The sequence below is a fragment of the Sarcophilus harrisii genome, chromosome 6, assembly GCF_902635505.1.
Source record: "Sarcophilus harrisii chromosome 6, mSarHar1.11, whole genome shotgun sequence".
Classification (NCBI taxonomy): Eukaryota; Metazoa; Chordata; class Mammalia; order Dasyuromorphia; family Dasyuridae; genus Sarcophilus; species Sarcophilus harrisii.
In genome coordinates this window covers 51,636,184-51,708,272 of record NC_045431.1, presented here as the reverse complement: position 1 = coordinate 51,708,272, position 72,089 = coordinate 51,636,184, and the positions used below count along the sequence as shown (strand labels likewise).

At 34.7% G+C, this 72,089-nt stretch overlaps 1 protein-coding gene and 7 pseudogenes across 1 annotated transcript; all 8 read left to right on the top strand.

Annotated features, from left to right (window-relative positions):
- Window positions 1–41,500: 41,500 nt before the first annotated feature.
- Window positions 41,501–42,976, top strand: LOC111721357 (annotated as a pseudogene).
- Window positions 42,977–44,159: 1,183 nt separating this feature from the next.
- Window positions 44,160–45,052, top strand: LOC116420012 (annotated as a pseudogene).
- A 1,056-nt stretch (window positions 45,053–46,108) lies between these two features.
- LOC116420015 lies at window positions 46,109–47,992 on the top strand (annotated as a pseudogene).
- A 19-nt stretch (window positions 47,993–48,011) lies between these two features.
- Window positions 48,012–49,229, top strand: LOC100924430 (annotated as a pseudogene).
- A 1,219-nt stretch (window positions 49,230–50,448) lies between these two features.
- Window positions 50,449–51,224, top strand: LOC116420016 (annotated as a pseudogene).
- A 3,394-nt stretch (window positions 51,225–54,618) lies between these two features.
- LOC116420017 (UDP-glucuronosyltransferase 2B15-like) lies at window positions 54,619–59,961 on the top strand. Its single transcript, XM_031943176.1, has 3 exons — window positions 54,619–54,953; window positions 59,558–59,750; window positions 59,782–59,961. The coding sequence occupies exons 1-3, from the start codon at window positions 54,742–54,744 to the stop codon at window positions 59,959–59,961; spliced, it is 585 nt and encodes a 194-aa protein (XP_031799036.1). The 5' UTR covers window positions 54,619–54,741.
- A 3,677-nt stretch (window positions 59,962–63,638) lies between these two features.
- On the top strand, window positions 63,639–64,133 carry LOC116420045 (annotated as a pseudogene).
- A 1,024-nt stretch (window positions 64,134–65,157) lies between these two features.
- On the top strand, window positions 65,158–66,296 carry LOC116420013 (annotated as a pseudogene).
- Window positions 66,297–72,089: the final 5,793 nt, after the last annotated feature.

Sequence of the window (72,089 nt, the reverse complement as noted above, 5' to 3'; positions counted from 1 at the left end):
AGTACTGACCTAAATGCCTAATCTTGTAGCCTTCCCCTCCCTCATATGCCTCAACTCCTTAAATTTTTTTTTTCATAGGAACCTTGGAACCATCCTGACCTAATCATTTGATAAGTTCTTACTCAAATCTTGACTCCGGTCCAGTCTTTTTTCCCTGGGTGATCCTGCCCTTCTTTAGTCCAAAGGCATTGAGAATAGAGTTATGATAAAGGATATTATCTCTTGAGAAACTCCTTCTAACCCAGTTCTGCCTACTTTACAAATTCATTTATTTATTTACTCATGAGTTCACTTGTTTATTCATTCATTCATTCTATTGCAATGAGTCAAGTTCTCTTCTTTCACCTCTCTTTTAGTAGAAAACCAAGACCAAAGACTGGATTTTATGATTAAATGGAGTTAGGAGTGGTCAGAGGATTTTTCCTAGAAACACACACATCATTTTCTCCCTTTCTAATTCTGGAAAGCATCGAGCAGCTAGAAAAGTGTATTACTGTCTCAAATCAAAAGAAAAAAAAAAAAAACATAAGCAAACAAACAGCAACCACAAAAGGTGAAAATACTATGCTTTGATCAACATTGAGTCTCCATAGTTCTTTTTCTGGATAGGAAGGCTCTTTCATGGCAACAGCTTTTTTGAAAGACAAATTAGAAAATAACTCAGAAGCATCTTAAATTCCACAATGCAAAAGTTGCTAGGAGATTTTAAATTCAGCTTCCTAAGTTCTTTTGTCTGCTGAATCTGCACCCAAGGGGCTCACAATTACTGAAATATCTGGAAATTAGGGAATTTACTTTGCTCTGGAACAATTTGTCTATATCCTTTTTATATTAAAGGGTCTTCAGTCTCTGACCATCCCATCCCATGTACATAGCCCACAGTAAATGACTGATACATTGTCCTGTATCTGACCTAATTGTAAGCCAGAAAAAAAAAAAACTGGAATTTCTGTCAAATATAAATGATTTGGTATCATGAGAAAATAACTTGTCTATTGCTTCTCTCTTGCACAAAATGAACAGGAAACAGTAGCATTTTCTAGTCAATTGGATCTAATAGTCAAAGTGCCTTTTTTAGTCAGCTTGTCTGCTGAGTAATCACAGATAACATCTAAATTTCACATTATGCTGCACAACCATAGTTTTGTGGTGTTTTTAGAGATGGTTGTCCATTTCCAAAACTATATTTTATATCTTGAGTCTATCACCTCTCTGACAGGTTTTGGGTTTGTGGTTAATGTTAGTTGTTTCTGAATTTTGTGTATGACTTTGTAACTCCATTTGGGGCTTTTCTTGGCAAAAATACTGGATTGATTTGCCATTTCCTTCTAATTTTTATAGTTGAGGAACTAAGGGAAACAAGGTATGGTGACTTGCCCAGGGTCATGCAACTAGTCTGAGACCAGATTTGAATTTAAGATGAGCCATCCTGACTTCAGGCCTAATTCTCAATCCCCTGCACCACCTAGCTGCCTTAGGATATGAGTAGCATGCTTTATTTGTCCTCTGGAAACATGGTTGATCATTATGTTGATATTAGTTATTAAAACCTTCAACATTATTTGTTTTTAATAATGTTATTGTAGTCATATATGTATACATACACACATTCATATATATGTTTGTGTGTATGTGTATATATCCATACATATGTTTTACTCCTCGTATTGTTCACTTTATTCTGCATCATTTCATATTAGTATTTCTAGCTTTGTATGAAACTTTTCCTTTCATCTCTTTAAAAAAATAATATTCAATTATTTTGATATACCATAATTTGTTCAGCTACTCTTCCAAATGATGGGGGCCAATTAGATGCTAATTCTTTGTCATTACAAAGGAACTCCCATAAATAGTTTGATATATATCAGTCTTTTTCTTCTTTCTTTGATCTCTTTGGGGAATAATACTAATAGTGTTATTGCTGCTTTTCAATGGATATACACACTTTCCTATGACTTGGAAAAAGAATTTTAAATTGATTTAAAAGATAGTTTGGTTGCCCATACTTGAATTTGAGTCACAAACCTGATTGGCAATCCCAGAGTGAAGAGGCGCACTAGCCCACTAGAGTTTATATTCACAGTGGAATGGGGACCCTCTTCTTAATTCCAGGACAGAAGACTTCTTGTTGCTCACAGACAACACAGAGCACAAGCCAGAAGAATAGTTAACCTACCTCTTCTTTAGTGGTGCTACTTTGGAAGAACTGATAACTTATAGGTCCCTAGCTGTATCTCTGAAAACAACTGCACAACCCCCCTGAAACTTGGAATAGTGCAACCTCCACCCTGGAAAAAGTACTCTACTTTAATAAAGAATTAGAGGTCAAGAAATAGACTAGGAAAATGAGCAAACAACAGAAAAAATTCTGACCATACATAGTTATTATGATGACTTTCAAATATAAGACTCAAGAGAAGCAAAGAGTCTTCAAGAGAAGACTCGAGGGAAAGAGGTAGGAGGGAGGAAGAGAGAGAATTTGGAGCTCAAAGTTTTAAAACAAATGTTAAAAATTGTTTTGACATGTAACTGGGGAAAAATAAAATACTAAATAAATTAAAACTCAAGAGAAGGCAAAATATTATACAAATCCTGGTGACACCTTTTCTTTGGATTTATGGTTCACTGGTTAAAGCACACATTCTGACAAAACTTTGAAGAAGAATCTATAGTAGAAAATATAAATGTGTATTTCCCTTGAAAGAATAATAATGAATAACTATAATATTTTAGAATATCTTCTAAGTTTAAATGTAAACTAAAACAGCATGGTAAAAAAAAAAAAAAAAATGTTGTTAGGCCAATTACCAGCTCCTGCCTGTTTTCCCACAGTCTCTCAAATACTTGTCATTTTTCTTTCTAGTATTCTTTAGGACTCTTTTGGTTGTGAGGTAGAACCTCAGTTTTCCTTTAATTTGTATATCCCCATTTTTAAGTGATTTAGATAATTTCTTCATATGGCTGTTGAAAGCTTGGATATTCTCCTTTGAAATATATCTATTAATATCTTTCCACAATTTAGTAATTGAAGAATAGTTTTTATCCTTAAAATTTAGAATCAATGTTCCACAGCTTTGCTAAAATTGTTAATAATTTCAAATAGTTTTTAGTTGATTTTCTAGGATTTTATAAGTTCAACATCATATCATCTACAAAGAGTGATAATTTTCATTCCTTATTGCCAACTCTAATTACTTCAATTTCATTTTCTTCTCAAATTCATTTCTGTTGAATATTTCTAGTATGATATTAAATACTGGAGGTAATAATGGGCATCCTTGCTTGTTGCAAGGTTTGTTTTGGGGAGACATCATAGTGTATCCCCATTACATATAATGCTTGCTGATGGTTTTTGATAAATACTACTAAGCGTGTTATGGTAAGCTCCTTTTATTCCTAGGCTCTTTAGTGTTTTATTTGATCTTTTGCTGAGGCAATTGGGATTAAGTGACTTGCCTAGGTTCACACAGCTAGGAAGTGTTAAGCGTCTGAGGTCATATTTGAACTCAGGTCCTCTTGACTGCAGGGCTGGTGCTCCACTCACTGTACCACCTAACTGCCCCTCTTTAGTGTTTTAAATAGGAATGGGTGCTATATTTTGTAAATGTTTTTCTCTATTGAGATAATCATATGATTTCTGTTAGTTTTGTTACTGATAGGGTCAATTATGCTGATATTTTTCCTAATATTGAACTGGCCCTGCATTCCTGGTATAAATCTCACTTGATCATAGTATATAGTTCCTTATGATATATTCCTATAATTTCTTTGTTAGTATTTTATTTAATTTTTTTCATCAATATGCATTAGGGAAATGAATGTTTTTCTCTGTTTTGACTCTTCCTGGTTTAGGTATCAACACCACATTTATGCCATAAAAGGAATATGGTAGGACTCTTTCTTGGTCTATTTTCCCAAATAGTTTATGTAGTTTTGGGATTAATTGTTCTTTAATTGTTTGGTAGAATTTGCTTGTGAATCCATCTGGTACTAGAAATTTTTTCATAAGAAATTCATTGATGTTTTGATGAATTTCTTTTTTTAAGGTTGGGCCATTTAAGTATTTTATTTCTTCTTCTGTTAATCTGGGTAATTTATTTTTTTGGTAGATAATTCATCCATTTCATTTAGATTGTTAATTTATTAACATTTAATTGGGCAAAATAATTTAACCTCTTTATCAGTGGTGATTTCACCACTTTCAATTTTGATACTAATAATGTTTTTTCCTTTGCTTTTTAAAATCAAATTAACCAAGTTTATATATTTTAATGGTTATTTCATAAAAACAACTTCTATTTTTATTTATTCATTTGATGGCTTTTTAAATTTAATTTTAATTAATTTCTCCTTGCATTTTCACAATTTCTAATTTGGCACTTAATTGAGGATTTTAAATTTGTTCTTTTTTCTATTTTTTTTAGTTGCATGTTCAATTCATTGATCTACTTTCCCCCCTATTTTATTGCTATAAGCACTTAGAAATATAAAAATTTTCCTATGTGCTGCTTTGGCTATAACTCATAAATTCTGGTGTGTTGACTCATTGTTACCATTTTCTTTGATGAAATTATCAATTTTATTATGATTTTTTTCTTTGACATTTTCTTTAGGATTAGAATATTTAGCTTCCACTAATTTTTAATCTCTCTGTCCATTGTCCATTATTGAATATGATTTTTATCACATTAATGTCTGAAAAGGTTGTATTTATTATTTCTGCTTTTGTGTATTTAGTTATGATGATTTTTAATGTCCTAATACACAGTCAGTTTTGTGTAAATGCCATATGCTGCTGAGGGGGAAAAAAGGTATATTCCTTTCTATTCCCATTCATTTTTCTCCAGAAATAAAATTTGCCTGCCACCCACCTCACCCCCACCTTCTCCTCCCTTATAATAACTCTTCCATGTCTCTTTTATGTGGGATAATTTGCCCTAACCTCTCCCCTCTTTCTTCTTCCAGCCCATCTTAATTTCTCACCCCTCCATTTTGTTTTTTTTTTGGGGGGGGGATATCTCATCAAATTCACCTTATATTCACATTGTCTAACTACATATACTCCTAATTGCTCTAATAGTAATAAAGTTTTAACTTACAAATATTATCTTTTCATATAGAAATATAAACAGTTTAACCTTATTGAATTTCTTGTTTTCTCTTTCTTCTTCCTTCTTCTTCTTCCTTCTCCTCCTCCTCCTCCTCCTCCTCCTCTTCCTTCTCCTCCTCCTCCTCCCTCTTCTTCTTCTTCTTTTTCTTCTTTGTCTTCCTTCTTCTTAAGTCTTTTTTCTTGTGTCTCCATTGAGTCTTGTATTTGAATTCATATTTTTTATTTGGGTCTGGTCTTTTAATTAGGAATTCTTGAAAGTCCTCTATTTCACTAGATGTTCTTTTCCCTGGAAATTTATATTTGATTTTGCTGGGTAGATGACTTGGTTATACTCCTAACTCCTTTGCCTTCTTATATATCATATTATAAACCTTGGAAGTTGTCAAATCCTGTGTAATCCTGACTCCAGCTCCATAATATTTGAATTGTTTCTTTTTGACTTTTTGGTATACTTTCTCCTTGATTTGTGAGATCTGGAATTTGACTATGATGTTTCTAGAAGTTTCCATTTGGGGATCTCTTTCTGGCATGATTGGTCAATTCCTTCAATTTTTCCTTTGCTTTCTGGTTCTAATATGTTATAACATTTTTCTTTGATAATTTCTTGAAAGATGTTATACAGATTTTTTTCCTCCTTGGATCATATTTTTCATGTAGTCTACTAATTTTTATGTTACCTTTCTCAGATCTATTTTCTAAATCAGTTCTTTTTTTGCAATAAGAAATTTCATATTTTCCTCTATTTTAAAATTTTGTTTTATTGTATCTTGCTGTCTCATAGAGTATTTAGCTTGTATTTGATCAATTCTAATTTTTAAAAATTATTTTCTTATGTGAGCTTTTAAACTTCCTTTTCTATTTGGTGAATTTTATTTTTAGGGAGTTTTTTCTTTGATAATTTTTTTCTTATCTTTATGCTGTTGACTCTTAAATTTTTTTTTCTTTTTTTCTTCTACTTCTCTACTTTGCCTTTTGAAGTCTTAAAGTGTTACATAAATATGTGTTTTCATTTCTGGAATCCATCTGGCTCCCAAATTATTTTCAGAACTAAGATAAAAAATATGCTGTGGTGTAAGTGCCTGAATGGGATAAACTGAGTGAAGACCTCTAATAAGAATGTAGCTTGGGGCAGCTAGGTGGTGTAGTGGATAGAGAACCAGCCCTGAACTCAGGAGGATCTGAGTTCAAATCTTCTCTCAGACACTTAACACTTCCTAGCGGTGTAACCCTGGGCAAGTCACTTAACCTCAACTGCCTCAACAAAAAAAAAAGTGACCTCAACCTATGCCCTAATTGGGACTTGAGACTTTGCAATAAAAAACTGAGTTATAGCTAAAACTGTAAGTTCAATTATCTTAAATAAACTTCCTCCTTACCCCCTTGCCCCCCTCCAATTCTTTCATTAGCATTAAGTACCTACTATGGCAAAGAGTGTGTAATTGTCTAGTATTCTTTGTTTCTGGAGTATATTTTTAGTCTCTGGATACATTCTAATTTATTTAATAAATTAGAATATAAGCCTGGACTCCTCATCCAATGGGAAAAAAAGATTAGAAGGAGATGGGGGCTTCTCTATATTATAGTCTATATAATCCTGTGTTTACAGCTTGTGCTTTGCTCTCCTCTACTGACAACAACTTGTTTGTTGGAAGTTGCTCTTTCTTGGGAGATCATAATAAATACTTATTTTGCTTTTTACTTTGAGAGTCTCTGATTTTAATTTGGGTAAGGATTGCTTATAGATGGAGGTTTAATCTTGAGATCTGATTTTTATTCTTTAATCTTTAATATTTAAGTATCATATCCATTTTGTATTTATTCACTGAACATCAATCTAACACATGCCTCGGTAGTCACTTTCCTATTGGAACCAACAAGTAGCATGTAGACATAAAATTTCCTTCAAATGAGAGGTTTTAGTGCCTAGTGAGGCTAGTTACAAGGTTTGTATGATAGCAGGATTCTGAAGCATTAAGTCTTGGTAATCCAAGTGAAGCAATTAATGAAGCACTGAAAGAGCTTAGTTTAGTCTTAGCCTGAGAAAAATAGTATAATGTGTAAAGATTAGGTACAGTGAGGAGAACAGTTCTAGTTAAACATTGAAGAAAGAAGTCAGATTTCAAGGACATGAAGTTGAAGTGGAAGTTGAGAAAGCAAAGATAATTCATGTTGTCTTTTTATTTTTAACTGTTTTAAGAGTTTATTAATAAAAAGTGGAAAGGGGGAGGTAATAAATGAAATGGGTACAGAAAGATCTAGTAAAGTAGAAGAAATTAAAAATGAAAGAGAAAGAGATGTTTGATAAAGCAACATTCTAAAGGTCTGAGAGAGTAGTCTCAAGGTATAGATGGAGGTTTAATTTGGGGATCTGATTTTTATTCTTTAATCTTTAATATTTAAGTATCATGTCCATTTTGTATTTATTCATTGAACATCAATCCAACCCTTTTTTTCCCAGACTGATCTTCTGTTTTCCTACTAGACATCATCTTGAATTCATTTATTTCTCATTCCACATGACTAATCTTATTCCATTGTTCTATCTTTCTATTTTTTAAATAATAGTAGACTTTTGGTGAATTGCTGCTTGTAATAAATATGAAGTAAAATCTTCAATCTCAATCCTATTTTTTTCATTATTTCCATCAACATTAGTCTTTCCTCCAAATGATCTGTTATTATGGTTTCTAGCATTGTAAAATATCCTTTAGATAGGTTGATTCAATAGTATTACAAGTGTAAATTTACTTAGGTAGCATACTAATTTTCATTATTTTACTTTTACTTTATAATCATTATGCCTATTACTTCCTTGCATTATCACTTTGACTGATTTATGAACTTTTGATGCCAAAAAACCCCTAAACAAAAACCCTAAGCATAAAAACCCTAAACAAAATAAACCGTACTTACCAATTGAGCTCTTATGATTTGAGGCAAGAAAGTCTTCTTCCCTCAATATATCCTGCCACATCCCTATACCAAGAAAGGGTCTTTTTAGGATGTATTGGACATACTAGACCCAATGTAAAATTAGATTCCATTAAGCTTGACTACAGCAAGAATCAAGGGAATGTTATAATATAAATCTATTTTGGGGGGGGGGGGTTGCAATGATCTTTTTCTAAAATAAGCATTTATCAATTATGCAATGAAAAAAATACAAAAGAATGGAGCCAAGAATGATTAGACAGTTTTGAAAGCTAACAAATAGCATTTTAAATTAATTTCATTTATTTATTCAGACTCAATTATATAAAAAATAGAACAGCTAATTATATCTTAACTCATCTTGATCCTATCCTTCAAAAGTAAAAGAAACAGCCAGAAAAAATTCACTTATAGCTATAATTTTCAATAGCAGGGAAAAACTTTTTATTGATGTGAACCCACTGAAAAGTGAATCTTCTACCTTTGAGTTTGTGATGAAGACAGAATAGTGAGAAATATTCTGACATATGCTTTTGATTATATAACAGAAAATTTTAAAGCATTAAGGGGGAAGAATAGGATCTCATGAACTAAAATTCTATAGGGAGTTAGATCTAAGAAGGATGGCAACCATCTAAGATGAATTTTTTGATAATACAAAGATTAACAATTTTAATGAGGAAGAAAAAAGGATAATTATATAAAGGGCCTAATATGAGTAAACAGAAAACACACTAATGAGTTGGGGGTTTTTTAAATCACATATATTGAAACTATAGAAACAAGAGCAGGAAATAAAGGAAAGAATTAAAAAAAAAAAAGCAGCATGATTATGAAAAAAAAAAAAATAGTGTCAGGACTTTCTAAATCCCAGAATAAGCTGAAGGTATTAAGAGTTGGTAAAGATGACAAAATTACCTTTGTTTTCTTTTTTTAAACCTAGAGAAGGGGGTTTAAAAAACTGATGGTAATTCTTGAATGTCTGGAACTATGATATTTAATGATGATAAGAAGACAGTTTCTCATTCTTTTTCTGCTTCCATTTTCTCTGCCAAAGGGAAAACTACTTGAAATGAAAAGAACTGAATAAATACTACTAACATGGATCCAATTTCCAAGAGAAGAAAGGAGATATTAAGGAAACATCTAGGTACCCTTGATTCATTTAAGTTTGGTACAAACTAATTTTCCTATTTACTGCTAACTTTCTTATCCTAAGTACATTGCTTTTGTTGTCCAAAAGCTTTCACATTTCATGTTATCAAAAATATCCATTATCTCACCCAGATTATCTAAATTTCTTAGATTATCTAAATTTCTGAATATGATTTCTTAATCAATCACTGATTTTCCCCAAACAGCGAAGAATGAGAGACATTATAAAACTAGTGGGAAAATATGATGATTTTCAAAAAGGGGGAAAGAATAGAATCTGTCTACTATAAAGATCATTTCCCTGAAGGATCACAAATAGTACTCATGACTTCATTTCCATTTTTTGGTAGATCAGAACAATGTGAGAGAGTTTAAACTAGATTTTAATCAAACATATGATGAACTCTCTAAATCTATTTTATGGAAGAAATGGATAGATGGGGGTTAGACAACTTGTAAAAGTTAAATGGTTAGACTGAAAGCTTACTAAATGATGGTTTTAAGCAATTTAGGAAGTATTCTCCAGAGGAATGATTCAGGTATCTGCACTTGGTGCTCTACTGTTTTACATGTTTAGCTGTGTCTTGTTTATTCTAATTATACTTTATGGCATAAATCTAGGAAAAATAACTGCACATTAAATAGTAGATCCTGAATAATTAGGATCAAAAAAAGTTTTAAACAAAATAAATCACTGGGTTAAATCAAATCAGATGGAAATTAAAGTTTTATAATTTGGATCCAAGCCTCAGCTTCCCAAGGGTTTTAGTAGAGCAAGGGCAACTTGAGTTGATAGCATGATAGAGAAGACAGTCCCATTGCTATTTGGGGACTGCATCAAGAGAGGCACAACATCTAATAATTGTTCCACTGTCCTTGTCTGACCACTTCTAAAATACTATTCCATTTTGGACTCCATATTTTAGAAAGGACATTAACTAGAAAACTACAATAAGAATACAGGAAGAATAATGAAAGGTCTTGTGCTCATGGTGAGTGAGGATTTATTAAAGGAACTAAGGCAGGAGTTCCTAACCTTTTTGATGTCATGGACTCCTTTCACAGTCTAGTGGAGCCCTTGTCACCATAATTTTTTAAATTTATATATGATAATATACATAGTTACAAAAGAGACCAATCACAGGATTTATCAAAAGGCAAAGCAACAAATTCATGGACCCAGATTAAGAACCCCTTGAACTAGCAAAAATTGTCTGGGAGGAGATAAAAGTGTAAACTTGTATCAGGTATCAATATCTGTAATGTTGAAGAGGGAGTGGATGTTACAAAATCACAGATCATGAACTTTTTAGCTGGAAGAAAAAAAATTAAAGATCATCTAATTTCCTTATTTTACAAATGAGGAATTGAGACTCAATGAAGTTAAATAAAATTGCCCAGTGTTGCATAGGTCCTAGGTCACTAGGGGAGGAGTTCAAATCCAATAATTTTAACTCCAAAGGGCAGAACTAGAAATTATGAGGGGACATTGCAATGATGCAAGTGAAGTATAGCATTTATATGAGAAAAAAAATTCCTAACAATGAATGCTCTCCAAAAGTGAACTGGTTTGTCTTATGAAATAGTGTGAACCACCTCATTGATGGTATTCCAGCAAAATTTGTATGGTGATTTGTTAGTCCTTCAAATATTTGAATCCCAACAATTCTGTGAGTCTGTGGACTTCTTTGTTGGGGAAGAAGTGAAAACTATAGTGTTTTATGATATACTTTGTTAAACATGCATTATGAGGAGACTATAAAACCAAACAATATTTCAAAAGCTTAATATACAACAAATTGTTATGCCACAGAGCAAGAACTGGCCAAGGATTCCTGCCTGTTAACTGATAAGTGTACTTGAGGATGGTGTGGGCAGATTACTGGCTGAAAAATGTTTCATAATGAAACCAGAAAGAGAGTAATAAGGTCACAAAGAAAACAGAATGCTCTGAACTCTTGGAAGCAGGCTTTCTTTCTTTCTTTTTTTTTCTTATCTCACTCTTGATATTAACTTTAAGGTTAACACTTTTAATACACAATTGGTGTGCAACATTTTTGTTGTTGCAATTTTACAGCATAAATATCAGTTGCTTCTTAATATGCATAGGGAATAGAAACCCATTAAAAATAATATTATCGATTATTGTTGTTTTTTTCTCATTCTCAAAGAGGACCAATAACATCAGGAAGTTGATGTCTTGACTTGAAAGAGAATTGGATTTAAATGAGGCAGAACTATGCAAACTCATCAACCTTAGTCTCTCTCCTCCAGAATTATCTGAGTCCAGTGATAAGATTAGGTCATTCTGACTGGAGATGACGCCAGATGCAATGGGAGACCTTGGCAATATTAAGCAATATTAAGAACAAAAGTTATGCAAACTGCACAAGAGGTTAATACTAAAAAGTCTCAATCAGAGGTGGATCATTCTAGTAGCTTTCTGTGATTTTTTAGAAATAAATTTGGGGTCAGTAGATGAAAGTGGTAATGGTAGAGTGAGGGGATAAGATATAAAAGGACCCAGTGTGGAATGGAGGGATATACAGATGTTCAGGGGAGGATTTTGCTTTTTGTTCCTGTCTTGTTGCTTGAAACCTTCCCAGTCCCAGCTCCTCTGTCATTAGGATTATGAGATTTTTAGAAGCAGCCTTTGTCAAATGACTGGAGAGGAAGTTCCCTGTACTCTCTGAAATAGCTCCCTCTTCCTGATCAATGGAAGCCATCTCATGTATACATATGGTTGCAGAACTCTCTGCTTCTTCCTTTTGAGCTTCAGCTAGAGTTCTTAGCTGAGGTTCTCTTCCTATCTCTTTCAATACTCAGCTCAGAGATTGAGATTTTAGATTTTTTTCTGGTTGTTTCTAATTTATCTTGTATGTAGTTTGCTTATACATAGTTATATCCATGCTGTCTCTCTCACTAGATTGTGAGCTCCTCAAAATTATTTTTTTTATTCCTATTCCTTAGGTCAGTGCTAGGCACAGTTTGTGCCTAAGAAATGTTTATTGACCAATTGATTAACTTAGAAGCAAAGTATGAAATATATATGATTGCAAAGAAAAACAATTCTATAAAAACCAATGTTTAATATTGTGTCTATCCAAGTTTGTGAGTTTATAAAATCTGAGGAGTCTCTGTACTTCAGGTTAGGAACTTCTGTTATAGAGAATAAGGAAATATAAGTTTTCTTTCTAGTTTGAGTGCCAAGTATAGGAAAGTTTCACCTCTGTCATCGAAAAAGCTAAAACTAAGTAAAACCCACAAGAACTTTAATCTGTTTTAAAAATCACTTCCTTTTGTTCCCTAAGACAAAATTCTCTGTGCTAACAATCTCTCTGAAAGTTAGATTGTGTCAAGAATTTCTGCCAAAAAATTCTATAAGTACCAAATAGGTCTTAAGTACAATTGTTTTCCCTCAGCTTTCTAGTCTTATGAGATCCTTTTAATCTCCCAAGCAAATAAATGGCAGAATGCATGATTAAATAAAAAAAAAGTAGGAAGCCCCAATAAAGCTTCTCCCCTCCCTTTCAGTTTTTAATTTCAGTTTCCTGAAAATTTCTTTTGGAAATAAATCTTCAACTTGATCCTTGGCTTACTTGTATTTATTTAGCCAGATACAGAAAGAGCAGTAGCACGTTAGAAAACATACAACTCAAGCAATATACCTGAAAAGTATGTTTCTTGTCTGCTGCTTTGGATATGATCTGTGGAAAGCTCCTGGGGTGGCCACTGGATCATAGCCATTGGCTGAATATGAAGCTAGTTCTTGAAGTGCTGACACAAAGAGGTCACATGGTGACTCTGTTAATACCTTTTGTTATGATTTTCATTGACTCTTCAGGCCAGATCACTGAAGGGGTGTAATCTCAGTCAAACTCAGACCTTTTGAAGACTAGGCTTAAAAAAGCCAAAGTCTCCATTTCATCCAGGGTCATCTCCATTTGCCTTGATCTATTTCTTGCCACTGGACCCATAGGGCTATGTAGGGGAAAGTGAGGCAGGTAACCTTGTACAACCCTTCCTCACTTAAATCCGATTCTCCAGAATAGTGACCCAGGCATCTGTGATTGGCAATCTATGATTCAAATTGTTTACATAGTGATTCACACATTCTAAACAAATCTGTTGAATGCAGAAATCTAGGAACAGTAACTAACACCATGAACAGCAAAGCCTGAATAATCAGGATCAAAAATGTTCTTAATAGGGTAAATCATTGGGCTAAATAAAATAAGGTGAAATTTAAGTCTTATAATTAGTTTTCAAATGTCAGCTTTCTAATTATAAGATCTGAGGCTTTTAGTACAAGCTTAACATGCATTAAAAGTGTGATATAGAAGATTAGAAAACCATTGTTATTTGGAGGCAGCATTAAGAGAGGTACAGCATCAAGGAATTATTGATCTACTGTAATCTGCCCTGCTCTGATAACATCTAGAGAACTATTCCATTTTGAAATCTGTGTTTCAGAAAGGGCATTAACTAACTGGAAAACATTGATAGTAGTATAGCAAGAAAGGTCAAGATCTTGTATTCATAGTGTATGAGGATTTATTAAAGGAACTGGGGCAGGGGTCTAAACTTTTTTGGTGTTGTGGACTCTTTTAACAGTCTGTTGAAGCCTATAGAACCTTCTCAGAGTAATGTTTTTTAAATATATAAGATAATATACATAGTTACAAAAGAAATCAATTACAGTGAAACAGTTATCAAAATGTAAAGCTACAAAAAATTCACGGGCCCAAATTAAGAATCCTTTGAACAAGAAACAATTATCTGGGTCAAGAAAAGCTAAAATATGTATGGTAAGTATGAATACCTATCATATGGGACAAGAGGTCCAGAGATTCCTCAGATTTCATGAACCCAGAAACTTGAATGGAGGGATCATAGTTGATTTCCTTTGAATTCATTTGAATTTTATACTTTGCATTTAAGTCAACCAATCTGTCAGTAAACCTTTGTTAAGGACTCATTCTGTACTGGGCATTATACTGAGAAATGGGAATATAAAGGAAAGTAAAAGACAGTTTGTTCTTAACTAGTTCATATTCTAGTGGGAGAAGCAACTTGTAAATAACTGTACAAACAAGCTACATACAAAATAATTGGAACTAATCAGTAGAGAGAAAGTTGTAAAACAAAAAAAATGAGATTTTAGCTGGAACATGAAGAAAATCAGGGAAGCCAAGAAGCAGAGCTGAAGATGGAGATCATTGTTGGCATAGGATAATCAATGGAAAGGATGAAAAGACCCAGAGTGAGATCAGAATCTTATTTGAATAACATCTAGAAGGCTGAATCAAGGATTACTGCAATGTGTGGGAGAAGAGGGAATAATTGTTAAGAAGACAAATTATTAAGGGCTTTGAGCAAACAAGGATTTTTAATATTTTATCCTCTTGTTAATAAGAAATCAGTGAAACTTATTGCATGGGGCTAGGGAAGAGTCTTATCTTATCACAAGATAAGACCTTTGATTTAGGAAGATCATTTTACAGTGAATTGGAGGACAAACTGGAATAGGAAGAGAATTGTTCTAAGAAGCAGATTCATGGGCTTTATCAGTTGCCAGAAGTTCTTGATATTAAAAACTTTAAGAATTCTTCTATAAGGTCAGTTCTCAGAGACTTAGCTATGTATGGCTTTTCTCTTCAAAGGCAAAGTTTTATCTTTAGAAACCTAAGTCATCTTGTAGCACATACAAAAAAAAAAAAAAAAGAAAAGAAAAATGGAGCTCTTTGGATGCTTCTTTGGATAATCCAATAAACAAAAAAATTCATTTTTTCACATTAAGCAAGACTGGGAATTTCATGAATTCTTTAGCCAGTTAATTCCTATCAGAAAATCAAGGTGTGAAAGTATAATAGTCAATCAGACATTCATGGAGAAACTGCCAAAAAAAAAAAAAAAAAAAAAACTTAATCATAATGTGCTATTTACAAAGGCTTTATTTCCATGTGAAGATCTGATAGCTGAGATTCTTGAAAGCCCTTTGATAAATATTTTCCCATGGATGATGGGAAATGTCTATGAGAAAAATTGTGGGCTGCTTCCATTTCCTCTTTCCTATGTGCCTGTGGCACTGGGCAGGCTGACTGACAAGATGACCTTTATGGAAAGGATGGAGAATGTGCTACTGTCTCTCTTTGACTATTTCTGGTTCCTTTCATTTGAAAAATAGTGGGAGCACTTTTACAGTAAGATATTAGGTAAGATTGGTTGTTTATAGGAGTTTTTTAGACTTAATCATTTTACTTTCATTTTTGACTGCCAAGTTGATTTTCATGGACTTCATTATTCCAGCTTGAGGTTTTCTCCCTTGAACATCATAAAGAGACTGAGAAAACTTCAAGCAAATTCTTTCTTAATATAAAAAAGCAAGTGTTTATAAAATATAATGAAGACTGCTTTAAATATACTATCTCTAGAATGATTGAGCTACTAGACTAGTAACAAAAAATCTTCATGTAGCAATAAATAACATATAATGATGATTAGAGATTATGAGCAAGTAGGTGATGCATTGAATATAGTGCCAGTTGTAGAATCAAGAAGACTCATCTTCTTGAGTTTAAATCTAGCTTCATATACTTACCAGCTATATTACCCTAGACAAGTCATTTAATCCCATTTGACTCCGTTTTCTCATTTACAAAAATGAGCTGCAGAAGGAAATGCCAAGCTATTTCAGAATCTTTGCCAAGAAAACCCTAAATGGAGTCACAAAGAGTCAGACATGACTGAAAAGTGACAACCATAAAATTCATTGAAAAAAACTTTGATATAAATTAATTTTCTTATTACATGTTGCTTGTGTTTTTTTTCCTACTCTTGAATCATCTTCATGATTCCACAATGCCTTGTAATCATATAATCTTATATTTCCAATTTGTGTTTTATGGCCTGTGTGACATAGAACTCCTAGTTAGCTATTCACTGCCACTGACCTCTTCTTGCAACCTGAACTGAGCTAATAATTTCACCAATAATCCACAAGTATGCATGTTCTCCCAGTCTCTCTAACAATGATTACTTCTTTCATTATCTTTGCCTATTAGTTTTCAGCCTATTTTTCTTTCTCTTTTTTAATATATGTTTTATTTTCCCCCTCTATTACACACTAAAACAATTTCTAAACTTTTTTTGAGTTACAAATCCTATTCATCTCTCTTCCCCACCTGAGACAGTGAGCAATCATATATAGGTTATGAATGTGCAATTATGTAAAATATTTTGTAGAAGACAAATAAAAGAAAAATAATGAAAGACAAAATGAAAATAGCATGCTTCAGTCAGTATTCAATTGATATCACTTTTTCCTCTGGAGTTAGATAGTATGCTTCATAATTACTAAAGGAGTAATGGGATTGGGATTGTCTTGGATCATTGTATAATGAGAAAAGATAAGCCATTCATACTTCTTTGAACAATGTTGCAATTACTGTTTACAGTGTTCTTCTGGTTCTGTTCAGTTCACTATGCATCAGTTCAAGTGAATCTTTCTAGGCTTTTTCTGAAAGTATTCTAACCAGGAACTATGTGAACACAAATGTAAAGCACTTTTCATACCGATAAATTCAAATCTAAATAATCAGAAAGATTAATTGCTCATGGGTAGGCCCAGCCAATGTGATAAAAATGACAACATAAAAATGACAATCCTATCTAAATTATACCAATCCAACTATCAAAAATTATTTTATAGACCTAAAAAAATAATAACAAAATTCACCTGGAAGAACAAAAGCTCAAGGATATCAGGGAATGAAGAGGGAAAAAAATATGAAAGTGGTACAGGTATACCAGATATCAAACTGTATTATTAAGTGGTAATTATAGTTCCTGAGTTTGAGAAATTTACAGATAGACTCCCAGATATGTATTATCTATAGTTGTTTTAAATGGAATTTCTCTTTCTATATCTTGCTGCTGAATTTATTGGTAATATAAAGAAATGCTGATGATTTGTGTAGGTTTATTTTGTATCCTACAGCTTTGCTAAAGTTGTTAATAATTTCAAGCAGTTTTAAAATTGATTTTCTAGGATTTTCTAAGTATACCATGATGACATCTGAAAAGAATGATAGTTTTGTTTCCTTATTGTTTGTACTAATTCGTTTAATTTTGTTTTCTTTTCTTCTTATTACTAAAATTTCTATTATGATATTAAATAATAGAGGTGATAATGGGTGTCTTTGCTTTACCTCTTGATTATTTAGCTATTCCCCAATTGATGGGCAAGGCTTCTAGCATATCCTCATTACAGATAATGCTTGTTGATACTTTTAGATAATATTACTTAACATTTTAAGATAAGCTTCATTTATTCCTGTGTTCTCTAATGCTTCTAATAGGAATGGTTGCTATATTTTGTCAAAAGCTTATTCTGAATCTATTTAAATAATTATATGATTTCTGTTGTTTTTTGTTATTGATATGATCAATTATGCTATTAGTCTTCCTAATCTTGAACCAGCTCTACATTTCTGATATAAATCCCATCTGGAAATAGTAGATCATCTTCATTATATATTGGTATAAGCTTTTTGTTAGTATTTTTATTTAAAATGTTTGCATTAATACCTCATTATTAATGACCTCATTATTTTGAGAAAAAATGAAAGAGGCCATAAGTTTCACCAATCTATCAAATATGTACATGTAATAAAAAACAAAGTTAAGAACCCCTGTAGTAAGGGGTCTCTGAGAAGCTGAATGTTTGCCTTTTGGGCAAAACCGTGTCATTAACTCTAACCATGTCATTTCTTAGAGAAAGTTTAGTGAAAACAAAACTCATAACAAAGATGTTAAAGTAGCTCAGAAGCTCCAACAAACAAACACTCAATATCCTTCCCAAGTGAGAAAACTAAAGAAAAATGGTTAACAGTATACGTTCATTTGCAACACAGAGGGAAATGAAAAGAAATTCTTGCCAGTACTTCCTAATTAAAAAAAAAAATAGCAAAAAGAAGTTGAGGACAAGCTTCGGGTGCCCTCACGGCCCTGTTCAACTTTTTAAAACTGTAAATTACCAGGAAGATACAGACTCATAATGTTAGAGGGAGTTTCCTCCCTATATCATGACATCATTGATTTAATATCCATGCCTTTGGGACAATGTGAGTCTGCACCCTTCCTGCAACTTACAGTTTTAAAAAACGTAACAAGTCACTGAAAGCTTAAATGAATGACTTGCATAGGGTCACACATCTAGTATGTTTTAGAGGGAGAAATTGAATCTAGATCCTCTTTTGTCCACCTATACCTCTAACTTTTGCGTTTGTGTTTTGTCCAGCACATATCAGATGACGGCATCAATTTCCATCAGTTCAATTGTCATATCTACAAAGATAACATAGCTCTATATATGCAGCCCTAATCTTGCTCCTAAACTCCACTGCCACATCAATTACCTGTGTTCCAAAGGCACCTCAAATTCTAGCCCTACTCATTAGCTTTCTCTCTAAATAGTCCTTTCTTTATGTTTGAGTATAGGACCATCACTTTCATCACTTATATTCAAAACCTTTGAATAACCTTCAATCATTCCTCCCTTATTTTCCTCTTTAAAATATTTTATTTTTAAATTATAGTATAAAACAAGCCTTTCCATAAAATAATTTTTAAAAGATGATTGCACATGAAACTGCAACTCTATTGTGCACAATTTCCTATTCTTTTAAAATATATACTAAATATATCAAGTAAATAACTTTTTTCCTTTTCCTCTCTCCTTCCTTATGCTAGAGATGGCTAAATATGTATGTGTGTGTGTGTGTGCATGTATGTGTGTATATGTGTATGCATGTGTAGAGGGCCAGTATTGAATAAGTCCATGTACAGGAAGAGTCCTATCCAGGTATGACTTAAAACTTGCTCTCTGTAAGGCATTATTAGTAACTGTGCTATTCTCTTATGAATTTAATATGCACAAGCCAGACAGGAATCTGTCAAGCAGTCTGTTTATTAATCTGAGAGCAAGAGTTTCTATAATCTTTAAGTTAGTGCTATATTAATACCAGGATTAAGCTAGTATATTAAAACCAGAATTAAGCTAGTATTGTATTAATATCAGATGTCTCCAGGTGGCACTATGTACACTCCAGGGTTAATGTATATATCATATTTTGACATTCCAGTTTGACATTAACTTTAAGCAGTAACTAAATATCAGTAACTATAACAGAATCATAAATAGCAGTATCTAGTAGTAACTATGTATTTATCATAACAGAATTTTAAATAGCAGTAATTACCAATAACAAAGTACTTATCATAACAGAATCATACATAGTATAGTTTGTGATGCTTTGTTCCTGTTACATGCATTCTTCACCAAAATTATCCTAAAAAATGATAGGAAAATAGGAAGTGGAAGTCTTGCACAGTATTTCTCTAAATTATTCCCTAAACTGTACCAGAGACTGTGCACAACAGGAAGTTCAAGCTTCTCAGATATCAGACCCCCACAAGGAAACAAAGCATCTGAGATCATCAAATCATAACCAGTTTCTTGGAACTTTTGCATGAGGTTCTGGTTAAAGACTGCCTTCTCACAAAATGATTCATAAGTTAATTAACAGAGCTTTTTGTTTATGAAATTGTATCATTGCTTTCTAGTATGAAATATTTGATATCACATTAATCAAATTCTCCCAATTCACTTTCCTATGTACCTATTCCCCTAGGCAGACTGAGAGACAAGATGACATTTACAGAGAGGGTGAAGAAGGTGATGCTTTCTTTTCACTTTGATTTTGGATTCCTGTCATTAGACAAAGTATGGGACCAGCTTTTCATTGAAGTATTAGACAAGATTCATTGTTTTTAGAGGGGTCTTGCATGAAGTAATGCTGTCTGTCTGTCAAGAACAAATAATTTTCTTGTTCTCACCAGATTCATAATATCTAAACCTAATTTCTGCCAGACTACTTTCTAGTTGTTCCATCAGTACATATTAAATAAGTAATAGTTATGGAGTTGATTTTCAAGTTTATTAAAAATTGTTATTGAATTTTTAAAAATTTCTAATTCTCCCTTATCTAGTGTTCCACTGAATCTTTTTCTATTTTTTTTAACCAATCTAAATGGTTTTGATGATTGATGATTTGTGACATAACTTGAGATCTAGTAATGCTATTCCTCACCTTCATTTCTATCATTTATTATTATTTGTCTCAATATTCTAAAAATTTTGTTCTTCTGAATGAATTTTGTTGTCATTGTTTCTAGCTCTATAAAGTATTCCTTTGGTACTTTGATATGGTATAAACATGGAAAATTTAGTAGTATTGTAATTTTCATTATATTAGCATAGCACAGTCATGACTACATTATATTTCACTAATTATTTTATGTTCTATATTTATTTTCAAATATATTTCTCTTTCAATTGCTACTTTTTAGGTTTGGTTGATAATATACTGAAATTTTTATGATTTGTGTATGTTTAATTATCTACTGATGTTTTTGATTGTTTCTGAATTTGTTAGCTAAAGTCTTTAATTATTTTAATTATTTTAGTTGATTCTCTAGGGTTTTCTAAGTAAATCATAACATCTGTCCCCCAAAAGCCCTATTTTTATTTCTTCTTTCCCTATGTTTATTCTCTCAAAAAAATTTTGACCATAACTCAGACTTCTAGAACTAAATCAAATAGTAATGCTGAGAATGATTTTTTTTTTTATTTGCCCCAATCTTATTAGAAAGCTCTATAGTTTGCCTCAGTTATATATAATACTAGTTCTTAGTTATAAATAGATATGACCTGTCATAATAAGGAAAACCCAGTTTACTCCTTTGTTTTATTTACAATGGTTATAGAGGTTATATCTTGTCAAAAGCTACACAATTATATGGTTTTTAGTTCTTCTTTATTAAAATGGTGTATATTATATGGCTAGTTTTCCTGTTGAATGAACCTTTTATCTCTATTATAAATCCAACATACTTGCAATGTAAAATCTTCATAAGTTCTAATCTCTAGTAAATTTTTATTTAAAATTTTTGTGTTGATATTAATGAGGGATATAGTCTGGCTTAAATTTTTTTTTTAATGAAACCAAATTATCTGATGTATAGTCATTACCTCACACTCCAAGTGAAGTCACACCTTCTGACATACTGCTCTTTTCCTATTATCCTTGTTCATCATCAATAGATTTCATTAATGTCCTCTAACTTTTAATTATCTTTTCTCACTTAAACATCACTAATCCTACAAAGACTAGGTCAGACCTTATCAAATCGATCTATCAAATGATTCAAAAAGTATCCAGTATTCTCTTTTCTAAATTCTCCTGTAAGTTATTTTCATATGTGCTGACTTCATAATGAGAAGAGAATTACATCTTATTATTTCTACTACTGTAGTGTTCTCTTCTTTTCTAAAATATATGATCATTCTCTGAGAACAGGTTTCTTGGGGGGCTTCTGAAGGCAGTCTTAGTTTCAGTTCAGTTCAAGTAATAATCACCTCAAATGCAGCCAGGTGTTAAAATCCAGTCCTTTATTGTCTCTTCCAAAATAGCCCGGTTAGTTTTCTTAGAGGCCTATCTCCCTCCTTGGTTCCAAGAGCTTTTGCAGCTTGTCCTTTGCCTCTGCCAACTTCAGTCTCCAGCTCTCTCTGAATCTCCAGTTCTGAATGTCCCGACTGAATTCTGGCTCTGTCAATCTCCCAAACTGACTCCTCAGTGAGGCTCTTCCTTTTATATGCTCTTTTAGAGGTGTGAACTCAAAGGTCGACTCCTCCTCCAAGCGATTGTGGGAGGTGTAACTTGTGAATGTCCCGAATTTGTGAATTTTAATGTGTGAGCTAATGTGTGAACTCTTAAAGGTATAAACTTAAATACATAAGCATTGTTTTCTATCAATTCCAGTGAGCTAACACTTGTTTCAAGTTCTGGCCCATAACATACTGCCTCAGCCCGGGAGGCAGAGTATGTGGACCCTGGAAGAAAAGAGATAAGGGCAAGAGAGAGGGGACACGCAGGAGGAGGCAAGACAAAACAATCTGATCAAGCCTCCTTTTAATGGGTGCAATAGTACAGATATATATAGCAGTAGGAAAGGAGGCAGGGTTGTACAAACACAGTACAGGGTGGGGGTCCTAAAGAAAGGGTTGGTATCCCGCCCAAGGATGAGCTGCTCAGGTGTCTCTGGTCATAGGAAGCTCTATGATATGATTAGGGGATGCCTAGATATCTGCCTATTCAAAGTTAGGGCAGTGCTTGGTCATGTAGGATGTGATTAGGAGATTCCTCCATGATGTGATTAGGAGATTCCTATTCAGGAAGTCTTTGGTATCATGTGATTAGGATATTCCTATTCAAGGTTAGGGCAGTGGAATGTGGCCTTATGTGGTCGTAGATTAGTGCCGGCTTCCCACAACATCCTACTACTCACTATAATACTCAGAATCATGTTGTCACTTAGTATTTTTTCTTTGTTGTTGTTATTTGTCCTTTGTTCTCAAAGATGAACATGACATCATTAAGGTGATGCATGACATACAAATGAATTGGATTGAAATGAAGGAGGACTGTGCAAAGTCATCAGTTTTAAGATCTGTCTCTTGCCACTGGACTCGGAGAACTCTGGAGAAGAATTTATTCTTTAAATGTTGAATAAATGGTTAATGATATATACAGTCATTGCCTTGGGGTATGCAAAAAGACCTGGATGTTTCAATAGAGAGAAGCTCTGATTGAAGAAGGATTTCACTCATTGTTCCTACTTGCCCTTTAATGCTTCTATGTTTTTGCTATTCTATATCCCAGTAATGGCCATATTTTTCCTCTTGGATTGTTGTAGCTGTTTCCATCCTTTAAAGCCTAATTCATTTTCTGTATTTTCCAGAAAATCTTTTCTCTCTCATTGGTATTGGTATAACCTTTCTTTCCAGAACTCATTGGAATTTGATTTTGAAGCTGAAATGCACTTACCACATAATTTTATGCTTTCTAACAAATTGTATTGGCACCCACCCCCTTATCTGGCAGGGCAACTAGGTGGTATGTAGATAGAGCTTAGAATCAAGAAGATTTGTCTTTATGGGTTCAAGTATAGCCTTAAAGTCTTACCAATTCTAATTCTGGGTAAATCACATAACTTTGTTTGCCTCAGTTTCTTCATCTGTGAAATGAGCTGAAGGAAATGGCAAACTACTCTAATATCTTTGCTAAAACAAACAAACAAACAAAAACAAATGTGTTCACAAAGAGTCACACAGGACTGAAACAATTGAACAAGAAGGTCAAAAGCACACTTCTTAGAATACAGATAAACATCCTTTTAAAGGTTTGAGGTTTAACACAAATAATAATCTCAGCTATTCTTTGGGTTTAGGCATTCGTTTCATTCTGGGTATAATGAAAGTAAAGGGAAAACTCAGAAAAAAGTTGTTAGAATTTCTAGAGACGATTGCTTAATCATTCAGTGATATTCTCAAGATGGTGGAGAATGAGAAAAGTATCATAAAATTAATGGACAAAGATGATGATTTTCAAAAGAGGGGAAAGAATAGAGGCTGAATACCATAAAGATCAATGATGCTAAGGATCACAAATAGTGCTTGTGCTTAATTAAATATAGATCATTTCAGACCATCTTCATTTGGTGTTTTCTTATAGGTTACTCAACTAGTCGATCAGACCAATGTGATAGAATATAACATACATTTTAGTCAAACATTTCATGAAGTCTCTCAAACTACTTTTATGGAAAAAATGAATAAATGTAGTCTGGACATTATATAAAATTAGATGTATTGGGAACTGGTTAAGTGGCCAAACCCAAAGCTTACTAATTGGTGGTTTTTAAGCCAACTTTAAAGGAATTCTCCAGAGTAGAAGCCCAAGGATCTGTACTTGGCACTACCCTATTTAAAATATTCAGAAATCAGTGGATAACATAAAGCTAGAAAAAACAACTAACACACTGAATAGCATATCATGACTAGTAAGGATCAAAAAAAAAAAAATTCTTAATAGAATAAATCACTTCACCAAATCAAATAAGATAAAAGTTAAGTCTTATAATTAAACTCAAAATATCATCTTCAAAATTACAAGATTCAAGAGTTTTTTGTGGTACACGCTTAACAGTGAGTTGATAGTATGATATAGCATAAAACTTCTTAAACTGTGAGACACTATCCCATATGAAGTTGCATAACTGAAGGGGTTGAAAAAAATTGGGCAACAGTAAAAGATGAAAAAGATACTTCCAAATCTTAATTCTTCATGTAAAAATAAACAAGCATATTCAAGTCATCAATATGTTAATTTGCTTTTATCTTTAATAAAGGATAAAGTTATATGTATGGCAAAGAAGTATTTTAATTCATTGTGATTTATTATGAATAAATATTTGACTTGTATACCTATTTTATATATCTATATATCCAGGGTTGTATAAAAATTTCTTAGGCAAAAAGTGGTCATGAGTGGGAAAAATTTAAGAAGCAATGGTAAAGCAGAGAGGAAAACCATTGTTATTTGGGGGCTTTGTTAAGGAAGGAATGATTATTCCACTGAAATCCACCCTGGTCTGATAATATTTAGATGACAACAGTTCCATTTTGGACTCCACTTCAGAAAGGATATTATCTAACTATAAAGTTTAATAGGGGTGCTGCCAGAATGGTGAAGGGTCTTGTGTTCATGGTCTATGAGATTTTATTTAAGAAACTAGAGCAGGAGCTTCTAACTTTTTTGGAATTATGGACTCCCTTGATAGTCTGTTGAAGTCTATGGAAGCTTTCCCAGAATAATGTTTTTGAATACATAAGATAATAAACAAAAGAAACCTATCACAATGAAACAGTTATCAAAATGTAAAACAACAACAAATTCATAAACCCAGATTAAGAACCCCTTTAATTAGAAATATCTGAGAGAAAATAAGATAGTGGACATGGAATAAGTGTGTGTCTATCCTGTAGAAGATGAATTAGATCATCTTGTGATGATAAATCATGAGTTTTTTAAGCTGGAAGAATGGGCATCTAATCTTAACTCTTTATTTTACAAAAAAGGAATTGAGGTTCAGTGAGGTTAAATGAAATTACTGAATGACACACAGATCCTAAGCCACAGAGAAGGAGTTCAAATTCAGATATTTTGACTCCCCAAACTAGAAACTATGATTGAAGGTTGCAATGAAAAAAAAAAAAATGACAAAGAACATTCATGTAAGAAAGAGTTTTCTAACAATTAACGCTTTCCAAAAGTGATGTGGTCATAGAAAGTTGTAATAAGCACTAGCACCACCTTGTTTTTAGTATTCAAGCAAAGCTTCTATGGTGATTTGTTAGTCCATTCCAAATTTGAATTCCTACAATTCTGTGAATCTGTGAACTTGGATGTTGAGGAAGAGTGAACATTTTTTTATGAAATACTTTGTTAATTATGCAATATGGGAAGATATAAAACCAAACTATATTTCAAAACTAAACATATTACACAAATCGTCACATCAAAGAATAAGAACTGGCCTGTTCACTGATAGAAGTAATTGGGGATGGCGTAGGCAGATCCACTGGAAGAGAAACATTTCATAACAAGATCAAGATAACAAGATAACAAGAAGAGAGAAACACTTTGTAACAAGGTCACAATGCAAACAGAATGCTCTGAACTTGTGGAGGTAGGCTTTCACCATCACCCCCACCTTATTCTTGGTTATTAACCTCAAAGTTGAAACTTTTAACACACAGATTTTCCCCCACTTTTCTAGCATAAATATCAATTGCTTTTTAATATACATAGCATTGAATAAAAGCAATATTACTGATTGTTGTTGTTGCTCATTTGTTGTTTTCAGAGAGGACCAATCATATCAGGAGGGTGATGTTTACACAAGTGAATTGGATTTAAGTGAGGCAGGGCTATGCAAAGTCAGCAGCCTCACTTTCTCCTCCAAGATGATCTGCGTACAGTGGAAAGACATAGAAAAGAATGACTATAAATGAACACCCAAGATCTCCCACCTTGACATTTTTAAGATAAGGTCTTTCATTACAGACAGTAACATTAAGAATAAAAGATATGTAATCTTCATAAGAAGCTAATACAAAGAAGCCTCAGTAGGAGGTTGATCTTTATAATAGATTTCTGTGCCTTTTTGGAAATAAGCTTGGGGTCAGTAATTGAAAATAGTGATGGCAGAGGAAGGGATGAGAGGCAAAGGGATCCAGAGTGGGAAGGGTGTATAAAAATGTTCAGAGGAGAGTATTGTCTTTGTTCTTGTCCATTTACTTGAAAACTTCCCAATTTAGGCTCCTCTATCATTAAGATTATGAGAGATTATTAGCTGTAGCCATTGCTAAAGAAATTGTGTGTAGAAACTATACTTTATGGTGTGGCTCCCTCAGTCTTCTGGTCAATGGAGGGCATCTCAACTGCATGTATGGTTGTAGAATTCTTTGTTTCTAGTTCCTGAGTTTCAGCTAGAGTTCCCTTTGCAGTACTCTTCCTATCCTATAAAAGGAATTCTGCTATATCTGTTATAATACTCAGCTCAGAGATTGGGACTTTAAGCTCTTTTAGTGGGGAGAGGTAGATCTCTCCTGTACTTTGTCATCAAACTAGAAAAAAAAGCCTTGGTTATTCACTGTGACAGAAATACCTAACTGGGATACTGAGACCCCTCAGATTTCACAAACATACAAACTTTCTTGAAGATAAAATTAAATCTTTATTTCAATATAATTCTTTTTCTTTGTAATCATGTGTATTTTTTTTTTTGGCTGAGGCAATTGTGGTTAAGTTACTTGTCCAAAGTCACACAGCTAGGTAATCATGTGTATTTTATATTTTGCTTTTAAGTCAATCAATCAGTCAATAAATAATTACTTCATTACCATTTACTCTGTACCAAGCCTTGTCTTAAGGAATAAGATTACAAGGAAGGTAAAGAAAGTTTTGCTCTTGAGAATTCACAGTCAACTGAGAGAGACAACATGCAAATAACTTTGTACAAGCAAGCTACAAAGAGAAGCTAAATTAGCTAAATTAGCTATGGTCTATGAGATTTCTCATAGAAAAACAAGCTAATAAAGCTAAATTAGAAGAGGAAAAAAACAACAGAGGGAGAGCTGAAAAAAAGTGGAATTTTAGCTGGGACTTGAAAAACCCCAAGGAAGCCAGAAGACAGAGATGCGGATGGAGACTGTTTCTTGCATGGAGGACGGTCAGGGGAAAGGGAAAAAATGAGGCAGAATCGCAGCTGGGAGTCTTATTTGAGTCACATCAAATAGGATAGTATTACTGGTTAAAAGAATACTAGAGTGAGTGAGAGAGAGAGTGATTTTATGTAAGACTGGAACAGTCAATTGATTATGAAGGATTCTGAATAACAAATAAGGAAAGCAAATAGGAGATTTAATATGTGATTCTTTTGTTAATAAAAAAGCTACTTATTTATTGAAGGAGACAAAAGATTTACTCATTTTTCAGTCATCTCTGATTCCTGATGATCCCATTTGGGGTTTTATTAGTAAAGATGCTGGAATGGTTTACCATTTTCTTCTCCAGCTCATTTTTTACACGTGAAGAAAATAAGGCAAACTGGGTTAAGTGATTAACCCATCATCAAACTCAGAAAGAAGAATCTTCCTGTCTCTAGATCAGACATTCTATACCCTTCCTCACCTAATGACATGGTTAAACCTGTGGTTTAGAAAGCTCACACTGACAAAAGAATGAGGAATATATTGAAAAAAAAGATCTATTTGTTCTGAGGAGTACATAGGCTTCACCAGTTTCCAGAGACCCATGGCACTGAAAACTATAAAGAGCCTTGTTTTATGAGGGAAAAAAAAATGTCTGGTGCCCTGAGCTTTACTATGTGTGGCTATTCTCTCCAGTAAGGCAGAATGTTACCCTTTAGCAGCCTAATATTTTCAGGACACAACCAACTAAGTGGAACACACAAGCACTTAACCTGTTTTTTAAACCACTTCCATTTATTCCCTAAGATCAAATTCTCTGTGCTAAAACTAGCTATGATGTACTATTTTTAGATGCTAACTTCCATGTGGAGATTTGATAGCTGAGCTGCTTGAAATCCCTTTCATAAATAGTCTTCTGGTGACCACAGGGAATGTCTATGAGAAATACTTTGGGGGAATTCCATTTCCTCTTTCCTGTGTGCCTGTGGCACTAGATAGGCTGACTAACAAGATGATCTTTATTGAAAGGATTGAGAATATGCTACTGTCTCTCTTCTTTGACTATTTCTGATTCCATTCATTTGAAGAAAAGTGGGAGCAGTTTTACAGGGAGATAAGGAAAATGGGTTGTTTTCAAGAGTTTTTTTGAACTATATCATTTTATTTTCAATTTTGTCTGCTAAGCTTATTTCACTTCACTAGCTTAAGCTTTTCTCCTCTGTAGGTCATATAGAGACTGGGAAAACATCAAGCAAAGTTCTTATTAGAATAAAAAGCAGATATACACCTGCATAGAGAATAAAGTATAAAGAAGACTGCCTTAATATCGTATTTCCTATAGAATGACTGGGCTAGTATACTAATAACAAATACTCTTCATGTAGCAACAGTTAACAAATAATATTCACTGAAAAAAAAATTGATCTAAATCAATTTTTTATTGTGTGTTGCTTATATTTTCCCACTTCTGATCTATCTTCATGATCTTTAAATGTCTTGCATTGTGATTCCATAATCCCATGTTTCTCATTTGTGTCTACCATCAAATCTTAAAGCTTAGGCAACTGGACCCTCCAGTTAGTGACTCACTGCCATTAATCCCTTCCTGCAATCTGAAATTCCTTCCACTGGACTTTACTTAGACCAGCAAGAGAATATTTATTTATTCCTTTGATTTCAGCAACCTAGTTCTCTAAAATAGAACCTTTCTTTAGCTTTTTTTAGGAAAACAGAATTTCTTTTCAAGGCCTACTAAGCTTTTTTATTTAAAGTTTTGACTTCTAATTTCTATTCTTCCTTCCTTTCATCACCTTCTTTCTCCCTGAGATGGTAAGCAGCCAGATATAGGTTATATATGTGCAACAATGCAAAACATTATCCCATTACTCATCTTGTACAAGAAGAATCAAAGAAAAGGTAAAAAAAATGAAAAATAGCATGCTTCAGTCTGCATTAATTCAATATCATTTCTTTATCTGAAGGTGGATAATGGAATGTTTCTTTATTAGTCCTTTGGAATTGTTTTGGATCATTGTATTGCTGAGAACAGATAAATCATTCACTACTATTCATTTGAACAATCTTGTTCTGATAGTATACGAGATTTTCCTGGTTTTGTTCATGTGCATCAGTTCATGAAAGTCCAGATTTATCTGAAAGCATCCTGCTTGTCATTTCCCATAATATTTCATTGCAATCACACACTATAGCTTGTTTAGTCACTTCCCACTTGAAGGGCATATATTTGATTTCTGATTCTTAGCCATCACAAAAAGAGCTTTTATAAATAGTTTGTACAAAGTGGTCCTTTCTCCCTTTTATTTGGATATCTTTGGGATATAGATCTAGCAATGATATTGCTGGATGAAAGGATATACGCACATTTTATAGTACTTTTGACATAGTTCCAAATTGCTTTCCAGAATGATTGGGATTAGTTCACAACTCTAACCCAGTTTTCCCATATCCCTTCAGCATTTAACATTATCTTTTTAAGTTGTATTAGCCACTCTGATAGGTTGAGAGTTGGTACCTCAAAGCTGCTTTAATTTGCATTTCTCTCATCAATAATGATTTAGAGCAGATTTTCATATAACTATAGAGAACTTTGATTTCTTTGTCAGAAAACTGCCAGTTCATATCCTTTGATCATTTATCAATTGGGGAATGACTTATATTTTTTATAAATTTGATTAAGTTCTTTATATATTTGAGAAATGAGGCCTTTAGAGAAATGAAGCCTTTATCAGAGACAACATTTTCCCAACAGTTTTCTGATTTCCTGATAATTTGGGTTGCAGGGGTTTTGTTTATGTAAAAGTTTTTTTTTTTTATTTTAAAGAATCAAAATTATCTACTTTACATTTTGTTATGTTTTCTATGTTTTCAGAGGTCCTAAATTGTTCTCTTATCCATGAATATGACAAATAAACTATTTTATGCTCTTTATTTGCTTATATTATCACCCTTTTTGTGTAAATTATGTACTTATTTTGATCTTAGTTTGACATATGGTATGAGATATTTGTCTATACCTAGTTTCTAATGTAATATTTTCCAGTTTTTCCAGCAGTTTTTGTCAAATATGAATCTTTCCCCCCAAAATTATTTGGATCTTTGGGTTTATCTTATAAATCTTTTCCACTGCTGCATCAATCTTTTTCTTAGTCAATAGCAAAAGAATTAATGTCAATATATTAGAGCGCTTCTCTGAGAGGGAATAGTTTGTTGTCAACTTGGAGAAAAAGCTGAGCCAACACACAGTTAGTAATACTGGAGCAGAAAAGGAGTGAGCAGCTTTCATAGATTTGGAGTACACCCTGCATTTTCTTATCTGGTTCAGAATACTTCTAAACATCAGTACTGATGTTTGATAAAAATGATGGGGAAACTCAGAAACTGCTAAATGAAAAACAAGAACTCCAGAGACTGAACCAGCAAGATGGTTCATCCATTTCTAAGAAAGTATCATTGCTGGCAGGAAATATAGAATTAGTTATTTTAACTGTGAATGTGAATGGGATGAACTTCCCCATAAAATGGAAGCAGATATAAGACTGGATTAAAAGCCAGAATCCTACAATATGTTGTTTACAAGAAACACATTTAAAGCATAGTGATACATACAGAGTGAAGGTAAAGGGCTGGAGCAGAATATAATATGTTTCAGATGAGGAAAAAAAGCAGGGGTAGCAATCCTGATCTCAGATCAAGAAAGAGCAAAGATGGATCTAATTAAAAGAGATAAGGAAGGAAACTATATCTTACTAAAGGGCACCATAGATAATGAAGCAATATCAATACCAAACATATGGGCACAAAGTGTTATAGAATGGAAATTCCTACGGGAGAAGTTAAGAGAGCTGCAAGAAGAAATAGACAGCAAAACTAAACTAGTGAGGGATCTCAATCTTGCTCTCTCAGAACTAGATAAATCGAACAACAAGAAGGTATGATTGAATTCCACCAAAAGTAAAGTACAATTGAAATTAAAAGAAAAGCAGGATTTTTGACTTGATAAGGAAAATGAAATTCAATTTTAAACTGATAGTAACAATTCAAAGTGCTTTTATAATTCACTGAAGGCTAATTATGGGCCAAAGACTTATGGTGCATTTCAACTACTCAGTGCTGATGGAGTCACATTGATTAGTGATAAGGACACGATCCTTAAGAGATGGGCTGATCACTCCTATAGTGTTCTCAACAGATCATCATCAATCAAGGCTGAAACCATTGACTAATTACCTCAGATTGAAATCAATCACTCCCTATTGAAGCTCCAACTAAAAAAAAAGTTTTGAATGTTGGTAGACTACTTTCATGTTGCAAAACATATGGGATTCTATTCCAGCTAAAATTTACAAAGTGGGAGGCCTATTGCTCATATTAAAGCTGACTAAAATTTTGCACATTATATGATAAGAGTACTGATGTCCTAGGAATTTAAGGAGGCCTTCATTGTCCGTCTCTATAAAAGTAAAGAGAATACATTGCCCTGTGATAATCATTGAGGGATCTCTCTCTTAGTCATTGTTGACAAAAATCTTGCCAGACAACAGCAAGATTATATGATGATCAATTCTGATGCACATGGCTTTCATCATCAATGAGGTGATTCACCAATTCCTGTGGTCTTGTGATGAAGAAAGCCATCTGCACCTAGAGAGAGGACACTTGAATATATGGACCACAACATAGTATTTTCACTCTTTTTGTTGTTGTTTGCTTGCATTTTGTTTTCATTCTCAATTTTTTTCCTTTTGGATCTGATTTTTCTTGTGCAGCATGGAATTTGTGGAAATATTTATAGAGGAATTACACATTTAACATATATTGGATCACTTGCCAACTTGAGGAGAAAGGAGGGAAAAAATTAGAACATAGGGTTTTGTAGTAGTCAATGTCAAAAATTATCCATGTATATATTTTGAAAATAAAAAGTTATAATTTAAAAAAAAAGAATCTTGCCATAGACTGATAACAGGCTGATTCTATACCAAGAAAAAGGTCATCTACCTGAGAATCAGTGTGGCTAAGGAACAGTTGATATAGTATTTGCTATCCAATAACTTTAGGAAAAAATGCCAGACGCAGAACAGAAGTACAACATTTGTACATCTGACCAAGGCTTTTGATATTGTCAGTTATGAGGCTTTATAGAAAATTATGTAAAAATTTTATTGCCCAAAGAAGTGCATTAGTATAATAAATCAATTTCATGATGGCATTCTTGAAAAGACTACCAGACAAAATTAAAATGGAGGGTATGTTGGTGCATGATTTTTTATTTGCAGATGATTGTGCACTCAGTGCAGCCTCTAAAGTTGAGATGCAACAAAGTATTGATTAATTCTTTACTGCTTGTGCTAATTTTGGTCTAGCAATTAACACCAAGAAAATGCAGGTACTGCATCAGACAGCACCACAGTATCCATATATGGAATTATTGGTTACAGCAAATAGAGAAGTTTTGGGTGCTGTGAATAAATTCACTTATCTTGGCAGCATACTTTTCAGGGATGCACACAATGATAATGAGGTTTTCATATGCATTGCCAGAAGCAGCTCAGTACTTGGAAGGCTTCAGGGAAAAGTGTGGGAGAGGAGAAGTATTAGACTGAAAGCAAACTGAAGAGCTATCAAGTCATTGGGCTGACCTTTTTGTATGCCTGTAAAACCTGGACAGTATACCAGAGTCATGCGAGAAAACTGAATTGCTCCCATTTTTTATTGATTTAGGAAGAGTTTGAAGATCACCTGGCAGGGATGAGACACCAAATACTGAGGTCTCTCTTAAGAACTTTAGAATTGATTGTATGAAAAAAAATTATACCTCCTAACTGTGTGACCCTGGGTAAGTTGCTTAACCCCAATTGCTCAGCCAAAAAAGAAAAATTAATTGACATGGACAACACTGATACAGGACTTCTCTTCATGGTGTACTCTGATCAGAAAAGGTGCTGTGCTCTGTGAATTAGTTTGGAATAAATGTGAGAACCACAAAGTTAGAGAATCCAGTCCAAATGTTCATAGAGATTATTTGTGTCTGCCTGTGGCAGAGTATTCTGAGCTCATATTGGTCTGATCAACCATAGTCAGACACACTAACTTGACTCTAACATAATGATATTATTTTAGTTCTCTTTGAGAATAAAGGACAACAATTAAATAATAGGGGCAATAATAGCTATCTTTGCTTGACTCCTGACTATATTAGGAAAGTTTCTAGTGTACACCATTAGAGATAATGTTTGCTAATGGTTTTAGATAAATATTACTTAGCATTTTTATTTCATTTATTCCTATGTTCTCTAGTGTTTTTAATAGGAATGGTGCTGTATTTTATCAAAGATTTTCTCCACATCTACTAAGATAATCATATGATTTCTATTGGTTTTCTTATTGATAGGGTCAATTATGATTTTTCCTAATCTTGAACTGGCCCTGAATTCCTGGTATAAATCTCACCTGGTCATAGTGTGTCATCCTTGTGATGTATTGCTGTAATCTCTTTGCTAGTATTTTATTTAATTTTTTCCCATCAATATTCATCAATGAAATGAATGTCTATAATTTTCTGTTTCTGTTTTGGCTCTTCCTGGTTTAGATATCAGCACCATATTTGTGTCATAAAAGGAATTTGATATAACTTCTTCTTTGCCTATTTCCCCAAATAACTTTATATAGTACTGGGATTAATTCTTTAAATGTTTTGTAAAATTTGCTTGTGAATCTGTCTAGTCTTAGGGATTTTTTCTTAGGAAGATCATTGATTACTTGTTCAATTTCTTTTTTTCTAAGATTGGAATATTTAAGAACTTTATTTCTTCTATTAATCTGGGCAATTTATATTTTTGTAGATATTCATGTATTTCATTTTAGATTGTCAAATTAATTGGCATATAATTGGGCAAAATAATTCCTAGCAATTGTCTTAATTTCCTCTTCATTGGTGATGAATTCACCCCTTTCTTTTTTGATACTAGTGATTTGTTTTTCTTTTTTTCATTTTTTAAAATAAAATTAAGCATTGGTTTGTCTATTTTGTTAGTTTCTTCATAAAACTCATTTGTAGTTTCATTTTGTGCTTCAATGGTTTTCTTACTTTCCATTTTATTAATCTCTCCTTTGATTTTCAGGATTTCCAATTTGGTGTTTAATTAGTTTTTTAAACTTTGTTCTTTTCTTCCTCTTTTTAAGTTACATGCCCAATTCATTGACCTCCTTTTTAAAAATTTTATTCTTATAAACAATTATAGATATAAAATTTCCCCTAAGTACCACCTTGACAGCATCCCATAAATATTGTTATATTGTCTCACTATCATTTTCTTTAATTATCAATTTTTCTGATTTCTTCTTTGAGCCATATTTTAGAATTAGATCATTTAGTTTCCAAATAATTTTTAATCTCTCTTTCCATCATCCATTGAATGTAATTTTTATTGCATTATGATCTGAAAAAAAAGATGTTTTTATTTTTCTGCATTTGACTATGAGGTTTTTTTAATTTAGCATTTTAATTTTATTTCATTTCATTAATTTTAAATTTTTATTTATTTTCATTTTCCTGTTGCATGTAAAATATCTTACTTTTTTTTAAACTTTGAGTTCCAGATTCTCTCCCTTCCTCCCTACCTCCAATTCCATTAAGAAAGTACATGTAAAGTTATGCAAAACATTTCCATAAAAGTCATGTTGTGAAAGAAAACATAGGTTCTCCTCCCCCCCCCAAAAAAAAAAACCCAAGAAAAATGAAGTAAAAAAAATATACTTCAACTTGAATTCAGACGCAATCAGGTTTTTCCCTGGGTATGGACAAATTTTTCATCATAAGTTTCAGAATAACCATGGATCATTGTATTGCTGAAAATAGCAAAATAATTCATAGCCAATCATCTCACAACATTGTTATTACTTTGTGCACAATACATTTTATTTTGCTTAAGTTTGTGAATTATTTTACAGATTTTTCTGAGAACATCCTGCTCATCATTTCCCATAGAAAAATAATGCTTCATTATAATCACATACCATTCCCCAATTGATAGGTATCCCCTAACTCTCCAATTATGTATCCTGAGAAAAGAGCTGATACAAAAAATTTTATACATATAGGTCCCTTTCCTTTTGTTTTTTTAAATCTCTTTTGGGAGTCATGCCTAGTAGTGGCGTTGTTAGGTCCAAAGATATGCATAATTTTATAGCCCTTTAGGCATAGTTCATATCTTTTGATCATCTATCAATTGGGGAATGGCATATATATATATATATATATATATATATATATATATATATATACACATCTAACACATACACACATACACACATACACACACACACACACACACACACACACAAATTTAACTCAGTTCCCTGTACATTTGAAACATGAGATCTTTATCAGAAAACTTGCCTCAAAATTATTTTCTCAATTACTGCTGGCAACTGCATTTCCCCCTGTTTATTCTGTTCTCTCTCCTTTCACCCTGACTCTTCTCAAAAGTGTTTTGCTATTGACTACCCCTTCCCCCAATATGTCCTCTTTTATATCACCCTTGCACCCTTCCTATATCCCTTCTTCTACTTTCCTACAGGGTAAGATAGATTTCTGTATCCATACTGAATGTGTACACTATTTTATCTTTAAGCTCATTCTGATGAAAGTAAGGTTTACTCACTCCCTCCTCCCCCATCTCTCTACTCCTCCAATATAAAAACTTATTCTTGATCTTTTATAACAGGTAATTTATATCACTTATGCCATCCCACCTCTCCCTTTCCCATTCTCCAGTCCATTCTGCTCTCACCCCTTAATTTTTTTTTAGATATGCCTTCATATTTAACTTATACCTTTGCCCTCTGTCTATATGTACTCCTAACTGCCATAATAATGAAAAAAATTTTAATGATTTTCAAGATCATCTTCCCATGTAGGAATAAAAGCAGATAAACCTTAGATTCTTTTTTAAAATCATGACTTTCAGATAGACCATAATGTTTAAATTGTCTCCCAGATCTATTTTTCAGGTCATTTTTTTATTTTTTTTTTTATTTTTTATTTTTTTTATTTAATAGCCCCTAATTTACAGGATATATACATGGGTAACTTCACAGCACTAACAATTGCCAAACCTCTTGTTCCAATTTTTCACCTCTTACCCCCCCCCCACCCCCTCCCCTAAATGGCAGGATGACCAGCAGATGTTAAATATATTAAAATATAACTTAGATACACAATAAGTATACATGACCACAACATTATTTTGCTGTACAAAAAGAATCAGACTCTGAAATATTGTACAATTAGCTTGTGAAGGAAATCAAAGATGCAGGTGTGCATAAATATAGGGACTGGGAATTCAATGTAATGGTTTTTAGTCATCTCCCAGAGTTCTTTTTCTGGGTATAGCTAGTTCAGTTCATTACTGCTCCATTAGAAATGATTTGGTTGATCTCGTTGCTGAGGATGGCCTGATCTATCAGGACTGGTCATCATCTAGTATTGTTGTTGAAGTATATAATGATCTCCTGGTCCTGCTCATTTCACTTAGCATCAGTTCGTGTAAGTCTCTCCAGGCCTTTCTGAAATCATCCTGTTGGTCATTTCTTACAGAACAGTAATATTCCATAATTTTCATATCAGGTCATTTTTTTAAATGAGATATTTCACATTATTTTTTCATCCTTTTGGTTTTGTTTTATTGTATTTGATTTCTCCTAAAGTCATTATCTTCAATTTGTTCAATTCTAATTTTCAAGAAATTGTTTTCCTCAGTGAGCTTTTGTACCTTCCCCACCCCCCACTTGGCCAGTTTTGCTTTTTAAAGCATTCTTTTCCTCATTAGCTTTTTGTATTTCATTTTGCACTACTCTCAATTCTCTTCCCAGTTTTTCCTCTATTTCTCTTATTTGATTTCTGAGTTCTTCTATGGCCTGACGACAGTTCTTATTTTTCTTGGAGGCTTTGGATGTAGGAGCTTTGACTTTTTTTTATTTTCTGTGTGTGTGTTTTGATCTTCCTTGTCACCAAATTAACTTTCTATGGTCAGAATCTTTTCCTGTTGTCTGCTCATTTTCCCATCCTATTACTTGACTTTTAACTCTTTGTTAAAGTAGAACTCTGTTTCCAGCATTAAGAGTGCATTGTCTCAAGTGTCAGGGTTCCTGTGCAGTTATTTTCAGAGATCCTTCTAAGGACCTGACTATAAGCAATCTTTTTTTGCCTGGAACTGTGAGGAGTATTCCTATTCCAACATGGCTGTAAGTTTTAGTGTGCTAAAGCAACAAAGTCCTTCCTCAGTACCAGCATCTTTTTTTGAGTTGCATCCTGACAGGGGTCACATGGTATTTCTGAATATGAAAAAAAATAAGCAATCTAAAAAGACATCCTAGAATTGCAATTATTGGGTGGCATGCAGAAGCAGTAAGGTCTTAAGATTTTGACTAAATGATTTAATTAATCGCTCTCTTAAGGATTGTTAGATAAAATTTTGATAATACTAGAAATTTAAGGCTTTGTATACTAATTGAAGAAGTGAGACATTAAAGTGTTGACTTTGATGTGGATTGTGAAGTAATTTTGTTACAGATTATGTGGATTAAGATTTTCATGAACTTTGATATATTAGTTAAGCTAAATCATGTTGGGGAATGACTAAGTTATGGTATCTGAATGTAATAGAATATTATTATTCTATAAGAAATGATGAGCAGGCTGATTTCAGAAAGCCTGGTAAGACTTCATGAACTGATGTTGAGTGAAATGAGCAGAATCAAGAGAACATTATATATAGTAACAACAAGATTATGTGATGATCAACTATGATGAATTTGGTTCTTTTCAACAATGAGATGATCTAAGACAATTCCAAGAGACTTGTGATGGAAAGTGCCTGCCACAACCAGAGAAACAGCTATGGAGACTGAATGTGATTTAATCTTATTATTTGTACCCTTTTTGCTATTGTTTGTTTGCTTTTTTTTCTTTCTTGCATCTTTTTCCATTTTGAGCTGTTTTTTCTTGTGTAGCATGAAAAATATGGAAATGTGTTTAAAAGGAAAAAAAGCAAAGAAGTTCCCCAAAATTAAATGTGTGAGTCTGAGCCCAAGGGCAGAAGATAATTTCAGGTCTAACCTTTAGCCTATCACATGTGGAAGAAGTAGGGCAGGAAACCATATGAAAGGAGAGTCAAGCAGTTCACTCAATATTATGGACTCACAATAACTGAGTCTAGCTGCGGTCTATTGAAATTCAAGCACATGTGATCCAACAGATTTAAATATAGATTAGGAACTCACAAAGTTATACCAGAAGAGCAGGGAACAAATTTCTCTCAAGATCACACCACTTGGAAATACTGAACACTTGCAGGCTCTTAGACAGATATGAAACAGAAAAACATAAAAAGATAGAAGTTCATCTCAGACATCCCCTCCCCTCAGAAGTTAGCAGGACTCTATATTAACAAAAAATCCAAAATCAAAAAGTAGCCTGAAAGAATGAGCAAACGAACAAACAAAAAAAGAAACTAACCTTAAAGAACTACTCTGATGACAGGGAAGGTCACATAAAACACAGAAGACACAAACAAAATAACTTGAAAATATCTACAAGAAGAATTTCAAAGAAAAATGTAGATTGGACACAAACTCAATGAGAACTTTTTTTTAATTAGAAATTTATTTTATTTCATTAAAGCTTTTTTTTTTTTTCAAAATATATACATGGATAATTTTCAGCATTCACCCCTACAAAACATTGTGTTCTATTTTTTCCCTCCCTTCCCTCTCATTCTGTCCCCCAGTTGGCAAGTGATCCAATATATGTTAAACATGTATTCCTCTATACATATTTCCCCAATTATCATGCTGCACAAGAAAAATCAGATCAAAAAGGAAAAAAAAATCGAGAAAGAAAACAAAATGCAACAAAACAATAAGAAGAGTGAAAATATGTTGTGGTCTATTTTTGGTTCCCACTGGCCTCTCTCTGGGTACAGATGCCTTTCTTCATCACAAGACCTCAACAAGAATTCTTAAAAGAGTAAAAGCAAGAAATAAAAAGAACAAAAAAAAATTTTTTAAACCATTTATAAGATGGAGCAATTACACAACACAGTGAATAGAGCACTGGCTCTGGAGTTAGGAGAACCTGAGTTCAAATTTGAACTCAGATATTTAACATTTCCTAGCTGGGTGACCCTGGATAACTCATTTAATCTCAATTGCCTCTCAAAAGAAAAACAACAAAAACAAACTATATGGGAGAGGTGTGGGGAAAATAGGGGTAGGGGAATGAATGCTTTGAAAGAAAGTTATAAACATAGAATTAACAGCTTGGTAAAAGGAGGTTCAAAATATTACTGATGGGGGGAACCCTGAAACTGTCCTCCTTGATATTGTTCTTGACTTTTGGAGTGAGCCCTGAAACTCTCCTCTGACAGGGACCCACCCTTCAGGGCAGTTAAGGGGTTTCATTAAGATTGGCCCAGGACCACTCCCTACTTAGCTCGAACTTAAGTGGTCTCATTTAGCTGGAGATCTAGACCTGATATTTTTATTGAGTAGCTGGCCGCACCCTCAATTGAAATGAAAATTAGCCCAGGACTACTCCTATTTTATTCAACTGGAAATCTAGGCCTGGAGGCAGTGACAACATTGAAGGAATTTCATTCAAGTGAAACTTCAGTCTCAGATTTCCTATTAAAGGGCAATTTGGGGCTCATTTCTTTGCAGAGGTCTAAAAGTAGGATCATGCCATGCCAAAGAACCTCTCTTTCTCTTTGGCATAGCTGCCTGTCAGGATCCCTGCCTGCTGTGAAGACATTCCCTTCTCAGTGTTAAAACCTCTGTTTATCTCTCTGCCAGGATTTCTCTGCTAGATCTTTATCTCTCTGCCAAGACTTTATCACTTGGAAGTCAGTCTTCCTAGCAAAGGCTGACTTCTGCAGTGGCAAAATAAGCTTCCTTTTTATCAGTCTAATATTTCAGGTTTGTAAATTCTTTTACACTGGACCTGCGCTGACCAAAGAGGGGTGCCAACAACTCTACACTGCCACTGACCACATCATTGGGTTCCCTAACCTCATCATTACTGAAGAAAATAATTGCTTAAAAATTGAAATTGTACAGATGGAAGCAAATAACTCCATAAAATATCAAGAAATAATAAAATGAAGTCAAAATATTGAAAAAGTAGCAGAATATATGAAATATCTCATAAGAAAATATAAAAAAGTCTCATAAGACCAGGAGATATGATTTAGGAATCACTGGATTACCTAAAATCCATGAAGAGTAACAAAAAAAAAAAGGCTAGATATAATATTCCAAAAAATATATATATATATTTTATCTCAGATTTTTTTTATTCTAAGATGTTTTAAAACAAGACAACAAAGTAAAAATCAAAAAAAAAAAAATTTCACTAGTCATCTCCCAAGAGAAATTTCAAAATGAAAATTCTCAGAAATATTATAGCCAAAATCTAGAAACTCCTAAATCAAGGGGAAAATATTGCAAGTTTTCAAAATGAAATAATTCAAATGTAAAAAAGCCATAATCGGGATCACACAAGTTTTAGCAACTATCATGATAAAAGATAGGAAAGGCATTTCTGATATTTCAGAAGAAAAAAGATCTAGGATTACACACAAGAATAAGCTATTAAACAACATTGCATATTATCCTGTGGAAGACAAGTGGGATGAGGGTAGACAATGAATATTTACTGAATTAGAACAATTTCAAGTATTCCTAGTAAAAAGAACCGAAAGGCAAGTATTGTTTTAAAAAAAGACAACTAAAAAAATAAGATGGATGATAGAGATTATTTTAATACATTCAAACACTGAAATATTATATCAGGGCAGCATTGGTTCAAGTTCCATGTGTCATTATTGTTATTTACTTTTCAGTAATGTCCAATACTTCATGATCCCATTTAAGTTTTCTTAGCGAAGATACAGGAATGACTTACCATTTCTTTCTCAAGCTCATCTGATAAATGATAAAACATAGGCAAACAGGGTTAAATGATTTTCTTGGGGTCACACAATTAATAACTGTCTGGGGCCAAATTTGAATTCAGGAATAAGTCTTCCTAATTCAAGGCCTGGCATTCTATCCAATATGCCACGTAAATGTCCCCAAGCCCATGTGCTTTATGATAAACATTTGGAAGAACATCTATTCTAGATCGAAAACAATAGAAGTGAAGAAAGAATTTCTAGTAGTAGTTTCCCTAGTGAAATTACGGGCTGGCCTTCTTTGGTATCCAATTAGGTACAACTAAGTGAGACTGGTTGAAGAATGGAATTTTAACTCATTTTTCTCAGTTAATCTTCAGAGGACAAGGATGGTGAAATGTTGAAATCTTGAAATCTAAGATCAGGGAAGCTTGAGATACAAGTGAGATAGAGAGAAAGGAGAACATTTTCCTCTAAAATATACATGCCTTGAAAAAAATTATATGGTATTAACATGTAAAGCCGTGATTAAAATAATTCTCTAGTTCCTGAAGAATCCTATGGAGTAAAGTAGTTCAAATAGTGGATAAGAATATAAATGTTATGCAAATTAGGAACATGAATGATACCAGACAATTGTTTTTCTCTTTCAGGAAATCCATGAGATGTATTAAATACGGTTGGTTATCACTAATTATGACTATTTGAATAAGGAATTCAGAAATATAAGTTAAATTTTAACCGTCTTATTGGCAATAATCAATATAAACAGAGAATCATACTGGAAAGAGACTAGTAATTTGTAAAGCAGAAATAACCATGAGGTCTAAGAAGTGGATTTCAACTCTGTGGCTGCTGCAGCTCTCCTGCTTTAGCTGTGGATTTGGTGGCAAGGTCCTAGTATGGCCAATGGAGTATAGTCACTGGATCAATCTAAAGGCCATCTTGGATGAGCTCCTAGAGAGGGGCCATGAGGTGACTGTGCTGACACCCTCGGCTACTGTTCTTGTTGATCCCAGTAATTCATCCAGGCTCTATGCTGAGGTTTTCCCTGTGAGGATAAATCATGAGGATTTGGCAAAATTTTTTGAAAACCTTATCACAATTTGGAGTTATGAATGGCGAAAACTTCCACCACTGGAGTATGGTGCAGCCATGCAAGACATGGTATTCCAATATTCAAGGCTGGTGAAACAGCAGTGTGAGAGCGCTATTCTGAACAAAGACCTTATGGAGAAATTGAAGAAAGACAGATATGAAGTGGTTATTTCTGATGCTATTTGTCCTTGTGCTGAGCTCATAGCAGAGATATTTGGAATACCCTTTATCTATAGTCTGCGCTTCAGCATGGGCAATTACTTTGAAAAATACTGTGGAGGACTCCCATTCCCTCCTTCCTATGTACCTGTCCCCATGGCAATATTGACTGACAAGATGACCTTTATGGAGAGGGTGAAAAATATGCTTTTCTACATTTACTTTGACTTTTGGTTCCAGAGTTTTGATGTGAAGGATTGGGACCAGTTTTACAGTGATGTGCTAGGTAAGCCTGTGGTTTCTTCATTGGTTTTCATGTGAAACCTATTCAATAATGCCCTGACATCCTTATGTAACTTGGTGTGAATCATGGGAACAACAATTTTCTTTCCCTGTCATTCCCTTTCCCTCCTTTGATATTTTCCTGATTTGTCTAAGCAGGTTTGCCTGTCCTGTCAATAGCACCTGATTTTCCAAAGTAAAAGTTTTCCTTATTCTACATGCTATTCCCAGAAACTCTTTAATCTAGCTAAGGATATCATTTTCTTTGAGTTTTTTGAAACAAGATATTGAAGTATAATAAAATATTGAGTCTTATGGGAACATCTGGGACAATATGTTGAATAAATATGATTACAAAGCCTTGTGTTTGGCAGATTCCCTGTTGTTGACAACTCTTTTTATGTTGACCTAAGCGTGTTTATGACATGATTGTTTGTACCAGATCGATGGAAATGCCTACTAGCAGCTGCATCTGTGGCATCCAGAAATCACAAATCTTAGCTACTAAGGTCAAGGGTTATTGGAAGCTAGGGACAAAGGTGATTGGAGATCAATTATTTAGCTTTTGCTGTATAAGTGACTGTAGAGATGGTTTTAGTACCCTACTTTTAAAAAAAAAAAATGAAATAGAGTAGATTTGAGAATCTACAAGAAGCAAAAGAAAAAATTTGATCCTATTCTCCTTCCCACATTACTTCCACGCTAAGGAGCACTTCCCTTGTCAATAAATGATTTTGTGATAAACCTAGAACCTTGTCAAAGGAAGCAATAAATAGATCACAGAATTTAACATATCTTAATACAGTTCAATAAAGAATATTCTTTGAAGCTAGAAGGTAACTTAAAGAATAAGAAATAAGAAGAGCTATTACTCTGACCTGACTCAATTTCCTCAGCTACATCAGGAAGGACAGTGCTTGTAAGGTAGCTCATTTTGAAATCTAATGGCAATGAGGTTTAAGATACAAAGAATTTATTTCAGAACAAAATCTGTACGTCTTTAAGGAATGAAGTAATATTAATATTTGAAAAGGGGTAATATTAAATTAGAGCAATTCCATTATTCTATGATCCCTTCATAAAGTACTAATAAACTATGGGGATATACGGCTTTGTGCAAATTGGGGACTTTAATACCAACTAAGTATCTTGCATGAATACTAAACCTATGCCATATATTCATTAATTCCTTACTTACTCAAGGTCTCCTTATATCCTGTCTTAAAACTAAAGTTTCCTTATTGGGACAAGAAATTTAGAAATGTAAGTTAAATTTTAACCTGCTTATGGTGATAATCAATATAAGCAGAGACTCATGATGGAAAGAGCTCAGTAGTTTGTAAAGCAGGAATAACCATGAGGTCTGAGAAGTGGGTTTCAGCTCTTTGGCTGCTGCAGCTGTCTTGCTTTAGCTCTGGGTTTTGTGGCAAGGTCCTGGTATGGCCAATGGAGTATAGTCACTGGATCAATCTAAAGGCCATCTTGGATGGGCTCCTAGAGAGGGGCCATGAGGTGACTGTGCTGACACCCTCGGCTACTGTTTTTGTTGATCCCAGTAATTCATCCAGGCTCCATGCTGAGGTTTTCCCTGTGAGGATAAATCAAGAGGATTTGGCAAAATTTTTTGAAAACCTTATCACATTTTGGAGTTATGAATGGCGAAAACTTCCACCACTGGAGTATGGTGCAGCCATGCAAGACATGTTTTTCCAGTATTCAAGGCTTTTGAAACAGCAGTGTGAGAGCGCTGTTCTGAACAAAGACCTTATGGAGAAATTGAAGAAAGGCAGATATGAAGTGGTTATTTCTGATGCTATGTGTCCTTGTGCTGAGCTCATAGCAGAGATACTTGGAATACCCTTCATCTATAGTCTGCGCTTCAGCATGGGCAATACATATGAAAAATACTGTGGAGGACTCCCATCCCCTCCTTCCTATGTACCTGTCCCCATGGCAATATTGACTGACAAGATGACCTTTATGGAGAGGGTGAAAAATATGCTTTTCTACATTTACTTTGACTTTTGGTTCCAGCATGTTGATGTGAAGGATTGGGACCAGTTTTACAGTGATGTGCTAGGTAAGCCTGTGGTTTCTTCATTGGTTTTCATATCAAACCTGTTCAATAATGCTCTGTCATTTTTGTGCATCTTGGTGTGAATCATGGGAACAACAATTTTCTTTCTCTGTCATGCCCTTTCCCTCCTTTGATGTTTTCCTGATTTGTCTAAGCTGGTTTGCCTGTCCTGTCAATGGCATCTGGTTTTCCAAAGTAAAAGTTTTCCTTATTCTAGATGGTATTCCTAGAAACTCTTTAATCTGGCTAAGGATATCATTTTATGTTGTTTGGGTTTTTAAATAGATATTGAAGTATAATAAAGCATTGAGTCTTCTTAGTACATCTGCGACAATATGTTGAAAAAATATGATTACAAACTCTTGTGTTTGGCAGATTCCCTGTTGTTGACAACTCTTTTTATGTTGACCTAAGCGTGTTTATGACATGATTGTTTGTACCAGATCGATGGAAATGCCTACTAGCAGCTGCATCTGTGGCATCCAGAAATCACAAATCTTAGCTACTAAGGTCAAGGGTTATTGGAAGCTAGGGACAAAGGTGATTGGAGATCAATTATTTAGCTTTTGCTGTATAAGTGACTGTAGAGATGGTTTTAGTACCCTACTTTTTAAAAAAAAAAAAATGAAATAGAGTAGATTTGAGAATCTACAAGAAGCAAAAGAAAAAATTTGATCCTATTCTCCTTCCCACATTACTTCCACGCTAAGGAGCACTTCCCTTGTCAATAAATGATTTTGTGATAAACCTACAACCTTGTCAAAGGAAGCAATAAATAGATCACAGAATTTAACATATCTTAATACAGTTCAATAAAGAATATTCTTTGCAGCTAGAAGGTAACTTAAAGAATAAGAAATAAGAAGAGCTATTACTCTGACCTGACTCAATTTCCTCAGCTACATCAGGAAGGACAGTGCTTGTAAGGTAGCTCATTTTGAAATCTAATGGCAATGAGGTTTAAGATACAAAGAATTTATTTCAGAACAAAATCTGTACGTCTTTAAGGAATGAAGTAATATTAATATTTGAAAAGGGGTAATATTAAATTAGAGCAATTCCATTATTCTATGATCCCTGCATAAAGTACTAATAAACTATGGGGATATACGGCTTTGTGCAAATTGGGGACTTTAATACCAACTAAGTATCCTCCATGGATACTAAACCTATGCCATATATTCATTGACTCCTTACCTAATCAAGGTCTTCTTGTATCCTATATTAAAACTAAAGTTTCCTTATTGGGACAAGAAATTTAGAAATGTAAGTTAAATTTTAACCTCCGTATGGTGATAATCAATATAAGCAGAGACTCATGATGGAAAGAGCTCAGTAGTTTGTAAAGCAGGAATAACCATGAGGTCTGAGAAGTGGGTTTCAGCTCTGTGGCTGCTGCAGCTGTCTTGCTTTAGCTCTGGGTTTTGTGGCAAGGTCCTGGTATGGCCAATGGAGTATAGTCACTGGATCAATCTAAAGGCCATCTTGGATGAGCTCCTAGAGAGGGGCCATGAGGTGACTGTGCTGACACCCTCGGCTACTATTCTTGTTGATCCAAGTAATTCATCCAGGCTCCATGCTGAGGTTTTCCCTGTGAGGATAAATCAGGAGGATTTGGCAAAATTTTTTGAAAACCTTATCACACTTTGGAGTTATGAATGGCGAAAACTTCCACTACTGGAGTATGGTGCAGCCATGCAAGACATGTTTCTCAGTATTCAAAGCTTTTTGAAACAGCAGTGTGAGAGCGCTGTTCTGAACCAAGACCTTATGGAGAAATTGAAGAAAGGCAGATATGAAGTGGTTATTTCTGATGCTGTGTATCCTTGTGCTGAGCTCATAGCAGAGATATTTGGAATACCCTTTATCTATAGTCTGCGCTTCAGCATGGGCAATTACTTTGAAAAATACTGTGGAAGACTCCCATCCCCTCCTTCCTATGTACCTGTCCCCATGGCAATATTGACTGACAAGATGACCTTTATGGAGAGGTTGAAAAATATGCTTTTCTACATTTACTTTGACTTTTGGTTCCAGAGTTTTGATGTGAAGGATTGGGACCAGTTTTACAGTGATGTGCTAGGTAAGCCTGTGGTTTCTTCTTTGGTTTTCATGTGAAACCTGTTCAATAATGCCCTGACATCCTTATGTAACTTGGTGTGAATCATGGGAACAACAATTTTCTTTCCCTGTCATTCCCTTTCCCTCCTTTGATATTTTCCTGATTTGTCTAAGCAGGTTTGCCTGTCCTGTCAATAGCACCTGATTTTCCAAAGTAAAAGTTTTCCTTATTCTACATGCTATTCCCAGAAACTCTTTAATCTAGCTAAGGATATCATTTTCTTTGAGTTTTTTGAAACTAGATATTGAAGTATAATAAAATATTGAGTCTTATGGGAACATCTGGGACAATATGTTGAATAAATATGATTACAAAGCCTTGTGTTTGGCAGATTCCCTGTTGTTGACAACTCTTTTTATGTTGACCTAAGCGTGTTTATGACATGATTGTTTGTACCAGATCGATGGAAATGCCTACTAGCAGCTGCATCTGTGGCATCCAGAAATCACAAATCTTAGCTACTAAGGTCAAGGGTTATTGGAAGCTAGGGACAAAGGTGATTGGAGATCAATTATTTAGCTTTTGCTGTATAAGTGACTGTAGAGATGGTTTTAGTACCCTACTTTTTTTAAAAAAAAAAAAATGAAATAGAGTAGATTTGAGAATCTACAAGAAGCAAAAGAAAAAATTTGATCCTATTCTCCTTCCCACATTACTTCCACGCTAAGGAGCACTTCCCTTGTCAATAAATGATTTTGTGATAAACCTAGAACCTTGTCAAAGGAAGCAATAAATAGATCACAGAATTTAACATATCTTAATACAGTTCAATAAAGAATATTCTTTGAAGCTAGAAGGTAACTTAAAGAATAAGAAATAAGAAGAGCTATTACTCTGACCTGACTCAATTTCCTCAGCTACATCAGGAAGGACAGTGCTTGTAAGGTAGCTCATTTTGAAATCTAATGGCAATGAAGGTTTAAGATACAAAGAATTTATTTCAGAACAAAATCTGTACGTCTTTAAGGAATGAAGTAATATTAATATTTGAAAAGGGGTAATATTAAATTAGAGCAATTCCATTATTCTATGATCCCTTCATAAAGTACTAATAAACTATGGGGATATACGGCTTTGTGCAAATTGGGGACTTTAATACCAACTAAGTATCTTGCATGAATACTAAACCTATGCCATATATTCATTAATTCCTTACTTACTCAAGGTCTCCTTATATCCTGTCTTAAAACTAAAGTTTCCTTATTGGGACAAGAAATTTAGAAATGTAAGTTAAATTTTAACCTGCTTATGGTGATAATCAATATAAGCAGAGACTCATGATGGAAAGAGCTCAGTAGTTTGTAAAGCAGGAATAACCATGAGGTCTGAGAAGTGGGTTTCAGCTCTGTGGCTGCTGCAGCTGTCTTGCTTTAGCTCTGGGTTTTGTGGCAAGGTCCTGGTATGGCCAATGGAGTATAGTCACTGGATCAATCTAAAGACCATCTTGGATGAGCTCCTAGAGAGGGGCCATGAGGTGACTGTGCTGACACCCTCAGCTACTGTTTTTGTTGATCCCAGTAATTCATCCAGGCTCCATGCTGAGGTTTTCCCTGTGAGGATAGATCGAGAGGATTTGGCAACCTTTTTCGAAACCCTTATCACACTTTGGAGTTATGAATGGCGAAAACTTCCACTATTAGTCTATGGTGCAGCCATGCAAGACATGGCTTTCCAGTATTCAAGGCTGGTGAAACAGCAGTGTGAGAGTGCTGTTCTGAACAACGACCTTATGGAGAAATTGAAGAAAGGCAGATATGAAGTGGTTATTTCTGACACTATGTGTCCTTGTGCTGAGCTCATAGCAGAGATACTTGGAATACCCTTTATCTATAGTCTGCGCTTCATTATGGGCAATACATATGAAAAATACTGTGGAGGACTCCCATCCCCTCCTTCCTATGTACCTGTCCCCATGGCAATATTGACTGACAAGATGACCTTTATGGAGAGGGTGAAAAATATGCTTTTCTACATTTACTTTGACTTTTGGTTCCAGAATTTTGATGTGAAGGATTGGGACCAGTTTTACAGTGATGTGCTAGGTAAGCTTGTGGTTTCTTCATTGGTTTTCATATCAAACCTGTTCAAGAATGCTCTTATATCCTTATGCGTCTTGCTGTGAATCATGCAAGCAATAAGTTTCTTTCCCTCTTTTCATATTTTCCTGATTTAGCTAAGCTAGTTTGCCTGTCCTGTCAATAGCACCTAGTTTTCCAAAGTAAAAGTTTCCTTATTCTAGATGCTATTCCCAGAAACTCTTTAATCTAGCTAGGGATATCCTTTGCTTTGGTTTGGTTTGGGTTTTTTTGAGATAGATATTGAAGTATAATAAAATATTGAGTCTTATGGGTACATCTGGGACAAAATGTTGAATAAATATGATTACAAAGCCTTGAGTTTGGCAGTCTCCCTGTTGTTGACAACTCTTTTTATGTTGACCTAAGCGTGTTTATGACATGATTATTTTTACCAGATCGATGGAAATGCCTACTAGCAACTGCATCTGTGGCATCCAGAAACCACAAATCTTAGCTAGTAAGGTCAAGGGTTATTAGAAGCTAGGGACAAAGGTGGTTGGAGATAAATTATTTAACTTTTTTTTTCCAGAAGTAACTGTAGAGATGGTTTTAGCATCCTACTCCTTTTTAAAAAATGAAATAGAGTAGATTTGAGAATCTGAAAGAAGCAAAAGAAAAAAATTGATCCTATTCTCCTTTCCATATTACTTCCACACTAAGAAGCACTTCCATTCTAAATAAATGATTTTATGATAAAACTACAACTTTGTCAAAGGAAACAATAAATAGATCACAGAATTTAACATATCCTAATGAAGTTTAATAAAGAATATTCTTTGCAGCTAGAAGGTAGCTTAAAGAATAAGAAAAAAAAAGAGCTATTACTGTGACTTGACTCAATTTCTTCAGCTACTTCTGGAAGGATAGTGCTTGTAAGGTGCTCCTTTTGAAATCTAATGGCAATGAGGTATACGAAAAAATGAACTTATTTTAGAACAAAATCGGTATGTCTTAAACGAATGAAGTAATATTAATATTTGAAAAGAGTTGATATTAAATTAGCATAATTACAGTATTCTATGATCCCTGCATAAGTCTTTGTGCAAATTGGGGATTTTAATAGCAGCTAAGTATCTTCCATGGATGCTAAACCTGTGGCATATATTCATTGATTCCTTATTTACTCAAGGTCTCCTTATATCCTGTCTTGAAATTGAAGTTTCCTTATTGGGACAAGAAATTTAGAAATGTAGGTTAAATTTTAACCTGCTTATGGTGATAATTAATATAAGTAGAGACTCGTGATGGAAAGAGACTAGTAGTTTGTAAAGCAGGAATAACCATGAGGTCTGAGAAGTGGGTTTCAGCTCTGTGACTGCTGCAGCTGTCTTGCTTTAGCTCTGGGTTTTGTGGCAAGGTCCTGGTATGGCCAATGGAGTATAGTCACTGGATCAATCTAAAGACCATCTTGGATGAGCTCCTAGAGAGGGCCCATGAGGTGAGTGTGCTGACACCCTCGGCTACTATTCTTGTTCATCACAGTAATTAATCCAGGCTCCATGCTGAGGTTTTCCCTGTGAGGATAAATCGAGAGGATTTGGCTAAATTTTTTGAAAACCTTATCACACTTTGGACTTATGAATGGCGAAAACTTCCACTATTAGTCTATGGTGCAGCCATGCAAGACATGGCTTTCCAGTATTCAAGGCTGGTGAAACAGCAGTGTGAGAGTGATGTTCTGAACAAAGACCTTATGGAGAAATTGAAGAAAGGCAGATATGAAGTGGTTATTTCTGACGCTATGTGTCCTTGTGCTGAGCTCATAGCAGAGATACTTGGAATACCCTTTATCTATAGTCTGTGCTTCGGCATGGGCAATACATATGAAAAATACTGTGGAGGACTCCCATCCCCTCCTTCCTATGTACCTGTCCCCATGGCAATATTGACTGACAAGATGATCTTTATGGAGAGGGTGAAAAATATGCTTTTCTACATTTACTTTGACTTTTGATTCCAGAATTTTGATATGAAGGATTGGGACCAGTTTTACAATGATGTGCTAGGTAAGCCTCTGGTTTCTTCATTGGTTTTCATGTGAAACCTGTTCAATAATGCTCTCATATCCTTATGCATCTTGCTTCGAAGCATGGGAGCAATAAGTTTCTTTCCCTGTCATTCCCGTTCCCTCCTTTGATGTTTTCCTGATTTAGCTAAGCTGGTTTGCCTGTCCTGTCAATAGCACCTGATTTTCCAAAGTAAAAGTTTTCCTTATTCTAGATGCTATTACCAGACACTCTTTAATCTAACTAAGGATATCGTTTGGTTTTGTTTTGTTTGAGTTTTTTAAAATAGATATTGAAGTATAATAAATTATTGAGTCTTATGGGTACATCTGGGACAAAATGTTTAATAAATATGCTTACAAAGCCTTGTATTTGGCAGTCTCCCTGTTGTTGACAACTCTTTTTATCTTGACGTGAGCGTGTTTATGGCATGATTATTTGTACCTGACCAATGGAAATGCCTACTAGCAGCTGCATCTGTGGCATCCAGAAACCACAAATCTTAGCTACTAAGGTCAAGGGTTATTGGAAGCTAGGGACAAAGGTGATTGGAGATCAATTATTTAACTTTTGCTCTAGAAGTGACTGTAGAGATTGTTTTAGTATCCTACTTCTTTAAAAAAAAAATGAATTAGAGTTACTTTGAGAATCTGCATGAAACAAAAGAAAAAAATTGATCCTATTCTCCTTTCCACATTACTTCCACACTAAGGAGCACTTCCCTTCTAAATAAATGATTTTGTGATAAACCTACAGCCTTGTCAAAAGAAGCAATAAATAGGCCACAGACAATTTAACATATCCTTATGCAGTTTAATAAAGAATATTCTTTGCAGCTAGAAGGTAGCTTAAAGAATCAGAAATAAGAAGAGCTATTACTCTGACCTGATTCAATTTCCTCAGCTACTTCTGGAAGGACAGTGCTTGCAAGGTAGTTCATTTTGAAATCTAGTGGCAATCAGGTTTAAGATACAATGAATTTATTTCAGAACAAAATCTGCATGTCTTTAAAGAATGAAATAATATTAATATTTGAAAAGGGTTAATATTAAATTAGAGCAATTACAGTATTCTATGATCCCTGCATAAAATACTAACCAACAATAGGGACATAAGACTTTGTGCAAATTGGGGACTCTAGTAGCAGCTAAGTGCAATGGACTGAAGCTCGAGTTGATGTACTGAGGTCCCAAGCACATGAAGCTAAATAGTAATTGGACTATACTCTATTAATATATATGCTTGGAGAAAGAATGGCCCCCGCCCACTCTCTGTGCAAGTCCTCATGTGTTGTATAGGAAATGACGATTTTGGTGGGTGGAGGCAGAGGGATGGAGAGAAAGGTGGAAAGAGACTGCTGGCTGGCTTCTTGATGCACTGCATACATTGCTATCACAATCCTCCCTTCACCTCCGATCCCCCTTCACTTCTGATCCTTCTTCACCTCCACTGAGAATAAAGATTGAAGATTTTCCCTTAACCTGAATTCCTGACTCCAGCTGATTTTAAAATCCGTGGTCATCACAGCTAAGTCCTTCATGGATACTAAATCTGTGCTATAGATTACAAACTCTTGAATTTGTCAGTCTCCCTATCATTGACAACTCTTTTTATGCTGACCTGCGTGTGTTTATGGCATGATTATTTGTACCTGATCGATAGAAATGCCTACTAGCAGCTTCATCTGTGACATCCAGAAACTCCAGAGGCTTAGCTATTAAGGTCAAGGGTTATTAAAAGCTAGGGACAAAGGTGATTGGAGATCAACTATTTAACTTTTTTTCTAGAAGTGACTGTAGATATTTTTTTAGCACCCTACTCCTTTAAAAAATAATGAATTAGAGTTACTTTGAGAATCTGCAAGAAGCAAAAGAGAAAAATTGATCCTATTCTCCTTTCCACATGACTTCCACACTAAGGAACACTTCCCTTCTAAATAAATGCTTTTGTGATAAACCTACAACCTTGCCAAAGGAAGCAATAAGTAGGTCACAGACAATTTAACATATCCTAATGCAATTTAATAAAGAACATTCTTTGCAGCTAGAAGGTAGCTTAAAGATTAAGAAATAAGAAGAGCTATTACTCTACCCTGACTCAATTTTCTCAGCTACTTCTGGAAGGACAATGCTTGTAAGGTAGCTCATTTTGAAATCTAGTGGCAATGAGTTTTAAGATACAATGAATTTATTTCAGAACAAAATCGGTATGTCTTTGAAGAATGATTATTAATATTTTAAAAGTGTTAATATTTAAATTAGAGCAATTACAGTATTCTAAGATCCCTGCATAAAGCACCAACAAACAATAGGGACATAAAACTGTGCAAATTGGGGACTTTAATACCAGCAAAATATCCTCCATGGATACTAAACCTGTGCCATCTATCCATTGACTCCTTACTTACTCATGGTCTCCTTATAACTTATCTTAAAACTAAAATCTCAATTCCAAGATAAAGAAATTGAAACTATTTCTAGCCATATGAAAAGATTTTACAAGTCATTATTAATCAGAGAAATGTAAATTAAGATAACTCTGAAATACCACTACACACCTGTCAGATTGGCTAGAATGACAGGGAAAGATAATGAGGAATGTTGGAGGGGATGTGGGAAAACAGGGACATTGATACATTGTTGATGGAGTTGCGAATACATCTAACCATTCTGGAGAGCAATCTGGAATTATGCCCAAAAAGTTATCAAACTGTGCATACCCTTTGATCTAGCAGTGTGTCTACTGGGCTTATACCCCAAAGAGATACTAAAGAAGGGAAAGGTACCTGTATGTGCCAAAATGTTTGAAGCAGCCCTCTTTGTAGTGGCCAGAAACTGGAAAAATGAATGGATGCCCATCAATTGGCAAATGGTTGAGTAAACTGTGGCATATGAGTGTTATGGAATATTATTGTTCTGTAAGAAATGACCAGCACGATGAATACAGAGAGGTTTGGAGACACTTACATGAAGTGATGCTGAGTGAAATGACCAGAACCAGGAGATCATTATATACGTCAACAACGATACTGTATGAGGATGTATTCTGATGGAAGTGGATTTCTTTGACAAAGAGAAGATCTAACTCAGTTTTAATTGATCAGTGACGGACAGAAGCAATGACACCCAAAGAAAGAACACTGGGGAATGACTGTAAACTGTTTGCATTTTTGTTTTTCTACCTGGGTTATTTCTACCTTGTCAATCCAATTCTCTCTGTGCAACAAGAGAACTGTTTGGTTCTACACACATATATTGTATCTAGGATGTACTGTGACATATTTAACATGTATAGGACTGCTTGCCATCTAGGGGAGGGGGTGGAGGGAGGGAGGGGAAAACTCAGAACAGAAGGGAGTGCAAGGCATGATGTTGCAAAAAAAATTACCCAGGCATGGGATCTTTCGATAAAAAGTTATAATTAGGAAAAAAAAAAAAAACCTAAAATCTCCTAATTGGGAAAAGAAATTTAGAAATGTAAGTTAAATTTTAACCTGCTTATGGTGATAATCAATATAAGCAGAGACTCATGATGGAAAGAGCTCAGTAGTTTGTAAAGCAGGAATAACCATGAGGTCTGAGAAGTGGGTTTCAGCTCTTTGGCTGCTGCAGCTGTCTTGCTTTAGCTCTGGGTTTTGTGGCAAGGTCCTGGTATGGCCAATGGAGTATAGTCACTGGATCAATCTAAAGGCCATCTTGGATGGGCTCCTAGAGAGGGGCCATGAGGTGACTGTGCTGACACCCTCGGCTACTGTTTTTGTTGATCCCAGTAATTCATCCAGGCTCCATGCTGAAGATATGAAAAAAATAAGCAATCTAAAAGACATCCTAAATTGCAATTTATTACCGTTGGCATGCCAGAAGCAGTAAAGGTCTTAGATTTTGACTAAATGATTTAATTAATAAACTCTCTTAAGGATTGTTAGATAAAATTTTGATAATACTAAAATTTAAGGCTTTGTGTACTAATTGAAGAAGTGAGATTTAAAGTGTTAGCTTTGATGTGGATTGTGAAACAATTTTATTTACAATTATGTGGTTAAAGATTTTCATGAACTTTGATATATTAGTTAAGCTAAAGTCATGTGTTGAGATGACTAGGATTATGGTATCTGAATGTAATAGAATATTATTATTCTATAAGAAATGATGAGCAGGCTGATTTCAGAAAGCCTGGTAAGACTTCATGAACTGATGTTGAGTGAAATGAGCAGAATCAAGAGAACATTATATATAGTAACAACAAGATTATGTGATGATCAACTATGATGAATTTGGTTCTTTTCAACAATGAGATGATCTAAGACAATTCCAAGAGACTTGTGATGGAAAGTGCCTGCCACAACCAGAGAAACAGCTATGGAGACTGAATGTGATTTAATCTTATTATTTGTACCCTTTTTGCTATTGTTTGTTTGCTTTTTTTTCTTTCTTGCATCTTTTTCCATTTTGAGCTGTTTTTTCTTGTGTAGCATGAAAAATATGGAAATGTGTTTAAAAGGAAAAAAGCAAAGAAGTTCCCCAAAATTAAATGTGTGAGTCTGAGCCCAAGGGCAGAAGATAATTTCAGGTCTAACCTTTAGCCTATCACATGTGGAAGAAGTAGGGCAGGAAACCATATGAAAGGAGAGTCAAGCAGTTCACTCAATATTATGGACTCACAATAACTGAGTCTAGCTGCGGTCTATTGAAATTCAAGCACATGTGATCCAACAGATTTAAATATAGATTAGGAACTCACAAAGTTATACCAGAAGAGCAGGGAACAAATTTCTCTCAAGATCACACCACTTGGAAATACTGAACACTTGCAGGCTCTTAGACAGATATGAAACAGAAAAACATAAAAAGATAGAAGTTCATCTCAGACATCCCCTCCCCTCAGAAGTTAGCAGGACTCTATATTAACAAAAAATCCAAAATCAAAAAGTAGCCTGAAAGAATGAGCAAACGAACAAACAAAAAAAGAAACTAACCTTAAAGAACTACTCTGATGACAGGAAGGTGCAGCAGGGCACAAACAAAATAGCATTATCTACAGAAGAATTTCAAAGAAAATGGGTGGACACAAACTCAATGAGAACTTTTTTTTAATTAGAAATTTATTTTATTTCATTAAAGCTTTTTTTTTTTTTCAAAATATATACATGGATAATTTTCAGCATTCACCCCTACAAAACATTGTGTTCTATTTTTTCCCTCCCTTCCCTCTCATTCTGTCCCCCAGTTGGCAAGTGATCCAATATATGTTAAACATGTATTCCTCTATACATATTTCCCCAATTATCATGCTGCACAAGAAAAATCAGATCAAAAAGGAAAAAAAAATCGAGAAAGAAAACAAAATGCAACAAAACAATAAGAAGAGTGAAAATATGTTGTGGTCTATTTTTGGTTCCCACTGGCCTCTCTCTGGGTACAGATGCCTTTCTTCATCACAAGACCTCAACAAGAATTCTTAAAAGAGTAAAAGCAAGAAATAAAAAGAACAAAAAAAAATTTTTTAAACCATTTATAAGATGGAGCAATTACACAACACAGTGAATAGAGCACTGGCTCTGGAGTTAGGAGAACCTGAGTTCAAATTTGAACTCAGATATTTAACATTTCCTAGCTGGGTGACCCTGGATAACTCATTTAATCTCAATTGCCTCTCAAAAGAAAAACAACAAAAACAAACTATATGGGAGAGGTGTGGGGAAAATAGGGGTAGGGGAATGAATGCTTTGGAAAGAGATTATATTATAAATTAACAGCTGGTAAAGGAGGTTTAATCGCTTGATAGAACCCTGAAACTATCCTCATGATATTGTTCTTGACTTTTAGGTGAGCCTGAAACTCTCCTCTGAGGATTACCTTCAGGGCAGTTAAGGGGTTTCATTAAGATTGGCCCAGGACCACTCCCTACTTAGCTCGAACTTAAGTGGTCTCATTTAGCTGGAGATCTAGACCTGATATTTTTATTGAGTAGCTGGCCGCACCCTCAATTGAAATGAAAATTAGCCCAGGACTACTCCTATTTTATTCAACTGGAAATCTAGGCCTGGAGGCAGTGACAACATTGAAGGAATTTCATTCAAGTGAAACTTCAGTCTCAGATTTCCTATTAAAGGGCAATTTGGGGCTCATTTCTTTGCAGAGGTCTAAAAGTAGGATCATGCCATGCCAAAGAACCTCTCTTTCTCTTTGGCATAGCTGCCTGTCAGGATCCCTGCCTGCTGTGAAGACATTCCCTTCTCAGTGTTAAAACCTCTGTTTATCTCTCTGCCAGGATTTCTCTGCTAGATCTTTATCTCTCTGCCAAGACTTTATCACTTGGAAGTCAGTCTTCCTAGCAAAGGCTGACTTCTGCAGTGGCAAAATAAGCTTCCTTTTTATCAGTCTAATATTTCAGGTTTGTAAATTCTTTTACACTGGACCTGCGCTGACCAAAGAGGGGTGCCAACAACTCTACACTGCCACTGACCACATCATTGGGTTCCCTAACCTCATCATTACTGAAGAAAATAATTGCTTAAAAATTGAAATTGTACAGATGGAAGCAAATAACTCCATAAAATATCAAGAAATAATAAAATGAAGTCAAAATATTGAAAAAGTAGCAGAATATATGAAATATCTCATAAGAAAATATAAAAAAGTCTCATAAGACCAGGAGATATGATTTAGGAATCACTGGATTACCTAAAATCCATGAAGAGTAACAAAAAAAAAAAGGCTAGATATAATATTCCAAAAAATATATATATATATTTTATCTCAGATTTTTTTTATTCTAAGATGTTTTAAAACAAGACAACAAAGTAAAAATCAAAAAAAAAAAAATTTCACTAGTCATCTCCCAAGAGAAATTTCAAAATGAAAATTCTCAGAAATATTATAGCCAAAATCTAGAAACTCCTAAATCAAGGGGAAAATATTGCAAGTTTTCAAAATGAAATAATTCAAATGTAAAAAAGCCATAATCGGGATCACACAAGTTTTAGCAACTATCATGATAAAAGATAGGAAAGGCATTTCTGATATTTCAGAAGAAAAAAGATCTAGGATTACACACAAGAATAAGCTATTAAACAACATTGCATATTATCCTGTGGAAGACAAGTGGGATGAGGGTAGACAATGAATATTTACTGAATTAGAACAATTTCAAGTATTCCTAGTAAAAAGAACCGAAAGGCAAGTATTGTTTTAAAAAAAGACAACTAAAAAAATAAGATGGATGATAGAGATTATTTTAATACATTCAAACACTGAAATATTATATCAGGGCAGCATTGGTTCAAGTTCCATGTGTCATTATTGTTATTTACTTTTCAGTAATGTCCAATACTTCATGATCCCATTTAAGTTTTCTTAGCGAAGATACAGGAATGACTTACCATTTCTTTCTCAAGCTCATCTGATAAATGATAAAACATAGGCAAACAGGGTTAAATGATTTTCTTGGGGTCACACAATTAATAACTGTCTGGGGCCAAATTTGAATTCAGGAATAAGTCTTCCTAATTCAAGGCCTGGCATTCTATCCAATATGCCACGTAAATGTCCCCAAGCCCATGTGCTTTATGATAAACATTTGGAAGAACATCTATTCTAGATCGAAAACAATAGAAGTGAAGAAAGAATTTCTAGTAGTAGTTTCCCTAGTGAAATTACGGGCTGGCCTTCTTTGGTATCCAATTAGGTACAACTAAGTGAGACTGGTTGAAGAATGGAATTTTAACTCATTTTTCTCAGTTAATCTTCAGAGGACAAGGATGGTGAAATGTTGAAATCTTGAAATCTAAGATCAGGGAAGCTTGAGATACAAGTGAGATAGAGAGAAAGGAGAACATTTTCCTCTAAAATATACATGCCTTGAAAAAAATTATATGGTATTAACATGTAAAGCCGTGATTAAAATAATTCTCTAGTTCCTGAAGAATCCTATGGAGTAAAGTAGTTCAAATAGTGGATAAGAATATAAATGTTATGCAAATTAGGAACATGAATGATACCAGACAATTGTTTTTCTCTTTCCAATCCATAGGATAGCAATAAATACATTTGAGTTATCTAATTATGACTATTGAATAAAGAATTCCAATATAAGTTAAATTTAACAAATCTTGGCAATAATCAATATAAACAGAGAATCATACTGGAAAGAGACTAGTAATTTGTAAAGCAGAAATAACCATGAGGTCTAAGAAGTGGATTTCAACTCTGTGGCTGCTGCAGCTCTCCTGCTTTAGCTGTGGATTTGGTGGCAAGGGTCCTAGTATGGCCAGTGGTCACTGGATCGATCTAAAGGCCATCTTGGATGAGCTCTAGAGAGGGCCATGAGGGTGACTGTGCTGACACCCTCGGCTACTGTTCTTGTTGATCCCAGTAATTCATCCAGGCTCTATGCTGAGGTTTTCCCTGTGAGGATAAATCATGAGGATTTGGCAAAATTTTTTGAAAACCTTATCACAATTTGGAGTTATGAATGGCGAAAACTTCCACCACTGGAGTATGGTGCAGCCATGCAAGACATGGTATTCCAATATTCAAGGCTGGTGAAACAGCAGTGTGAGCTTCAGCCTGAACATGGTGTATGGAGAAATTGAAGAAAGACAGATGTAGGTGGTTATTTCTGATGCTATTTGTCCTTGTGCTGAGCTCATAGCAGAGATATTTGGAATACCCTTTATCTATAGTCTGCGCTTCAGCATGGGCAATTACTTTGAAAAATACTGTGGAGGACTCCCATTCCCTCCTTCCTATGTACCTGTCCCCATGGCAATATTGACCCCAGCAAGATGACCTTTATGGAAGGTAAATAATAACACTACATTTACTTTGACTTTGGTTCCAGAGTTTTTGATGTGAGAGTTGGGACCAGTTTACAGTGATGTGCTAGGTAAGCCTGTGGTTTCTTCATTGGTTTTCATGTGAAACCTGTTCAATAATGCCCTGACATCCTTATGTAACTTGGTGTGAATCATGGGAACAACAATTTTCTTTCCCTGTCATTCCCTTTCCCTCCTTTGATATTTTCCTGATTTGTCTAAGCTGGTTTGCCTGTCCTGTCAATAGCACCTGATTTTCCAAAGTAAAAGTTTTCCTTATTCTACATGCTATTCCCAGAAACTCTTTAATCTAGCTAAGGATATCATTTTCTTTGAGTTTTTGGAACTAGATATTGAAGTATAATAAAATATTGAGTCTTATGGGAACATCTGGGACAATATGTTGAATAAATATGATTACAAAGCCTTGTGTTTGGCAGATTCCCTGTTGTTGACAACTCTTTTTATGTTGACCTAAGCGTGTTTATGACATGATTGTTTGTACCAGATCGATGGAAATGCCTACTAGCAGCTGCATCTGTGGCATCCAGAAATCACAAATCTTAGCTACTAAGGTCAAGGGTTATTGGAAGCTAGGGACAAAGGTGATTGGAGATCAATTATTTAGCTTTTGCTGTATAAGTGACTGTAGAGATGGTTTTAGTACCCTACTTTTAAAAAAAAAAATGAAATAGAGTAGATTTGAGAATCTACAAGAAGCAAAAGAAAAAATTTGATCCTATTCTCCTTCCCACATTACTTCCACGCTAAGGAGCACTTCCCTTGTCAATAAATGATTTTGTGATAAACCTACAACCTTGTCAAAGGAAGCAATAAATAGATCACAGAATTTAACATATCTTAATACAGTTCAATAAAGAATATTCTTTGAAGCTAGAAGGTAACTTAAAGAATAAGAAATAAGAAGAGCTATTACTCTGACCTGACTCAATTTCCTCAGCTACTTCTGGAAGGACAATGCTTGTAAGGTAGCTCATTTTGAAATTTAATGACAATGAGGTTTAAGATACAAAGAATTTATTTCAGAACAAAATCTGTACGTCTTTAAGGAATGAAGTAATATTAATATTTGAAAAGGGGTAATATTAAATTAGAGCAATTCCATTATTCTATGATCCCTTCATAAAGTACTAATAAACATAGGATATACGGCTTTGTACCAATTGGGACTTTAATACCAACTATTGTATGAATACTAAACCTATGCCATATATTGTTAATTCCTTACTTACTCAAAGATATATGTCCTGTCTTAAAACTAAAAGTTTCCTTATTAGGACAAGAAATTTGAAATGTAAGTTAAATTTTAACCTGCTTATGGTGATAATCAATATAAGCGAGATTTCATGATGGAAGAGCTCGTGGTTGTAAGCAGAAATAACCATGAGGTCTAAGAAGTGGATTTCAACTCTGTGGCTGCTGCAGCTCTCTTACTTCAGCTCTGGGTTTTGTGGCAAGGTCCTGGTGTGGCCAATGGAGTACTATAGTCACTGGATAATCTAAAAACCATCTTGGATGGGCTCTAGAGAGGGGCCATGAGGTGACTGTGCTGACACCTCGGCTGCTGTTTTGTTGATCCCAGTAATTCATCAGGCTCCATGTGGGGAGTTTTCCTGTGAGGATAAATCATGAGGATTTGGCAAAACTTTTTGAAAACCTTATCACAATTTGGAGTTATGAATGGCGAAAACTTCCACCACTGGAGTATGGTGCAGCCATGCAAGACATGTTTCTCCAGTATTCAAGCTTTTTGAAACAGCAGTGTGAGAGCGCTGTTCTGAACCAAGACCTTATGGAGAAATTGAAGAAAGGCAGATATGAAGTGGTTATTTCTGATGCTATGTATCCTTGTGCTGAGCTCATAGCAGAGATATTTGGAATACCCTTTATCTATAGTCTGCGCTTCAGCATGGGCAATTACTTTGAAAAATACTGTGGGCCATCCCCTCATCCCTGTGTACCCTGTCCCCATGGCAATATTGACTGACAAGATGACCTTTATGGAGGTTGAAAATACTTTTCTACATTTACTTTGACTTTTGGTTCCAGAGTTTTGATGTGAAGGATTGGGACCAGTTTTACAGTGATGTGCTAGGTAAGCCTGTGGTTTCTTCATTGGTTTTCATGTGAAACCTGTTCAATAATGCCCTGACATCCTTATGTAACTTGGTGTGAATCATGGGAACAACAATTTTCTTTCCCTGTCATTCCCTTTCCCTCCTTTGATATTTTCCTGATTTGTCTAAGCTGGTTTGCCTGTCCTGTCAATAGCACCTGATTTTCCAAAGTAAAAGTTTTCCTTATTCTACATGCTATTCCCAGAAACTCTTTAATCTAGCTAAGGATATCATTTTGTTTTGGTTTGGTTTTTAAAAATAGATACTGAAGTATAATAAATTATTGAGTCTTATGGGTACATCTGGGACAATATGTTGAACAAATATGATTACAAAGCCTTGTGTTTGGCAGATTCCCTGTTGTTGACAACTCTTTTTATGTTGACCTAAGCGTGTTTATGACATGATTGTTTGTACCAGATCGATGGAAATGCCTACTAGCAGCTGCATCTGTGGCATCCAGAAATCACAAATCTTAGCTACTAAGGTCAAGGGTTATTGGAAGCTAGGGACAAAGGTGATTGGAGATCAATTATTTAGCTTTTGCTGTATAAGTGACTGTAGAGATGGTTTTAGTACCCTACTTTTTAAAAAAAAAAAAATGAAATAGAGTAGATTTGAGAATCTACAAGAAGCAAAAGAAAAAATTTGATCCTATTCTCCTTCCCACATTACTTCCACGCTAAGGAGCACTTCCCTTGTCAATAAATGATTTTGTGATAAACCTACAACCTTCTCAAAGGAAGCAATAAATAGATCACAGAATTTAACATATCTTAATACAGTTCAATAAAGAATATTCTTTGCAGCTAGAAGGTAACTTAAAGAATAAGAAATAAGAAGAGCTATTACTCTGACCTGACTCAATTTCCTCAGCTACATCATGAAGGACAGTGCTTGTAAAGTAGCTCATTTTGAAATCTAATGGCAATGAGGTTTAAGATACAAAGAATTTATTTCAGAACAAAATCTGTACGTCTTTAAGGAATGAAGTAATATTAATATTTGAAAAGGGGTAATATTAAATTAGAGCAATTCCATTATTCTATGATCCCTGCATAAAGTACTAACAAACTATGGGGATATACGGCTTTGTGCAAATTGGGGACTTTAATACCAACTAAGTATCTTGCATGAATACTAAACCTATGCCATATATTCATTAATTCCTTACTTACTCAAGGTCTCCTTATATCCTGTCTTAAAACTAAAGTTTCCTTATTGGGACAAATTTGAAATGTAAGTTAAAATTTAACCTGTATGGTGATAATCAATATAAGCGAGACTCATGATGGAAGAGCTCAGTAGTTGTAAAGCGGAATAACCATAGTCTGAGAGTGGGTTTTCAGCTCTGTATGTGCTGCGGCTGTCTTGCTTTAGCTCTGGGTTTTGTGTAGGTCCTGGAAATGTGGCCAATAATTATAGTCACTGGATCCAATCTAAAGAGCCATCTTGGATGAGCTCCTGAGAAGGCCATGAGGTGACTGTGTGCTGACACCCTCTAAACTACTATTTTGTTGATCCCAGTAATTCATCCAGGCTCCATGCTGAGGTTTTCCCTGTGAGGATAAATCATGAGGATTTGGCAAAACTTTTTGAAAACCTTATCACAATTTGGAGTTATGAATGGCGAAAACTTCCACCACTGGAGTATGGTGCAGCCATGCAAGACATGTTCTCAGTATTCAAAACTTTTTGAAACAACAGTGTGAGAGCGCTGTTCTGAACCAAGACCTTATGGAGGGGTGAAGAAGGCAGATGAGTGGTTATTTCTGATGCTGTGTATCCTTGTGCTGAGCTCATAGCAGAGATATTTGGAATACCCTTTATCTATAGTCTGCGCTTCAGCATGGGCAATTACTTTGAAAAATACTGTGGAAGACTCCCATCCCCTCCTTCCTATGTACCTGTCCCCATGGCAATATTGACTGACAAGATGACCTTTATGGAGAGGTTGAAAAATAATAACACCACATTTACTTTTGATTTTTGGTTCCAGAGTTTTTGATGTAGAAGGATTAGGACCAGTTTACAGTGATATTTAGGTAAGCCTGTGGTTTCTTCTTCTGGTTTCATGTGAAACCTGTTCAATAATGCCCCATCTTATGTAACTTGGTGTGAATCATGGGAACAACAATTTTCTTTCCCTGTCATTCCCTTTCCCTCCTTTGATATTTTCCTGATTTGTCTAAGCTGGTTTGCCTGTCCTGTCAATAGCACATGGTTTTCCAAAGTAAAAGTTTTCCTTATTCTACATGCTATTCCCAGAAACTCTTTAATCTGGCTAAGGATATCATTTTATGTTGTTTGGGTTTTTAAATAGATATTGAAGTATAATAAAGCATTGAGTCTTCTTAGTACATCTGCGACAATATGTTGAAAAAATATGATTACAAACTCTTGTGTTTGCTTGAATTCCTATTGTTGACAACTCTCTTTTTATATTGACCTAAGCGTGTTTGCCAAGCATGATTGTTTTGTACCAGAATCGATGGAAGTAACCTACTAGCAGCTGCATGCAGCATCAAAATCACAAATCTGCCAACTACTAAGATCAAGGGTTATTGGAAGCTAGGGACAAAGGTGATTGGAGATCAGTGTTAACTTTGCTGTATAAGTGACTGCAGATGTTTAGTACCCGCACAAAAAAAAAAAAAAATGAAATAGAGTAGTTGAAGTCTGAAGCAAAGAAAAAATTTGATCTATTCTCCTTCCACATTACTTCCACGCTAAGGGCTTCCCTTGTCAATGATTTTGTGATAAACCTACAACCTTGCCAAAGGAAGCAATAAATAGATCGCAATTGTATCTTAATACAGTTCAATAAAGAATATTCTTTGAAGCTAGAAGGTAACTTAAAGAATAAGAAATAAGAAGAGCTATTACTCTGACCTGACTCAATTTCCTCAGCTACATCAGGAAGGACAGTGCTTGGGTATGTTTTTGAAATCTAATGACGTGGTTTAAGATACAAAGAATTTATTTCAGAACAAAATCTGTATGTCTTTAAGGAATGAAGTATTAATATTTGAAAAGGGGTAATATTAAATTAGAGCAATTCCATTATTCTATGATCCCTTCATAAAGTACTAATAAACTATGGGGATATACGGCTTTGTGCAAATTGGGGACTTTAATACCAACTAAGTATCTTGCATGAATACTAAACCTATGCCATATATTCATTAATTCCTTACTTACTCAAGGTCTCCTTATATCCTGTCTTAAAACTAAAGTTTCCTTATTGGGACAAGAAATTTAGAAATGTAAGTTAAATTTTAACCTGCTTATGGTGATAATCAATATAAGCAGAGACTCATGATGGAAAGAGCTCAGTAGTTTGTAAAGCAGGAATAACCATGAGGTCTGAGAAGTGGGTTTCAGCTCTGTGGCTGCTGCAGCTGTCTTGCTTTAGCTCTGGGTTTTGTGGCAAGGTCCTGGTATGGCCAATGGAGTATAGTCACTGGATCAGTAAGGGCCATCTTGGATGAGCTCCTAGAGGAAGGGCCATGAGGTGACTGTGCAACACCCTCAGCTACTGTTTTTGTTGATCAGTAATTCATCCAGGCTCCATGCTGAGGTTTTCCCTGTGAGGGGATAGATCGAGAGGGATTTGGCAACCTTTTTGAAATTATATCACACTTTGGAGTTATGAATGGCAGCTTCACTATTAGTCTATGGTGCAGCCATGCAGACATAGCTTTCCAGTATTCAGGCTGTTGAAACAGCAGTCCAAAGAGTGCTGTCTGAACAACGACCTTATGGAGAATTGAAGAAGGCAGATATGAAGTGGTTATTTCTGACACTATGTGTCCTTGTGCTGAGCTCATAGCAGAGATACTTGGAATACCCTTTATCTATAGTCTGCGCTTCATTATGGGCAATACATATGAAAAATACTGTGGAGGACTCCCATCCCCTCCTTCCTATGTACCTGTCCCCATGGCAATATTGACTGACAAGATGACCTTTATGGAGGAATTGAAAATATACTTTCTACATTTACTTTGACTTTTAGTTCAGGGTATGATGTGAAGGATTGGGACCAGTTTTACAGTGATGTGCTAGGTAAGCTTGTGGTTTCTTCATTGGTTTTCATATCAAACCTGTTCAAGAATGCTCTTATATCCTTATGCGTCTTGCTGTGAATCATGCAAGCAATAAGTTTCTTTCCCTCTTTCATGTACCACAATTTAGCTAAGCTAGTTTGCCTGTCCTGTCAATAGCACCTAGTTTTCCAAAGTAAAAGTTTCCTTATTCTAGATGCTATTCCCAGAAACTCTTTAATCTAGCTAGGGATATCCTTTGCTTTGGTTTGGTTTGGGTTTTTGAGATGAATTAACAGTATAATAAATATTAGTCTTATGGGTACACATCTGGGACAAAATGTTGAATAATATGATTACAAAGCCTTAGGTTGGTCTCTGTTGTTGACAGCTCTTTTATGTTGATAAAAATGTTTATGACATGATTGTTTTACCAGATGGGTAAATGCCTACTAGCATCTGGCATCCAAATAAATATAAAATGAGGTCAGGGTTATTAGAAGCTAGGGACAAAGGTGGTTGGAGATAAATTATTTAACTTTTTTTTTCCAGAAGTAACTGTAGAGATGGTTTTAGCATCCTACTCCTTTTTAAAAAATGAAATAGAGTAGATTTGAGAATCTGAAAGAAGCAAAAGAAAAAAATTGATCCTATTCTCCTTTCCATATTACTTCCACACTAAGAAGCACTTCCATTCTAAATAAATGATTTTATGATAAAACTACAACTTTGTCAAAGGAAACAATAAATAGATCACAGAATTTAACATATCCTAATGAAGTTTAATAAAGAATATTCTTTGCAGCTAGAAGGTAGCTTAAAGAATAAGAAAAAAAAAGAGCTATTACTGTGACTTGACTCAATTTCTTCAGCTACTTCTGGAAGGATAGTGCTTGTAAGGTGCTCCTTTTGAAATCTGGCCTTTGAGGGTATACGAAATGAACATTTAGAACAAAATCGGTATGTCTTAAACGAATGAAGTAATATTAATATTTGAAAAGAGTTGATATTAAATTAGCATAATTACAGTATTCTATGATCCCTGCATAAGTCTTTGTGCAAATTGGGGATTTTAATAGCAGCTAAGTATCTTCCATGGATGCTAAACCTGTGGCATATATTCATTGATTCCTTATTTACTCAAGGTCTCCCATATCCTGTCAGGTGAAGTTCATATTAGGACAAGAAATTTAGAAATGTAGAGTCTAATTTTTTAACACTTATGGTGATAATTAATATAAGTAAATAAGCGATGGAAGAGACTAGTAGTTTTAATGAGACTAACCATGAGGTCTGAAGTGAGACAGCTCTGTGACTGCTGACTGTCTTGCTTTAGCTCTGGGTTTGTAAGGTCCTGGTATGGCCAATGGAGTATAGTCACTGGATCAATCTAAAGACCATCTTGGATGAGCTCCTAGAGAGGGCCCATGAGGTGAGTGTGCTGACACCCTCGGCTACTATTCTTGTTCATCACAGTAATTAATCCAGGCTCCCGTACTTTGAGGTTTTTCCTGGCGGATAAATCGAGAGGTTGGCTGTTTTTGAAACCTTATCACACTTTGGACATGAATAGCAGAAACTTCACTATTGGTCTGAACAGATTGCAGCCATGCAGGGCCTTAGCTTTCCAGTATTCGAGGCTGGTGAAACAGCAGTGTGAGTGATGTTCTGAACAAAGACCTTATGGAGAAATTGAAGAGGCAGATATGATGGTTGTTCTGACTGTAATGATACTTGTGCTGAGCTCACCATGAGATATGGAATTACCCTTTATCTATAGTCTGTGCTTCCAGCAGGCGTATATGAAAATACTGTAAGGAGGACTCCCATCCCCTCCTTCCTATTACCTGTCCCAGCGGCAATATTGACTGACAGATGATCTTTGGAGGGTGAAAATATGCTTTTCTACATTTACTTTGACTTTTGGTTCCAGAATTTTGATGTGAAGGATTGGGACCAGTTTTACAGTGATGTGCTAGGTAAGCCTGTGGTTTCTTCATTAGTTTTCATATCAAACCTGTTCAGTAATTCTCTTACATCCTTATGCCTCTTGGTGTGAATTATGGGAACAATAAGTTTCTTTCCCTGTCATTCCCTTTCCCTCCTTTGATGTTTTCCTGATTTAGCTAAGCTGGTTTGCCTGTCCTGTCAATAGCACCTGGTTTTCCAAAGTAAAAGTTTTCCTTATTCTGCTATTACCAGACACTCTTTAATCTAACTAAGGATATCGTTTGGTTTTGTTTTGGTTTGGTTTTTAAAAATAGATATTGAAGTATAATAAATTATTGAGTCTTATGGGTACATCTGGGACAATATGTTGAACAAATATGATTACAAACCCTTGTGTTTGTCAGTCTCCCTATTGTCAACAACTCCTTTTATCTTGACGTGAGCGTGTTTATGGCAGGATTATTTGTACCTGATCAATGGAAATGCCTACTAGCAGCTGCATCTGTGGCATCCAGAAACTCCAGACCTTAGCTACTAAGATCAAGGGTTATTGGAAGCTAGGGACAAAGGTGATTGGAGATCAATTATTTAACTTTTGCTCTAGAAGTGACTGTAGGGATTGTTTTAGCATCCTACTTCTTTTTAAAAAAAAATGAATTAGAGTTCCTTTGAGAATCTGCAAGAAGCAAAAGAAAAAAATTGATCCTATTCTCCTTTCCACATTACTTCCACACTAAGGAGCACTTCCCTTCTAAATAAATGATTTTGTGATAAACCTACAACCTTGCCAAAGGAAGCAATAAATAGGCCACAGATGATTTAACATATCCTAATGCAGTTTAATAAAGAATATTCTTTGCAGCTAGAAGGTAGCTTAAAGAATAAGAAATAAGAAGAACTGTTACTCTGACCTGACTCAATTTCCTCAGCTACTTCTGGAAGGACAGTGTTTGTAAGGTGCTCATTTTGAAATTTAATGGCAATGAGGTTTAAGATACAATGAATTTATTTCAGAATAAAATCAATATGTCTTTAAAGAATGAAATAATATTAATATTTGAAAAGGGTTAATATTAAATTAGAGCAATTATAGTGTTCTATGATTCCTGCATAAAATACTAACCAACAATAGGGACATAAGACTTTGTGCAAATTGGGGACTCTAGTAGCAGCTAAGTGCAATGGACTGAAGCTCGAGTTGATGTACTGAGGTCCCAAGCACATGAAGCTAAATAGTAATTGGACTATACTCTATTAATATATATGCTTGGAGAAAGAATGGCCCCCGCCCACTCTCTGTGCAAGTCCTCATGTGTTGTATAGGAAATGACGATTTTGGTGGGTGGAGGCAGAGGGATGGAGAGAAAGGTGGAAAGAGACTGCTGACAGCTGGCAGTACTGCATGCAGTACTATCTGTTCCCGCCTCCGATCCCCCTTCACTTCTGATCCTTCTTCACCTCCACTGAGAATAAAGATTGAAGATTTTCCCTTAACCTGAATTCCTGACTCCAGCTGATTTTAAAATCCGTGGTCATCACAGCTAAGTCCTTCATGGATACTAAATCTGTGCTATAGATTACAAACTCTTGAATTTGTCAGTCTCCCTATCATTGACAACTCTTTTTATGCTGACCTGCGTGTGTTTATGGCATGATTATTTGTACCTGATCGATAGAAATGCCTACTAGCTTCATCTGTGACATCCAGAAACTCCAGAGGCTTAGCTATTAAGGTCAAGGGTTATTAAAAGCTAGGGACAAAGGTGATTGGAGATCAACTATTTAACTTTTTTTCTAGAAGTGACTGTAGATATTTTTTTAGCACCCTACTCCTTTTTAAAAAAAAATGAATTAGAGTTCCTTTGAGAATCTGCAAGAAGCAAAAGAAAAAAATTGATCCTATTCTCCTTTCCACATTACTTCCGCACTAAAGAGCACTTCCCTTCTAAATAAATGATTTTGTGATAAACCTACAACCTTGCCAAAGGAAGCAATAAATAGTCCACAGAATTTAACATATCCTAATGCAGTTTAATAAAGAATATTCTTTGTAGCTAGAAGGTAGCTTAAAGAGTAAGAAATAAGAAGATCTATTACTCTGACCTGACTCAATTTCCTCAGCTACTTCTGGAAGGACAATGCTTGTAAGGTAGCTCATTTTGAAATTTAATGACAATGAGGTTTAAGATATAACGAATTTATTTCAGAACAAAATCTGTATGTCTTTAAGGAATGAAGTAATTATTTGAAAAGTATTAGTATTTAAATTAGAGCAATTACAGTATTCTAGGATCCCTGCATAAAGCACCAACAAACAATAGGGATGTAAGACTATGCAAATTGGGGACTTTAATACCAGCAAAGTATCCTCCATGGATACTAAACATAACCACTCTGTCAGTGACTCCTTACTTACTCATGGTCTCCTTATAACTTATCTTAAAACTAAAATCTCAATTCCAAGATAAAGAAATTGAAACTATTTCTAGCCATATGAAAAGATTTTACAAGTCATTATTAATCAGAGAAGTAAATTAGATAACTCTAAAATACCCTACACACCTGTCAGATTGGCTAGAATGACGGAAAGATAATAAAGGAATGTTGGAGGGGATGTGGGAAAACAGGGACATTGATACATTGTTGATGGAGTTGCGAATACATCTAACCATTCTGGAGAGCAATCTGGAATTATGCCCAAAAAGTTATCAAACTGTGCATACCCTTTGATCTATGAGTGTGTCTACTGAAACATACCCCAAGAGATACTAAAGAAGGGAAAGGTACCTGTATGCCAAATGTTTGACAGCCCTCTTTGTAGTAGCAGAAACTGGAAAAATGAATGGATGCCCATCAATTGGCAAATGGTTGAGTAAACTGTGGCATATGAGTGTTATGGAATATTATTCTGTAAGAAATGACCAGCACGATGAATACAGAGAGGTTTGGAGACACTTACATGAAGTGATGCTGGTGAAATGACCAGAACAGGAGATCGTATATCGTCAACAACGATACTGTATGAGATGTATTCTGATGAAGTGGATTTCTTGACAAGAAAGTCTAACTCAGTTTTAATTGATCAGTGACGGACAGAAGCAATGACACCCAAAGAAAGAACACTGGGGAATGACTGTAAACTGTTTGCATTTTTGTTTTTCTACCTGGGTTATTTCTACCTTGTCAATCCAATTCTCTCTGTGCAACAGAAACTATTTGGTTTCTACACACATATATCTAGGACTGTGCTGCTGACATATTTACTTGTATATAGGACTTCTTGCCATCTAGGGGAGGGGGTGGAGGGAGGGAGGGGAAAACTCAGAACAGAAGGGAGTGCAAGGCATGATGTTGCAAAAAAAATTACCCAGGCATGGGATCTTTCGATAAAAAGTTATAATTAGGAAAAAAAAAAAAAACCTAAAATCTCCTAATTGGGAAAAGAAATTTAGAAATGTAAGTTAAATTTTAACCTGCTTATGGTGATAATCAATATAAGCAAGAGACTCATGATAGAGCTCAGTAGTTGTAAAGCAGGAATAACCATGAGGGTCTAGGAAGTGGGTTTCAACTCTTTGGCTGCAGCTGTCTTGCTTTAGCTCTGGGTTTTGTGGCAGGTCTAGGTATGGCCAATGGAGTATAGTCACTGGATCAATCCCAAGGCCATCTTGGATGGGCTCCTAGAGAAGGGGCCATGGGTGACTGTGCTGACACCTCAGCTACTACTTTTGTTGATCTGAAATTGGACCCTTGTGATCCCCCACACAACCAAAAAGATATGGGGATACCTCGTTAAGATATTAAGAGAAGTCTGTTTTTCCAGACCTAGACCAAAAGCAGTCCCTGTCCTGGGACTGGTATAACAAACCTTTTGACCACCCTCAAATGACTCAAGTTCTGGGAAACAGAAATTGTTGACTTTGACTAGTCTAATGTTCTCTTAGCGGACAAGTTCTGGGATGAACCTT

Coding starts and splice junctions, on each gene's coding strand:
- LOC116420017 (XM_031943176.1), top strand. CDS start 54,742: ATGAGGTCTGAGAAGTGGGTTTCAGCTCTTTGGCTGCTGCAGCTGTCT. Junction 54,954..59,557: donor GATCCCAGTAATTCATCCAG/GCTCCATGCTGA, acceptor TAATTCATCCAG/GCTCTATGCTGAGGTTTTCC. Junction 59,751..59,781: donor AGCTTCAGCCTGAACATGGT/GTATGGAGAAAT, acceptor AGACAGATGTAG/GTGGTTATTTCTGATGCTAT.